Raw genomic sequence first — 71,104 nt, forward strand, 5'->3', positions numbered from 1 at the left:
TCTGTGTAATGTGTTTGTGGGGCTGTCCCTCACAAGCCTGTGAAGACCGACTGGACCCCAGCACGTCTAGGAAACCGCCTGTTAGCACAACTCTCACTTCCCTCTCTTGTGGACTTAGTTCAGCTTCTGTTCTTTTGCCATCACAGGTATTAAAGCACCACATGGTGCCAAGTGAATCACAAACACACGCGTACAGGCACACCCAAGCACAGAGTGCCTAGAAACAGCTTTTGGTTATTAAGTGTCCACCCAAACAAGCCCTAGCATGCCTATATTAAAAATGTGAAGATTGTGATTAAAATTTGAATAGAAAAATTCTTAAGAGAGTTCAGGGACTGCTGGAAAGCACGGATCTAGCTGCCTCCTCCATGCCACCCACCTAGAGAGAGACTCAGAGGCCTGCCTGCGTCTGATTCGGCTGTTGACAATGGTCAGGACTATGACTCCGAGCTGGGTGCAGTGGCTCCAGCCTGTAATCCCAGCACTTTGGGAGGTGGTGGCAGGAGGATTGCTTGAACCCAGGAGTTTGAGACCAGCCCAGGCAACAAAGCAAGACCCTGTCTCTACAAAACATACAAATCACCTGGGTATTTTTTTGTTTTGCTTGGTGGCAATTGTGAATGGGATTGCTTTTCTGATTTGGTTCTCAGTTTGGTTATTGTTGGTATATAGGAATGCTAGCAATTTTTGTATATTGATTTTGTAGCCCGCAAGTTTGCTGAAGTTGTTTATCAGCTGACAAAGCTTTTGGGCCACGAATATGGGCTAGATATAGAATCATGTTGTCTGCAAAGAGAGATAGTTTGACTTCCTCTCTTCCTATTTGGATGCCCTTTATTTCTTTCTCTTGCCCGATTGCTCTGGCTAGGACTTCCCATACTATGTTGAATACAAGTGGTGAGAGAGGGCATCCTTGTGTTCTGCTGGTTTTCAAGGGGAATGTTTCCAGCTTTTACCCATTCAGTATGATATTGGCTGTGGGTTTGTCATAAATGGCTCTTATTATTTTGAGGTATATTCCTTCAGTACCTAGTTTATTGAGAGTTTTAACATGAAGGGATGCTGAATTTTATCAAAAGCCATTCCTGCATCTATTGAGATAATCATGTGTTTTTTGTCTTTAGTTCTGTTTATGTGATGAATCACATTCATTGATTTTTTATGTTGAACCATCCTTGTATCCCAGGGATGAAGCCTACTTAATCACAGTGGATTAACTTTTCGATGTGCTGCTGGATTCTGTTTGCAAGTATTTTGTTGAGGATTTTTGCATTGATGTTCATCAATAATACTGGCCTGAAGTTTTCTTTTTTTGTTGTGTCTCTGCCGGGTTTTGGTATCAAGATGATGCTGGCCTCATAGAATGAGCTGGGGAGAAGCCCCTCTGCCTCAATTTTTTGGAATAGTTTCTGTAGGAATGATGCCAGCTCTTCTTTGTACATCTGGCAGAATTCAGCTGCAAATCCATCAGGTCCTGGGCTTTTTTTGGTTGGTAGGCTATTATTACTGATTCAATTTTGGAGCTCCTTATTGTTCTGTTTAGGGAATTAATTTCTTCCTGGCTCAGTCTTAGGAGAGTATACGTGTCCAGGAATTTTTCCATCTCTTACAACTAACCAGGAAGGTGAAACATCTCTATAATGAGAATTACAAAACACTGCTCAAAGAGATCAGAGAATACAGAAACAAATGTTAAAACATCTCATGCTTATGGATAGGAAGAATCAATATCATTAATATGGCTATACTGCCCAAAGCAATTTATAGATTCAATGCTATTCCTATTAAACTACCAATGACATTCTTCAGAAAACTAGAAAAAATACTTTAAAATTTATATGGGACCAAAAAAGAGACTGAATTGCCAAGGTGACCCTAAGTAAAAAGAACAAAGCTAGAGGAATCACATTACCCAACTTCAAACTATACTATAAGGCTACAGTGACAAAAAGAGCATGGTACTGCTACTAAAACAGGCACATAGACCAACGGAACAGAATAGAGAGCCCAGAAATAAGGCTGCACATCTATGACAATGTGATCTTTGACAAAGCTGACAGAAACAAGCAAGGGGGAAAAGACTCTCTATTAAATAAATGGTGCTGGGATAATTGGCTAGCCATATGCAGAAGATTGGAGCTGGATCCCTTCCTTACACCATACACAAAAATCAACTCGAAATGGATTAAAGACTTAAATGTAAAAAAAAAAAAAAAAAAAAAAAAAAGACTTAAATGTAAAACTGAAAATTATAAAAACCCTGAAAGACAACCTAGGAATACCATCTTGGACATAGGAATGGGCAAAGATTTCATGAGAAAGACACCAAAAGCCATCACAACAAAAGCAATAATTGGCAAATGGGATCTAATTAAACTTAAGAGCTTCTGCACAGCAAACCATCAACAGAGTAAACAGACAACCTACAGAACAGGAGAAAATATTTGCAAACTACGCATCTGACAAAGGCCTATAAGAAACTTAAATTTACAAGAGAAAAACAACCCCATTAAAAAGTGGGCAAAGGATGGCCAGGGGCGGTGGCTCACACCTGTAATCCCAGAACTTTGGGAGGCCAAGGCAGGCGGATCATGAGGTCTGGAGATCGAGACCATTCTGGCTAACATGGTGAAACCCCGTCTCTACTAAAAATACAGAAAAAATTAGCTGGGCATGGCGGCATGCACCTGTAGTCCTAGTTGCTGGGGAGGCTGAGGCAGCAGAATGGCGTGAACCCGGGAGGTGGAGCTTGCAGTGAGCTGAGATCGTGCCACTGCACTCCAGGCTGGGTGACAGAGCAAGACTCTGTCTCAAAAAAAAAAAAAAAAAAAAAAAAACTGGGCAAAGGACATGAACTGACATGTCTCAAAAGAAGACATACATGCAGCCAACAAGCATGTGCAAAAAAGCTCAATATCACTGATCATTAGAGGAAGCAATCAAAACCACAATGAGATACCATCTCACACCAGCCAGAATAGCTATTACTAAAAAGTCAAAAAATAACACATGCTGGCAAGGCTGTGGAGAAAAGGCACCCTTATACACTGTTGGTGGGAGTGTAAATTAGTTCAACCATTGTGGAAAGCAGTATGGTGATTCCTCAAAGAACTAAAAGTAGAACTACCATTTGATCCCATTACTGGCAATATAGCCAGAGCAATGTAAAGCATTCTACCATAAAGACACATGCACACAAATGTTTATTGCAGCACTGCTCACAATAGCAAAGACATGGAGACAACCTAAATGCCCATCAATGACACAGTGGACAAAGAAAACGTGGTACATATGCACCATGGAATATTATGCAGTCATGAAAAAGAATGAGATCATGTCTTTTGCAGGAACCTGGATGGAGCTGGAGGCCATCATCCTTAGCAAGGTAATGCAGGAATGGAAAACCAAATCTGCATGTTCTTACTTATAAGTAGGAGCTAAATGATAAGAACTTACGAAGACAAAGAAGGAAACAACAGACACTGGGGTCTACCTGAGGGGAGAGGGTGGGAGGAGGGGGAGGAGCAAAAAAGATCACTATTGAATACTGAGCTTAATACCTGGGTGATGTGATAATATGTACAACAAACCCCCGTAAAATGTGTTTATGCGTGTAACAACCCTTCACATGTACCCCCAACCCTAAAATTAAAAAAAAAAAAAAAATCCTTGAAATTGAAAAAGAAAAAGAAAAAGAAATCACCTGTAGTTTCAGGTACTCTGGTGGGAGTACTGAGGTGAGAGGACTGCTTGAGCCCAGGTGGTCGAGGCTGCAGTGATGCCGTGATTGTGCTGTTGCACTCCTGCCTGGGCAACAGAGCAAGACCTTGTCTCAAAAAAAAAAAAAAAGAAAAAAAGAAAGAAGAAAGAAAGAAAAGAAAGAAAGAAAGAAAGAAAAGAAAGAAAGAAAGGAAAGAAAGAGAAGGAAGGAAGGGAGGGAGGGAGGGAGGGAGGGAAAGAGAGAGAGAGAGGAAGGAAGGAAGGAAGGAGGGAGGGAGGGAGGGAAGGAGGGAAGGGAGGAAGGGAGGGAGGGAGGAAGGAAGGAAGGAAGGAAGGAAGGAAGGAAAGAAGGAAGGAAGGAAGGAAGGAAGGAAGGAAGGAAGGAAGGACTGTGACTCCAAGGTTTTGATTTCTGCTCCAGAATCTCAATCTCACACCTCAGGAGGAGCATGGACTCCCCTCCTCTGATTTTCTCCTCCTTCCAGTGCACCCTCCCCACCAGCCAATGGAGATAAACCTTTCTGAGGAAAACATTATCCTGGGGAATAATGAGTTGGTAAGCCGGTGATTAATGAAGTTGAGAAACTACAAAGCCATCATTAAAAAGGTGAACGTAAGTCTGTTATTGAGGACAATCCCCTTTCAGGTCTGTAGTCCTGGCATCTAATTAATGGAACCAAAGCTTTTGGAAGTTCATTTTATAAAAGGTGAAACAGTTGCCGTTATTGTGAATGCTGGTATACTCGGTTTAAAAGGGCAATATTGAAGGCAAAACTCTTTGTGCAGCAACAATACAAGGGTGCGATTTGGGGAGTACAGCACCGGGATAAAAACAATGTTCTTGGCAAGGAAGTCTTTAGTAAATCCTAAGAAGATTCAGCAGGATGTCGTTGGAACCAGATGTGGTGTACACACAACTCACAAGTCTATCCAAACAGGCTGGGATAGTCTACCAATTCAGATAAAGTGTGAGGCTTTTTTTTTTTTTTGGTGATATATATGCAAATAAACTAAATTTTTTTTTTGTCACAGAGCTGATTTAGTATAATAAAATATGTCGTTATGGTAGTATGCACTTTCTGCAAGTGTTTTTGAAAATAGCTATTGAATAGAATCGCTATTCAATATTTGGTCTACCAAAATACTAAAACTAAATACTGAAACAATTTTTTTACTCAAAAAATAATTCCAAAAAGTGTATAATTTAGCATCCCAATGTCCTCTCCAAATCATCCTTACTTGAACAATATATGTGGCTGGGAACCTGACTGTGGCTCCAGGGGCGCAGGTGTGTGAGATGCGAGGCACTTCCGAAGCCCGGAAACCCGCGCGGCTTTTCTACACCTTTCCGGGAGCAGCCGCTGGAGATCCTCTCTCTCCAGGAGCCCCTGGCTAACCCCTACTTGGGTCAGAAGAAACGTGTGATGGGAAACCAGCCCCTCTCTGGGACTAAGCGTAAAGAAGGTCCTATATTTCAGTTCCAGTGGGGCTGCCAGGTCTTTGGAAATCAGAGTGCTGTGTATGCAGGTTTTCCTAGAGCCTGGAAAACTCTAAAAGTCACTGCGCAGGGGGTACCCGGATTTGAACTGGCAGGGTCTTTGGAGGAAATCAGGGTGATGTGTGTGTAGGTCTTCCTAGAGCCTGGAAACCTCTAAAAGTCACTGCGCAGGGGGTACTCGGATTTGAACTGGCAGGGTCTTTGGAGGAAATCAGGGTGATGTGTGCGTAGGTCTTCCTAGAGCCTGGAAACCTCTAAAAGCCACTGCGCGCAGGGGGCACCCGGATTTGAACCGGGGACCTCTTGATCTGCAGTCAAATGCTCTACCGCTGAGCTATACCCCCTCCAGCAAGACAGCAGCGTCACTCACACCTTCGCAGTCAGCCGCACGCAAGTCGCTTACAGCGCTGCAGGGTCCCCGCCTTGGGCGGTGCTTTCCACCAGCGCCCAGTTCCGGCCTTTGCGCTCTCACCGTCACACTCCAACGCCCAGTTTGGGAAGAAACCCGGGATGACAGCCCCGGCTCACCGCGTTTACTCCTTCAGCCGTCCTCACCTCGAACCTTATCTTTAAGCGTCCCTTTTGGGCTCTTTCCCTTTTCGCTCTCCTCATCTTTATTCCCCACCTCTGTCCTCTTCCCAGGATCCTCTGACGTCACTCATGGCCCTCCCCCACACCCATTCTCCTCCCCGCAAACCACGAAGACCCTCTTAGGCCTTTATCTGATGCAAGGATTGTCTTTTTCAACTAACTGCTTATCTGCGATGAAAATGGAGGGCCTGGAGCAGTGAAGAAAAGGTAAACCATTTATTTCCTAAAGCAAAATAGGCGACGGAGGCCAAGAAAACCAAAAAGCGACAGCAGCGGGAGACAGCCTGCCCCACTAAACATCAGCATCTGCCGGGACGCAAGAATGGACTCGGCGCAGGGACAGAACACCTGGAACGCAGACCTGGGAGCACACCACAGTCCATGCATGAGCTGAATGAAAGAGCGTCACTCACGTTTACAGAGCAGTCGTGTTCACAGCGACTCCGTAAGGCAGGCGCTATGACTGGTGTCCCAGTTTTACAGATGAGAAAGCTGAGGCACAGAAACGTTGAATAAGCTGTCCAATGTCAAATGGTTGGTAAGTGGAAATGCAGACTCAAGGAGTCTGGCGACAGAGTCCATACACACAACCACCGTGTTTTACACATCACAGATTCATAGGGGAAAGGAAGAGTCATTTACATACATTCTACTGGGAGACTTAGTTGGCCATTTGCGAAAAATAAAGTGGCAACTAAACTTCATATTATATACCAAAATAAAGTCCAAGTGGATTAAATTATTACATATAAAATATCAAATAAAAGCATAAGACAGTATAAATTGCATCGAACTGATTTCTGAAGGACTAATACACAATGGAACAAATCCCAACAGAAAATACCAATAGATTCGGCTACATACGCATTAAAGGTTCAGGTATGTAAACAAAATCAAAAGGTTAATAGCAAGTTGGGAAAATATTTCTATCATGTATGACAGTCAAAATGTTACAAATTAATATCCTTAAGTAAAGAGCCTACATGTAATAGCAAAGGCCATCAAAAGACAATTCTCAAAAGGAAATAGTATAATAGTAGTTGATAGAAAATAGTAAGTATTATCTCAGTAAGTCAAAATAAATCTTAGTAAAACCAAAGACATGCAAATGAAAACAACACCATTGAACATTTTTCCTGTATTGAAATGGACAAATATTAAAGTAGTAATCCTCATCCTGGCAAGGGCATGGTAAGACCATACTATTTTAGGCCTGTAAACTGGTACAATTTTTTATTTTTATTTTCATTTTTTTGCTCTATCGCCCAGGCTGGAGCACAGTGTCACGATCTTGGCTCACTGCAACCTCCACCACCTGGGTTGCAGTGAGCTGAGATCCTCGGCCTCAGCCTCCCAAAGTAGCAGGGATTACAGATGCCTGCCACCATGCCCGTCGAATTTTTGTAATTTAGTAGAGAAAGGGTTTCACCATGTTGGCCAGGCTGGTCTCCAACTCCTAACCTTAAGCAATCCACCTGTCTTGGCCTCCCAAAGTCCTGGGATTACAGGCCTGAGCCACCATGCCTGGCCTTGGTATAATCTTTCTCGAGAGGAAAGGCAGTATAAAATAAGAGATAAGTTCAAACAGTTCCCTTTGACCTAGTAGTAATTTTATTTCTATGAACCCAGCCCAGAAAAACCCTGAAATGTGAAAAAATGTTGGCTCAAAGATATTTGAGTGCTCTTAAGTGTTATTTAAAATATTTAAGTGCCGGGCGCGGTGGCTCAAGCCTGTAATCCCAGCACTTTGGGAGGCCGAGACGGGCGGATCACGAGGTCAGGAGATCGAGACCATCCTGGCTAACACGGTGAAACCCCGTCTCTACTAAAAAATACAAAAAACTAGCCGGGCGCGGTGGCGGGCGCCTGTAGTCCCAACTACTCGGGAGGCTGAGGCAGGAGAATGGCGTGAACCCGGGAGGCGGAGCTTGCAGTGAGCTGAGATCCGGCCACTGCACTCCAGCCTGGGCGGCAGAGCGAGACTCCGTCTCAAAAAAAAAATAATAAATAAAATAAAATAAAATAAAATAAAATATTTAAGCTAATAGATGGCAGGGAGCGGTGGCTTATGCATGTAATCCCAGAACTTTGGGAGGCCGAGGCAGGTAGATCACCTGAGGTCAGGAGTTCGAGACCAGCCTGACCAATATGGTGAAACCCCTGTCTTTACTACAAATACAAACATTAGCTGGCCTGTGGTGGTGCGTGCCTGTAATCCCAGGAGGCTGAGGTGGGAGAATAGCTTGAACCCGGGAGGCGGAGGTTGCAGTGAGCCAAGATTGCGCCACCGCACTCTAGCCTGGGCCACGGAGGAAGACCCTGTCTCAAAAAACAAACAAACAAAAAAACAAAACAAAAAAACAAATAGAAACAAATGCCTAATATTAGAGAGGTGGTTAAGAAGCTATGGCATAGGCACATGATAGAAAACTAGCTATTTAAAATGTTTGATATAATTCATAAGAAAATGTGAATTACATCTGAAGTCAGTGTTTCTCAATTCTGACTGTACCTTAGAATCACCTAGGGAGGTTTTAAAAGTACTAATGCAGATCAGTTGAATCAGAATATTTAGGGTGATACCCAGACACTGATAGTTTGTACTGTCAGGGGATTCCAGTGTGCAGCCACAGTTGCGAATTGCGATGTAAAATGAGAGGGGGTATTATCTCAAAGGTAAAAATAAATAGAATCAACTAAACAAAAAGCTAAAAAGAAATATTTTGAAATCCTAATATCTCCTAGCTCCGTGGTGAGATTGTTAGTGACTATTCCTTCTTTATACTTTTTGGTATTTTCAGTAATTGTTCTATTTTCCTAAACCACTAAGAAATTATTTTGTAAGTTTAAGGGCCCCCAGAAGCACCTCAATTCAAATTGGAAGCTCTTAATCTATAGTTAAATGCCCTGTTTAGGGCCATAGCCCCTTCTTGTGCTCCCCCCCAAATCCAGCCACTCCCAGGACTCAGTCAAACAAGCATCAGTGTGTGGAACAGGCGCAGGTCCTCTCCGTGGCCTTCTAGGGAGCCACTTACCTGTCAGCTTCCCGGATCACCCACCTGAGGGCATCTCAGTTCGGTGAGGATGCCCTTCACGTGCACTGTTTGCTTCAGGACGCACATGTGAGGACTAAAGCATGAATACAGGGGTTATGGGTGATTTTAGAATGTTTTTCTTTATATTCCTCTATATTCTTCACATTTTCTGCAATAAAATGTGTCACTTTGAAAATCAGAAAAAACCCATAAATATTACACATTTAAGCATATCTCTTCTAGTAATTACAAGCAATATCACTTCCTTTTGACATAATTAGTACATAATTGCTTAAGACAAAAAACGACTCCAAGGAATGCTAATTTGGGAAATAAGAGCATTATAATTTACACATAAAGTACTCATTCAAGTGCTTTTTTTTTTTTTTTTTTTTTTTTTTTTTTAGAACCAAGGTCTTGCCCTGTTGCTCAGGAGTGCAGTGGCACAATCATAGCTCACTGTAACCTCAAACTCCTAGGCTCAAGCGATCCTCCCATCTCAGCCTCTCAAGTAGCTAGGACTACAGGCCTGCACCACCACATCATCTGGATTTGTTGTTGTTGCTGTTGTTGTTGTTAGAGACAACGTCTCGCTCTGTTGACCAGGCTGGTCTTGAGCTCCTGGGCTCAAGCAGTCCTCCTGCCTCAGTCTCAGTCTCCCAAAGTGCCAGGATTACAGGTGTGAGCCACCATGCCTGGCCTCATTTAGGCTTTTATAGGAATAATTAATTCCATTTTGCACATGAGGGCACAGCCTCAGACAATTTCCAAGGAACTCAAGTTCAAGACCTCTCTGTCCAAGTCCAGGGCTCTTTCCACAATACTGCATTTCTTCCATCTTTTCTAGTAAAGCTTGGATAACTGCAAGAACAGAGAGCTGATTACTGGGATCTGAGAGTTACCACCTCATTCCCAGTCCTGCCCTCTCCATGTGAGGATGGGTGAATCTGAGATAGAAATAATGGCTCACGTGTGCTGAGTGTCTCTGTTGGAGGCTCATATACACTATCCTACAGAATCCTCATAGCTCTCTGAGGCAGGTACAATTGTTATATCCTAGGAAATAGTTAAGATTGCCCCTATTTTATAGCTGAAGAAACAGATTCAGGGGGACTAAGTGACTCATTCAGTCATTTAACAAATACGCTACGTTCCAGGGTCTAGTCTAGGCACTGAGGACTCAGCAGTGAATGAGGCAAAGAAAAACAGCCCTGGCCCCATGGAGCTGTATTCCCAGAGTGCAGTGTGACAGACAAGCAAACGAATGCATGAATGAAATAATCACAGATATTGAAAACACTACAGGAAAATAAAGCATGGTATTCTGATGGAAGACAACAGGGATGGTCAGGAAATGATGATTGGAGTTGAAATCTGAATGATAAGAAGCCAGTGAGTAAAATCTGGATGCATGTGGGGGCTCACACCTGCAATCCCAGCATTGTGGGAGGCTGAGGTGGGCAGATTGCTTGAGCACAGGCATTCAAGACCAGCCTGGGCAACATAACAAAACCTCATTTGTACAAAAGATTAAAAAAAAAATTAGCCAGGCGTGGTGGCATGCACCTATAGTCTCAGCAACTTGGGAAGCTGAAGCCAGAGGATCAGTTGAGCCTGGAGAGTCGAGGCTGCAGTGAGCTACGATCATGCCACTGCACTCCAGTCTAGGTGACAGAATGAGACCCTACCTCAAAAAATAAGTAGATAAAAATAACTAAAATTCTGGATGCAGAGAATCCCAGGCCTTGGGTAGAGTGACCCACTTGGAAGTGGCTTGGCAGCATGAAGCAAGAACGAAGCCAGTGTGGGGCAGCAGAGGGGGCAGAGCAGGACACTGATTTGAGTTGGAGGTGAGGGAGGTGAGGTGGGGTCAGGCCATGGAGGGCCCTATGAGCCAGGTCAGGAGGTGGCATTTGTTTACTGTGCCATCCCAGGGAGAGTGGAGCCTGGATTTGGATCTCCCTCCCATGTGCAGGGGCCACATCTCTGAGCCCTGCCTGAGAGACTCTGCTGGGCTTGGCACAGGTCTTCCTCATCATGGGCCTGTCCTGTGGAGACCAGCTTCCCAGGTCAGTCTGTAAGCCTCCTCGGCCATGGAATTAAAGTTATTGTTCATCCAGACGACCTGGTTTCTGCCCCTGAGGAGCAGGTTTAGGTGGAGGAGGCACACATGAACATCCACTGTCCCTCAGTATCACTTCAATGATAACTGTCTTAAGTTCTGTGAACCTAGAAGGGGGAAGGTGGACAGTGGGCACCACAGTTACCCTAAGCTGGAGTGTTCCAGAGGCCTTCTCTGAGGGAGTGACATTTCCTCAACACCGTGCAGGAGGAACGTTAGTTGGGAGATGAGCAGCCCAGGAAGCTGGACAGCATGGGTGAAGCTTGAGGCAGTGGGGTGCCAAGAGCAGAGAGAAGGTTAGGGTGCTGGAGTCTGGGGGACAGCCTGTGTGGACTTAGTAGGGTCTTCCCAAAGTTCATGTCCTTCCAAGAGCCTCAGAAGGTGACCTTCTTTGGAAATAGGATCATTGCCGATGTAGTAGTTAATTAAGACAAGGTCATCCTGGAGCAGGGTGGGCCCTCGGTCCAATATGGCTGTTATCATCAGAAGAGAGGAGACACGGGGAGCAGGCCAGGTGCATGCTGGCGTGCTGCATCCAATGCCAAAACCAGGAGAGAGGCATGGGACGGTGTCCCTCAGAGACTCCAGTAAGAACCAAGCTGGACCACACCTTGATCTTGGACCTCTGGCCTCCAGAACTGCGAGAATCCATTTCTGTTGTTTAAAGCCAACCAGTTTGCGGCACTTTGTTACAGCAACCCAGGACAGGGCCGAGGAGGCAGGCAGGGCCTAGTGGGCCCTGAAGAGATTTTGGACTTTACCCTAAGAGCAATGGGGAACCGCCCAAGCAAGAGAGGACTATGATCAAATTTACCTTTTCCAAAGATCTCCTGGCTGCCTAGTGCTCCCACAGCATTCAAATCCGTTAAGAGTGAGGCCCCACAATAGGGCAGAGGCCCCGCCGCCTGCACAGCACTCACACGGAGGCACACGGAGGCACACGTTCCTCAAATGCACCGGGTGCTTGCCAGCCTTCCCGCCGGCCCACGGGGCGGTGCTTCCCTGCCTGCTCCCCACACAGAACCAGGGGAGACGGCCGACCTGCGGGAGGATCGTCTGGTCCTGTGCCTCAAACGCTGGACCAGGCAGTTCCACTCTAGGAGGTTAGTCTTCGTAGGGCATTTGTTTTCTTTATTAGGGGGCCACCGCAGCCTGAGCTAAAGAATTTAGTCTTCGGAAATAACTAGGCAGACATTTGAAAATATATCAAGGAAAAAAAAAGTGCAGCCTTATCATGAGAGTGCCTCCAGGTCCACCTCCCATGGGACAAACACAGCGAGCGGCCAGGGGCTGGGCCTCAGCCTTGGCTTCCTCATCTGCACGAGAAAAATGGGTAGAATGCATGCTGCCTGGGAAGGAGCTTGAGCAACCCTAAAGCTCGGGGTCAATTAACGGAGTCCCCTCTTCTTCTGGGACCCCACGGTCCTCTGGGTCTTCTGTGCTCTTTTGTGCCGTGGGTTGAGCCTTCGGGTTGGGGTAGGTCTCATATTTCCTGTGCTCTCAGATTCCTGCGGCCGCACCTTTGTTTGCACCAACTGTGTTTGCACCAACTGTGTTTGCACGGGGATCTGCCGGGGCCTTGGGCCGGCAGGCCAGAGAGCGCAAGAAAAGCAACCTGAGAGCGGCTGCCGCTAACCAGGGCTGGCTCGGGGTTGCTCCCGCACTGCGACGGCGGAAGTGCCCGCCGGCTGGCAGGCGGGGATGGGGCTCGGGCGTCTGGATGAGCGGGTCCCTGCCGCGAGGCAGCCCCCACGCCACCACCGAGAAGGCCGCGCGCATTCCTAGAGCGGCCGCCAGCGGCCAGGTGAGGGCGCCGCGGCCTCCGGGGCCTCCCCGGCTCTGGCCGGCAGGGGGCAGCGCGCGGCCTCCTCGCGGCCCGACGTGGCGCGGGCCCGGGAGGCAGCCCGTGGGCCGCCGGCGCGCCCTGCCGGGCACCCAGCAGCGCGCTCCCGTTGTCATCAGACGGGGGGGAAAACGCCCAGGAAGAGGAACGTCTAAAAGTCAAGTCATCAAAATTAATTTAATCGAGAAAATGTGTAGACTTAAAATATGGATAGAGACGCATAAATACATCTTTAAAGTAAAAATATAATCGTTTAAGTCCTTGCTCCATTGGCTCGCAGCTGCACTCACAGCACCGGTGAGACTGACACGGTTGTGCCCCATCCCACAGGCGCCAAATGGGGGGCGCAGGATTTTAGGGGCTCGAGTAGGGCCTCTTGGGCGGCAGCAATGGAGCCGCGAGGCCGGCGGGGAGACCGAGGACGGGACTCGCTGAGCTCTGGGCGAGCCGCGGGGACTCGCGGGGACCTGGACAGGCCTGGCTTGGGGGAGGGCCCCTTCTCGGGTTCCCAAGGCCCCGGTGTGCCGCTGCCGTAGGGAAGCAGGAAGGCACCGCCGCGCCAGGCGACCTGAACGAGAGGAAGCCCGGGGTTGCCGCCCGCGGGCGCGGCTGGCGTTCATACCCAGCCAGGAAGGGCGGGCGGGCCTCGGGTGCCACGCGGCGTGCCCGGCGCTGTCCCCGCAGTCCCGCTCGCTGCCCGTCCCTGGACTCCTTATCAGGCAGCTGGGTGACCTTGCTGCAAAGGGCAGGACCGTGGAGCAGGATTTCTGCCGCACACCAGCCACCTGCAACGGTGGTAAGGATTTGGCAGTGATGCGGGTACTCTACCTAATATTGGGGCTGAAATGTCAGAAGGAATGATAAAATCCATTTTTAAGTGATAGCGTTTAAAAGTGTTGGATCAGTTTTAATGAAGAGAATCATCTCCATCCCAGCTGGGCAGAGATTTGCGATTGTACCCGTGTTTCTTCCCGCACATTGTCACCTGTGGCTTGTTCATCCGTTCATTTCGCGTTCACTGAGGACCTCTGAGGACTTTGCGCCAGACTCTAGAGCAAGCGCGAAATGAACAAAAGCCGGCCCTGCCCTTGGGAAAAATCAAACACACAATGGCCGCTGAGTGCACGCTCCGAGCACGCGCCAAGCCCTGGAAAGCCCGGTAGAGGGGACTCTCCAACCTCCCGCAGTGATGTGTGTGTGGCCAGGGGTCTTGCGAGGCTGCACCTTGCACCTGAATCTTTCGTTGCCTTCACCGTGGAAGCGTTTGCTGTAAAAATAACATGGGGTTGGGGCGGGGGGGGGGTGAGGGGGGACGTCCTTGTAGCTTTCTCACAGAGCTTAAGACATCTGCCCTGCTATCTTCCCCGGCCTTCCAGGGATTCTCGGTAGATGTTAGCTCTCTGGATTTCACTGGCAAGGTTATAGAGACTTACTATTTTCTGATAAGAACATCTGCCAAGTAACATATAGAAAATAGGAAAGCATGCATATCCCACAAGGAAAGAAATAAACCTAAGAAACTGTGTTCTGTCAAAGAATTAAGTAAGCATGGAGTGTGTCACTGGATAAATTAAACATACAGAGTTTGGATTGAGGCTAGGAAAAGTTGAAGCAAGAGAAAAGGAGCCCTGGTGACTTGCCCAGGGCAGAGGTTTTTGAAGTGAGCTTCCTCCTTGGAGACCCCTCAGTACAGGGGGAGTTTGGGAAGACGGGAGCGCCAGAGCAGGTAGGCTTGGCTCCCTCTCCAGCCTCTTAAGGCACGAGTCATTTTACATATTTAGCTTCTGAAAATTGTTTTATTTAAACAAGGGATACCAGAGGCTTCAAACAAAAGCTTGAAAACACTGACAGATGAAGTGCAAAAATTTTATCATTATAAATTTGATAAAGATTTCATGTCCTGAATCTGAAAGAGATTCTAAAATATATTACAGATTTAGTTCTACAGAGAAGGGATGAATGCATCCAAGTAATTTCACAGGTGGAGATGGTTAAAAGTCCTCATACTGGGTGGTAAATAAAACTGATTTCTTCCATAGTTATGGAAGAGACTTGACACCTCGTCTTGGAGAAATAAGGGACTTGTTCAATTTTCAGTTTTTATTGTTTAGAACATAGAAATTCCTTCTACAACCAGAAAAAAATGCTATTTTCATTTGGGGGCAAAGAATTTTAAATAAAATTCTGGAATTCTGTTACGTGATTATTACATACTAATGAGAGTTAATCTTTTTGGTAAAATAAACACCCAAGCATGTTTGTAGGCAATTAACGTTTATTTCAAGACTCTGAAGAGCTGGCAACAATTTGGGCAAGGAAAATGTGTCTATTTCTCTCAATTTGTCTACTGTATGAATTAAATACACCAGAGATTGGCTTAAACTGGTCTGAATATTGACTTGCTTTTTTAGCATCACTCTGAAACATTTGAGGTTTTTTGGTTTTTTTTCCCCCCAAACTTATTTCAGAATGCATCACTGGATAAATGGGCTTGTTAAGGCATTGATTAATTCAAGATAAGGTAAGGAACCACTGGGTTAAAGTGGGAAATAAATAATACAAATTTTAGCTGGACAGTCATTATTATTAAATTGTTCAGGGGGTCACTATGGGAACCAACTTAGCGTCTTTACTTTTGGATAAAATTAATGTGATTTATAGTGATGACTATCATCCAAATAGAAAAATACATACAGAATTTTTTTTAAGAGATGGGTTCTCACTACGTTCCTCAGGGTGGTCTCAAACTCCCAGGCTCAAGCGATCCTCCTCAGGCCTCCCAAAGTGCTGGGATTACAGGTGTGAACCACTACACTCAGCAGAAATTTTTTGTATAGGCCAGATGCGGTGGTTCACACCTGTAATCCCAGCACTTTGGGAGGCCTATGGAGGAGGATTGCTTGAGTCCAGGAGTTTGAGACCAGCCTGAGCAACGTAGTGAGACCCCCGTCTCTACTAAATATAAGAAAATTAGTTAGGCTTGGTGGCTTATGCCTGTGGTCCCAGCTACTCGGGAGGCTGAGACGGGAGGATCACCTGAATGTGGGAGGACCCAGGTGTAGTGAGCCATAATGTCGCCACCGTACTCCAGCCTGAGACAGAGCAAGACTCTGTCTCAAAAACAAATAAGTATTTTTTATCTTAAATTTTAGAATTTGCATAATACACCTGCAGCAAATTCGATCATGGAACCATGTAGTTCTTGGCTGGTTGGTACCTTCTGTGGAAAAATGGCAAGTTTTACCTTCCATACTTGTTTACTTTTCTTAATTGAGTTTAGCTTAAATTCAAGCTATTTCAATCCTTTGAGGACATAATTTTATTATTTGTATATCCTGTAAATGAAGAGCTGATTGCATTTAATTTTTAAAAATATTTTATACTTATTAGACTATACCAATTTTAAGAAGAAACAGTTTGTTGTCCTGATAATCATTCTTTAAATAAAATTACTAGCAGGGATAGAAATTTTCATTGGTACATTTTGTCATTAAAATGCAACTTTCCATTACCTAAATTAATACACAGCAGTGATGCTCCTGTCTTATAATACTTGAGTTATTTTGAGAACCTGGATATTATTTTACAAAGAGAAGCAGTGAGTTTCATTCATGTGGTAGTGGCGGGGAGGGAATGGTGAGAACTCAGAGGTAGCATTGAGCCGGCAGGATTAGAGTCAAGGATGTATTTTATGTTATTAGAAAGCAGGTAGTTTTCCTTATAATAATCTCCTTCATGCAACTACTCCTTTGACTGATAAACAAATGGTTTCTTAGGTCCCAACATCAGAAATAAACAGAGAAGGGTGGCCTCTTGCCATATCAGTGCTCTTCCCAAAGTCCCTAAGGTATAGAGGGCTCAGTCTAAAATGGGGGCTGGATTGGTGTTCTAACCACCAACGTGCCCAGGAACACCTATTCTACCCTGGTCAGGTGAACCTCAGTGCCTATCCCAATGTCGCCCGGGCTCAGCTGGCCAGGCAGCCAGGGAACTGTGCTGGCCAGGCAGCCAGGGAACAGGTCCAGACTCACATGCTGTGCCCATAGATAGAGCTGCAAATCAAAAAGAAATAGTCATGTTGTGCCCTCTTTATTAAGGATCCATGTTGAAATTGGGAGGCAGTATGTAACAGTGGTTAATAGCACACAACTGGGCTTCCCACACACTTAGGTTAAATTCTGGCCGTGTGACCTTGGCTGCTGATTGCTGAACCTCTCTGAACTTCATCTGTTCAAGGGGACACAAATACCAATTTCACAGGTTGTTCCAAGATAAAATGAAAGGAAAGCATTTACGATTTGGCACAGTGACTGCAACATGGTAAAACTCAATGAATTGTAGTGATTTTAGTTATTATCCTTAATAAACTTTTGGCTAGTTCTGACTTCTGAACAGAACTTTTCATGTAAGATTGCGATCAATAGTACTATGTTTAATGTTTTCTTTCCTTTCTTTCTATCCTGGTCTTTTTCCCTTTTTTCCTTCCTTTCACCTTCCTTTTTTTTTTCCTTTTCTTTTTTTTTTTTAGAAAAATCATTTAACCGGGAGCTGTCCTTTGTAGAAAACAGAAGTAAAAGGGCTAAAGTCTATATTTTAATGAAAATTCCTAATTTCAAGGAAACCAACTAGAAATGGTAGATGTAAAGTTGATTTTTTTACAAATTGTAATCTAGAAGTTACCACTATGACTGGGAAGCAACAAGCCTTCAACAGCAGTAATGCTTTCCAGAGTGCTGGAGGAGAGGCCCTGGCCTGACTCAACGTTGCCCTGGCAACAGTAGGGCCTGGAGGGCCTCTGTCCCTGATCCCTTAATCTGAGGAGCTGCCACCACAGTGCTTGAGGAAAGGTCTCCCACAGACACCTGGCTGGTTCAGGCTACATCCACTGAAGAGGAATGAAGAAAGGCTGGGGATGTGGTCCTTGTCGGAGACAGCCGCCTAAAGGCCTCTGATGGTCCCAGCTTTCCAGATCCCCAGAGGCTTAATCAGGCTGCCAGTCTCCACCAGATGCTAAGTGCTGTCAAGGCAGCCATGGATTCCTAATCCTCTTGTGTTTCTCCACAGAGCCCAGCACAATTCTTTGCACACAAGTGGTGCTTAATAAATACTGGGGGGCTGGAAGACAGTGAGCATCCCCTCAGTACCAGCCCTCCTGTCCCACCTGTGACCTCAGAGGACCCAACTCCTCTCCTCTTCATTTCTCAGCTGTAAAATGCTAGGGCTCGGCGCTAAGCGTTTTTTCCTGCCTTGAACATTTTTTTTAATCCTCTTACTGTGTTCATCATTTTGGCAAATGCACAGGGCATGTTCTGTTTAATATATTGTTTCCCCCAATTTTATCTTCAGTCAAAAAATCTGGAGGCAAAATGGAATAATTTAAAAGAGGTGCTGGCTTTTCTTTTTTCAACAACCATACTGACCCCAGGAAAAAAACTTTTTGGCCAAGCACATGGGCTTTGGAGTCAAAGTACTGAGTTCAAATCCTGCCTCTACTATTTGGTTGTTGTGTGACTTTGGGCCTACTTAACCTCCCTGAGCCTGGAGCTCTTCACCTATAAAATGGGTGTAATGAAACGTGCGTCAGAGTTATGAAGGGATGTATGTAAAGTCTTCCAAAGTAAGAAGCTCTCAAGAAATGGTAGTTATTCCTTCTGCTACACAGCTTTATGGGGCCAACGGCAACAGGCAACTTAGGAGTTCAAAAGTCTGACTTTCTAGTTAAATTAAGGGCACCCAAGAAAAGCACTGTGAAAGAGGACCGGAAAACCCAGCGAGGTGGGGTACTATCTCCTGCAAACTCTGGAGTGTGGCCAAGGGGTGAAACGAAACCCTGTCCACTCCTAGATAAGGACCATGATATAGTTGTGGTTTAATTTGCACTTTCTTACACCAAAATAATCTCCATTTGCCTACTGAAATTTCTTTCTCAAAGATTCATTCTTTTAGGGTATAACACTAGCCCACCACCAACTTGAACTTCTCTTTGAAATGAGTAAACTCTTACTGAGACCTTAGTATCTGCCAGTGTGTTTGCTATGTATTTATTGTGATTTAAGCCTCAGAACAATGGGACCTTTATTGTCCCCATTTAACAGATGAGGAAATTGATGTTCTGTTAATTAACTTGTTCAAGGCCATACAACTGAAGTTTAAAGCCACATCTTTTTGACGCCAAAGGCTATCTACACTTTAGGAACCAATAGCAGAGATTAGGGCAAATGGAAAGTGAGATTCAAGATGGTGGCAAGAAGTCAGGACAAGGGGAGAGACGATTTGGGGCACAGGGTGCTAGGCACTTACGAAGAAGAGGCATGAGGAGGGAGTCAGAGCCAAGGAAGGGGAAGTCATGGCAGCCCAGCTATGTGTTCAGATGAACCAGTCTTGACGTACTATGATGTGTCTTGAAATACTTTAAATCGTATTCCAATAGACAGAGACGTAAGGATGCACGAACCAGACTGTTCTAGTTGATGCAATAAATTAAGTCAGTTAAAATAAAAAGAAATATCAATCTTTGACTATATTTGGTTTAATCTCTTTAAAAAACAAATTTCAGATGGGATCAGTGGCTCATACCTGTAATCCCAGCACTTTGGGAGGCTAAGGTGGGAAGATGGCTTGAGGCCAGGAGTTTGAGACCAGCCTGGGCAACACAGAAAGACTCCCCCATCTCCAAAAAAGTTAAAAAAAATTAGCTGGATGTGGTGGTGCACACCTGTAGTCCCCCAGCTACTCGAGAGGCTGAGGCAGGAGGACTGCTTGAGCCTAAGAGGTTGAGGTCAGAGTGACCATGATCGTGCTACCACATGCCAGCCTAGGTGACAGTGCAAGACCCTGTCTCAGAAAACAAGCAAAACAAAACAAAAACCACCCAGATTTCCTAGGAAAAGAAAGCCTCTCAAGCACCATTCCCATTTGACCCCATAATGTCCTGCTAACTTCATATAACAAATGAAGTTCCTCTTTGAGTCTCCCACATGGATTCTACCGCACTCCACCTCAGTCTCCAATCAAGCTGGACGTTTCAAGCCCTCTTCAGTCCTCCAATTCGAGCTAGTAAAAATTTAGGGCAGCAACAGCCCTCTACCAAATACCTCCCCAAATTCCTCCACTAACAAGTCTTTGAGACTTCAAATATCCTCATGTTCAAAAGAACCATTTCCCCTGCCATCCCTTCAACCTCCACCCACGGGTTCTGCTATCTGCAACCTGTCCGTGGAAGAGAGCTGGTTCTCCCACACCTGACTGTTAGGTTTCTTTGCCTTCTACCAGATTCAGTCCTTGGATAGCTATTTGCATCATCTCTCTCTCCTACTCAGCAATCTTCAATGGTTTTTCCTACAAGATCCAATTCAAAGTCTGCAGCCTTGCAGTTTTAGATCCTCTCTGCACCCCTGGTCTACTCCAAACCAACATTTGGCCCTGTTTTTCCTAGAAAGGCCCTTTCCTCCAGCTCAGGTTTAATTCATCACTGCTCCTGATCTTACATGCAGCCTACTCTCCACACTTTTCCTTTTATGACCACCCCCACCAAGAAAGCTTTCCTCATTTTTCTCATCTATGGAAATCCTCCCCATCCCGTAGGCCCAGCTCAGATTCCACCTGCTGGGGGAAGCTGTCCTCCTGCAGGCGCCCTCTGCCTGGCAACTGGTGAAGCTGGCTGCACACTACCGGAACTACCTGCCCGTGTATCTGCACCAGCCCCGCAGCTGATGCTTGAGGTCTTGGTGGAAACTGCCCCTCAGACCTTCACACCAGCCCAGACCTCTGCTCCCTCCTCTGGCCACCATCCCTATGTCCTACCATCGACTTAGAAATTCAGTCTAAATGGAGAAGCTTCACATGTGAGATCTTGTGCTATCACTTCCCCTTTCTGTGCTTAGCTTACGAATTCTTTATACAAAGAAGAGGGAGTTGATGATCTCTATGGTCCCCTGAAAGTCAAGAGTGTATCACCTTCCTCCTCCAAATCCCCTTTTGCAAACCCCCTTCAAGTATCTTGTCACAACTTGACAGGCCTGGCTTCAGCAGTGCTCTCCTCTCAGGCCAGTCTCTCCGCTTTCAGCCCAGCTTCCTCAGTGTGCGAGACTGAGCTGCGCACTCTGCTAGCCTCCGTGAATTGTCCCTTCGAATGGCCTGAATTCTCTCTGTGCCACTGCCAAACCCATCAGCAGAGTAAATCGCTCTGTGGGCAATGTAGTATGCCTGAAGTTTCTCTTTCTATAAGAGAGAGCTGTAGGCAGATGGGAAATGAATGAATACCTAGAGAAACCAGGATTCGTTAGTGCATTCAGCAAGTCCAGAGTAGCTTTGGTGCAACATTCAAATAAAAAATGTTCTGACTGGTGCCTTTTGTGGCTTCCGCAAAGATTGGCACCAGGGGCCTCTGCACCTCTTCCCTAGGCTTCCCTCCCGCCACCCTACTCCTCAGCCAGCTGCATTTCAAGCTAGGCAGGAACGCCTGGGCACTGAGGGAAGCGCCCAGCTTTTGCTACAGGACTCCAGCTCATTCCAAACCTGACCGTCACTCTCGTTGATCATGCTAGTCAACTGGGACCTATTACGTCCTGAGCTCCCAGCATCCTCGCGGACTCCAGGGCAGAAGCGAAGGTCTAGGGATTCCCGCGGTCCCTTAGACGTCAGTCCTGCCTCTCCTTCTCCATTTCAGAACCAGCGGGATCAGCGTCTCCTTTACCACCCAAATGGAGAAGGCACACAAAAAAGGGTCCCAACAGAACCTGTCAACTGACACTACCATATGTCCCTCGGGCCTTCTCAAACCCTCCCCTTCAAACCAAACAAAAACGGCAAACAGGAAACGCTCGTCTTTTAAAAATTACTCTATTATTATCAAATAGAACCACAGTATCCAAAAGGTAATTATAAAGTTCTATCCCCAACTAGATGGGCCCTACACCGCCCCTCTGAGTGGCCGGCGGCCAAATCACGCCCCCCGTGCTGATTGGTTTCATCCATTTTATTGTCAAGGAAATTAACAGCCCGAAAGGGTTCCCCAGGTCCGCACCCTCCCCCCTGGGGCCCGGGGGAAACGCGGCAGCAAGGGACCTGGTCTCACTGCCCCCATGTCCTTGGGAGGAGGGACGAAAGGAGAGGGGAGCTCACGGCAAAGGGGCTGGGGGGCGCCCCGCCCCCGCCCGCTGGGCTCGGGCCTGGCGGTGTCCGAGGGGGGCTCGGCCCGCGCACCTGGCCGGGCAGCGGTGGCGGGGCGCGCGCTCACTCGCCCGTGTGGGTCCGCAGGTGGTACTTGAGCGACTGCTTGTAGCGGAAGCACTTGGCGCAGTGCGTGCAGGGGTAGGGCCGCTCGCCCGTGTGCGCACGCTGGTGCTCCAGCAGATGGTGCTTCTGCGTGAAGCGCTTGCCGCACTCGGCGCAGTGGTAGGGCCGCTCGCCTGTGTGGATGCGCCGGTGCTCCAGGAGGTGGTGCTTGCGGATGAAGCTCTTGCCGCATTCGGGGCAGGCATGTGGCCGCTCACGCGAGTGCACACGGCAGTGGTTGGTGAGCTTGGACTTCTCACTGAAGCTCTTCTCGCACTCGGGGCACTTGAAGGGCCGCTCGCCCGTGTGAGTCCGCTGGTGGCGCAGCAGGTGCGAAGGGCGGCTGAAGCTCTTGCCGCACAGGCTGCAGATGAAGGAGACCTCATGCTTGCCCGCATGCACGCGCTGGTGGATCACCAGGCTGATGTGCAGGCGGAAGCTCTTCTTGCACTCGGGGCACGTGTAGGGCCGCTCGCCCGTGTGCGTGATCTGGTGTTTGGTCAGGCTGGACTTGTGGCTGAAGCTGCTGTCGCACTCGGGGCACTTGTAGGGCTTGGGGCCACTGCCTCCGCTGCCCGAGCTGGGTGACTTGGGGCGTGGCTTGAGCGCGTGCTTGGGGTTGAACGTGGGCCCGCGTTCGGGTGAGACGCAGCCTCCGCGCACGCGGTGGATGCGCTGGTGCAGCGTGAGCTGTTGCTTGTGCCGGAAGCTGATCTCGCACTCGGCGCACTCGTAGGGCCCCTCCTTGATGTGGTTGCGCTGGTGGATGATGAGGTTGATTTTCAGGCGGAAGCTCTTGCCGCACTCCATGCAGGTGAAGGGCCGCTCGCCGCGCCGGTTCCGCTGCTGCTGGCTCGAGGCCCCGCGGTTCTCGCTCAGGTGCCGCTCACCGTGCATGGAGGGTGCCAGCCTTTTCACTGCAGGGTTTCCTAGCTGCAGAGGCGGGGGGCTCTCCTCGCCCTCGGGGGACATCTCCCCGGGCAGCGGGGTCTGGTACATACTGGCCTCGTATCTCCCGGACAGCTGCCCAAGGGATTGCAAGTGCTGCGGCAGCTCATCCTCCTCCTCCTCCTCTTCCTCCTCATCTTGTTCCTCTGTCTTGATCACGATCCCTTCTGCTCCAGGGACAGAGAGAGAAAGTCGTTAGCTGTTGCCTGGCGCCCCTAGCCTACCTGGATGGAGGTACAGCATTGCTTTACCCTCACCAAAACATTGCATTATTGGCCCAAATTCCTTCTTTTGGGAAAATTCTCCTCTCTCTGCGGCCCCTGGTCCGCTCCCCTCCCACAACGAGGTGGATGCGTAACCCAGGCTGGCCTTGCTGTTTGGTTCAGGAATGAGTCCAGACTTAAAAGGGGCTAAAAAGAGTTCTCCTTGGATTTTATACGGAGGACCGCAGGGGAAATCGCTTCCTGTTGGTTATGATGCGAAACTGCTGGTAGAGCCGGACCCAGCAGGAAAGAAGGAAACCAGTACACAGAGCCGATGTGGGAACACCTGGATCCAGCCATGCCTGATGCTGGAATACTCACGATTCTCTAATTATATGAGTGATGCACACCCCTTTTTCCATTAGGCTACTTAAAGGTTGGGTTTCTACCAGCTGTACCAAAGGGTCTCCACTCCTCTAAGGTTCTCAGTCTTTGCCCCTCTGAGGACATCTCTGCCTGAACTCTGCTCAGACCAGCCCACTTCTTTCCTAATCCACTGGGAGATTTCTCCTCTTGGTGCCTTTCCTCACCTTCCTCCAGAAATTTCCCTCTCCTCTCCACGTCTGCCTTGATGATCAAAACCTACAGCACTCCACCCCTCCTTGGAGCCCACAGTACTCACTGGTGCCCACCCTAGGAATCAGGAACCCAGCCTTCTGCAGCCTCTCATGGGTGGAAGATGCACCGGCACAGTCAGACTCCACCACCCTTGAATCTGGATCAGCTGCAGGCAGTGTACGCCCCACCCAGGGATGCCCCCTCGACGCTCTAGCCTGGTCCTTTATGATAATGTAAGTTTCAGAGAAAAGTGGCTCCCGACTCCTGTTTGAGTTTTCTCAAGTGGCTTGTACTTATTTGGCACTAACTGGTGAGTTCTATTTTTAGTCACCAGCTTTGTGTGACATGAGAAAGTCACTTACTTCTCTGAACCCATCTGTGACGAAGACAAAAAGTCTGTGTGTGCAGAATAATTAAAAACAAACCAACAAGACCTTTTCAGAGCACTCATACCTGTCTTCTTTTCATGAGCACAATATCTTATTATAGGGCAAGTCAAGCAAGAATTCTCCCCATTTTACAGATGGGTCATCCAAGCTCAGAGATACCAAGTGATGTTTCCAAATAGAAAATGAAGTCCTAGGCCTTTCCGGAGCTTGCAGGTTGGGACCCATCTGGTCTACCTCCTCAAGTAACAGGGACTGAAGCTAGCAATGTTCGTGACCCAGCCAATGTCTTGTAAAGTTGCTAGTGACTCCCTGTCTTCCTTAGCACTTCCTTGTCCTCCTCTACAGCCAGTGAACTACAGTGGTAAAATTAGGACACAGATGTGCTGAGTCAAGGCTGCCTCAGTAGTGTTAGGATTCTCAGCAAGAAGTGCCCCAGAACATCCTTGGAGCACGATGCCTAAAAGATCAAGAGCAGGCAGCTGCAGAGTATGGTAACTAGTTGCCCTGGTGTTTATCCCAAAAATACTGAGTATCTCTGAAAGGCAAAGGGGAAAATAGATCCTGAGAAGGGCTAAACTCTCCTTGAGGACCAAAGTTGCTTATTTCTTTTTATCTTTTTTTTTTTTTTTTAATTTATTTTTGAGTCTGGCTCTGTCGCTCAGGCTGGAGTGCAGTGGCATGATCTTGGCTCACTGCAACCTCTGCCTCCTGGGTTCAAGTCATTCTCGTGCCTCAGCCTCCCAAGTAGCTGGGATTACAGGCGCCCGCTACCATGCCCAGCTAATTTTTGTATTTTTAGTAGAGATGGGGTTTCACTATATTGGACAGGCCAGTCTCGAATTCCTGACCTCAAATGATCCACCCGCCACAGCCTCCCAAAGTGCTGGGATTATAGGCAGGAGCCACCGCGCCTGGCCAAAGGTGCTTTTTTCTTAACGGAATTATAAACACCAAACATTTGGCCCTAAAACTCAAGACTCACAATTCCACAAACTACTGTTTAGTAGTTTTCTAAAGTTCTACTACAATTAATGGGGACTGCTCAAAAGGCAACTGAATTTATACAATGATGGTCCCAATTTAGCATATACTCAGAATCTACCTTAAATCTTTTCACTGTCCTTTTATGAAAGACAACATGGTATGTCAAAAACACTTCTGAAATACCATGGAGTTACTTAAAAATCAGGTGGTAGATCCATATATGTACATATTTTTGAGACAGTGTCTTGCTCTGTCACCCGGGCTGGAGTGCAGCAATACAATCATGGCTTACTGCAGCCTCAGCCTCTCAGCTTCAACCAATCCTCCCACCTCAGCCTCCCAAGGAGCTGGGACTGCAGGCATGCACCACCATTCCCGGCTAAATTTTAAATTTTTTGTAGAGATGGGGTCTCCCTGTGTTGCCTGAGCTGGCCATGAACTCCTGGGCTCAAGCAATCCTCCTGCCTTTGCTTCCCAAAGTGCTGGGATTACAGGTGTGAGTCACTGCTCTGGGCCTAGATCCATATCTTTTGACCAAGAGGAATGGTCATTAATAAAATGCAAATTATGGAGGAATTATCTACAGATAATTTTTAAGCAGTTTACATCAATATAATACTTTTAAAACCAGAAATGGATGTGGATATATTTCTAAATATAAAAGTGTTATACAAACATGTAATGGTGAATGACTTACACATAAACAAAACATCCAGACAAAAACAAAAGTCCAAGTGGGTTCTACCAGTTTTTCAAGGAACACACTCAATTCCTATTTTTTTTCAGAATACAGAACAAGAGCAAAAGCTGCCCAGTTCATCTGATACATCCAGTATGATACTGTTTCCAAAATTAGATGAGAATAATTCAAGAAAACGTTCATTTCATTTATGAATACAGTTGTCTAACTTGAGTAAAATATTTATTAACTAAGTCCAATAGTGAATTCAAAAAATACATCATGATGATCAAGTAGGGCTTTTCCTGGGCCTGCCAGGATGGCTCAGCATCAGAAAATCCATCACAAAAGATGTCCTGGGATCAGGCTACCATGAGCCCCAGTGCCTTACTGTTCTTGAACTCAGAAGGAGCAAGAGTGAGCAGCACGGTGATAAAGTTTTATAATTAAACAAAAATGAAGACTAGGTTCGAACACAGAATGGCAGTGCTATCATTATTTGAAAACCATGCTCTCCAGGGCTGAAATCTTCAAGGTAGTTGAGGCTTCTAGGGTGATATGAGATGATCAAGGACACGTTGGGAGAGTTCTGGCTTTGCCACTCTCTGTGTGGCCTTGTCCAATCTATTTAACCTCTGCCTGTAAAATGAGGGGTGGGATAGGTGAGCTCTGAGATCCCTTTCATTCTTGCCTGAACCAGTCTTTAGAGGTAACCACTTCTTTCCTGGGTTGGAGATGGGTTCTTACAAGTCCTGCGTCACGAAGCCTAGACCCGAGGCCGTGCTTGGTAATTCTTTCCCACCTGTTGCCCCATCAGTGTCCAGCTACCTCTCTGAAGGAACCACAGCTGTCCCAGGGGGCAGCGGCCCTCTGGAAGGCCTCATGGCAACACTTCTCTGGCCCTCCCCACCCAGCACTCACCCGTGCAGTTCCTCTGCTGCACCAGCATCTGCTTCAGTTCGCTGAACTCGCTGGAGCCTTCCGTGGACTCCTCCAGCGTGTTCTCTGGCTCCTGCATGTCCAGGTCTGGCTGTTCCCCACAGGGGTCACCCAGCTCTGAGTCCTGAAAGCCATGCTCTTCCACCTGTCCCATCAGGGGCTCAGGTGTCTCCAAACTTTCTGAGCCCTCGTCGTTGGTCTGTACCTCGATCTTAATCACGATCCCGTCATGTGCTGAGAGAGGGTGGGCAGGGGTGAGAAGAAAAGAACCCAGAATGTTCATGCCAACTGCCCAGGTTTCTGCAGCCCTACAATTTACATCTCAATAAGTCTTATCTTAGAGACCCTGAAGAAATGTAATATTGAGTTGGAAATGAGTAGACACAGAATTTTCTGGACACCTTGTAGCTTTGAATACCAATACAAACTGTAGTCAAGTTAAAATAGATGCAAAGTTTGTTTGCCATGAGCACCATAATTAAAAAAAAATTCAGCATTGTCAGGGTTTATTATTAGTCTTATTTGTTCAATAGACAAAGTTCTCACTCTATCACCCAGGCTCGAGTGCAGTGGCACGATCATAGCTCACTGCAGCCTTGAACTCCTGGGCTTAAGTGATCCTCCCAAAATGCTGGGATGACAGGCATAAATAAGCCACTGTGCCCAGCCAGGGTTTATTTTAAAGAGATGCCCATTCCTTTTCTCAGTCAGACCAGCCAACTGGTACAGTTAACACAGTTTCTCTCTCATCTGCTCACTCACAATCAGGTTGATGAAGAAAAGGCCATCTCCTGACTACTCCCACCCCTCGGCCCCATACCCTGAGGTGTCCAAAAAACAGACTCACATTCCCAAGCACGTATGCATGTACACCAGGGGCATTTGAGTTTGTTTTTAGTTAAATAGCATCCTATTACACACTACCCTGAAATTTATGTTTTTAAGCTTGCCTATAGGTCTGTAGACTAATTTCAAATGTACCATTACATACATAGGTGTCATTTTACATAAATGGGATTATAACACATTTTTGGGTTTTAGTGCAGTATTTTTTTCTGTCTAATTTGCCTTCCCCTTCCCTCTCTTCCCATTTCACCGTTATGACTTCCCAGGTAACTCCTATAATTTACCAGGACTTTTCTCTGTGCTTATGAATAAGCCACATACACGTTTATTTATTTATTTTTCTGTCACTATTGGCCTCCTCTGTGTTCCTCTACTCAAATATCTTGTAGAAATCCCTTCAATTTCTTTCTTTTTTTTTTTTTTTATTTGGAGTCTCACTCTGTCGCCCAGGCTGGAGTACAATGGCGCAGTCTCGACTCACTGCAAGCTGCGCCTCCCTGCTTCAAGCGATTCCCCTGCCTCAGCCTCCCGAGTAGCTGGGATCACAGGCACCTGCCACCACGCCCGGCTAATTTTTTGCATTTTTAGTAGAGACAGGGTTTCACCATGTTGGTCAGGCTGGTCTAGAACTCCTGACCTCATGATCGGCCTGCCTCAGCCTCCCAAAGTGCTGGGATTACAGGCATAAGTCTCCTCACTTTTTTTTTTTTTTTGAGACAGAGTCTCCCTCTGTTGCCCAGGCTAAAGTGCAGTGGCATGATCTCAGCTCACTGTAACCTCTACCTCCCAGGTTCAAGTGATTCTTGTGCCTCAGCCTCCCAGGTAGCTGGGATTGCAGGCATGCACTACCACACCCAGCTAATTTTTTGTATTTTTAGTAGTGATGGGGTTTTACTATGTTAGCCAAGGTGGTCTCGAACTCATGGCCTCAAGTGATCTGCCCACCTCAGCCTCCCAAAGTGCTGGAATTACAGGCAGGAGCCACCACACCTGGCCTCAGGCCAATTTCTACAGTGCTAATACATTGTTAAAAATGCTGTATATATTCCATGGTCAGGATAATACCGTAGCTTATTCATTCTTTCCCTAATAGAAGAACATTGGCTTTTTTCCCCAGACTTTTGCTATGGTTAAGTTTACTGCAGTAACAATAGAATATATGTCATGTACAAACATATTCATTCATTCATTGAATGTTTACTAGCAGATATCTACTGAGCACCAACTACATGTCATGTGGTCTAACGGCTTTTGATATATCAGTGAAAAAAACATGGACCTTACATAAGGTGGTAGACACAATAAATAAATTACATTGGATGTTAGAAGGTGACAAGTGCTGTGAGAAAAAGAGAAAAGAAACCAGGAGATAAATGAACCAAGCAGCCTCAGTCCTGCCCTCCTGAGGCTCCTCCTGCTCCTCTGCCAAATCCATTCATTCCCTTACTAAGAAATCAGACAAACTCATCAGGCTGAAAATGGGTGCTAGATGACATAAGCTGGATTCCTTCGGATGAGTGGCACTCCTTTAATGCCTCTCTGATTCACCAACTCAACTGGTTTGGAAGTGGATGGAATATAAAGCAGCTCTAATGTTCTCATTTACCCCGATTCCCTCAGAACTGTGGGACTCTCCCACTCTCTCCAAAGATGTCTGTGTCCTATTCTCTATGAAAAGGAAAAGAAAAACTCATCTATACCTCCATCCCCTACTTCCTGCACTGGCTCAGAGTCACCATCTTTACCTCCCTTTTCTCTCCAATCTCAGGGAAAGTAATGTCTCTCTTCCCTCCTCCTATCACTGAAATCCTCTGCTTGTTTCCTTAGCCCTGCCCATTTCTTTCTCCCTGGAGTTTTGCTCCATTAGTTGTGTGCCTTTTCTCCTCTGTCTTCAATCCTTGTCTCTGTGCTAAATCGTTATGATCCCTCCACAAACATGACCATGACCATGACCATGACTCTAGCATCAGGAAAACTTCTTCCCTGACTTCACACACTACTTAAAATATTTTGCTTGCTTACACCTTAAAATAATTTTTAAAACTATGTACTCCTTTGCATCTTTTTGAATAAATATATAAAATGCATCAGTAACTGCAAAAGATGTAATTTCTGGAGTATTGTAAATATTGATACTTTGAAATAAACTCTTCCATCACCCTTTAATGTCGCCAATGGAATCTAAGAACCCCAGCAATTTTAAACCCACCATTATTCACTTAAAAACACATGAACAAATTCTTCTTTGATAGCTGGAATTTTTATATCATTCCTTTTCACCTTGAACTTCTATTTCTATTCCCACTTTGCCCACAGAATTTTATCCTAATAGAACATATTTGTATGCTTAGAAGCCTTTTACTGATCACTTCATCTACCACTCTGCCACAAAAATGTGTATGTAAATTGAAGGTTTAATTTTGCTTTCATTTCTAATAACCACAGGTCTCTAAGTGTTCATTTTTTTCCTGGCTTAAGTTATCCTTAGTGATTATCACTACAGAATGATAAATAATTATCCAAGATAGAAAATAAAGAAACTTTGGGAAATGTATCTTATAAAGATGAATAGAATTTTTTCCCAATTAGTTTACTTATCTGGAAATCAATATTCTTATTGTAGAATATACAGTTCAGAATCAATTTGTCTGTTTCATTTTTATAAATGAAACCTCATTTACATTGGGAAACCTCATTTACATAAATATGTAGATGGGCTGGAAGCAGCTTTGTTATGGAACTGTCACTCAATTCTGAACTTCTGAATTATATGCCACAAAGATCACACGGTCAACATTATCATCAAAAACTGTTTCCAGGGCCAGGCGCGGTGGCTCACGCCTGTAATCCCAGCACTTTGGGAGGCCGAGGCGGGCGGATCACGAGGTCAGGAGATCGAGACCATCCTGGTGAACACTGTGAAACTCCATCTCTACTAAAAATACAAAAAAACTGGCCGGGCGTGGTGGCGGGCACCTGTAGTCCCAGCTACTCGGGAGGCTGAGGCAGGAGAATGGCATGAACCCAGGAGGCGGAGCTTGCAGTAAGCCAACACGGCGCCACTGCACTCCAGCCTGGGCAACAGAGTGAGACTCCATTTCAAAAAACAAAACAAAACAAAACAAAACAACTGTTTCTAATGACCTATCAGTTCACAACATGATTAGTTTCTCTTTCAATTTTGTTAAAGGTAAAATATTGCAAACAACCTAAGCTGCAAGAGAACTTGCCATCCAGGCCCCAGAGTGACGCGCTGCAGGACATGTATCCCAAAATTCTGAATATTCTCTCTGTTTGGTGACCTGGGGGCTTTATGCCTCTGAGAAATGCTTTATAGTAAGATGGAGATGGGCAGGAAGTGCCTGTTTTGTTTTGTTTTTTAAGACATGAGGCCTTGCTCTGTTGCCTAGGCTGGAGTGCAGTGGTGAGATCATAGCTCACTGCAGCCTCAACCTCCTGGCTTAAACCACCTGCCACCTCAGCCTCTAGAGTAGCTGGGACTACAGGCATGTGCTACCATACCCAGCTAATTTTTAAAGTTTCTGTAGAGATGAGGTCTCCCTATGTTGCCCAGGTTGGTCTCAAACACCTGGACTCAAGTGATCCTCCCACCTCGGCCTCCCACAGTGCTAGGATTACAGGCATGAGCCACCATGCCTGGCAGCCTGTTTTTTTTTTTTAAATAATGGGAGAGTAGATGAGAAGCCACATTTCAGGGACCACATGCATTGTGTGCTTTTGGCTGATCAGCTGGACAAGAAGAGATGGACTAACGACTGGAAACTGTGCCCTCAAAGACATCTGTATTATGTCTCTCCTGGGGAGTACCCTTATCCCCTCAAAAGCATGGGTACCCCAGCTTGAAGACTAGTGCCTTCAACACCTGGCCCTACTTCAAGACCCAACTTGAGTGTCCACCATTCCATCAAGCCTCTTCAGTGCTCTCAGGTGGACACAGCTGTGCTCCTCCCTGAGCTCCAGGCATTCGCCTGCTCCTCTTTGTGGCACGTACTCTTTCTCCCTCAAAACAGGCAGTATGTACACACTTTGACCCTCCCCTCCACTTGCTAGATAGCAGGGAACGCCAGTGTTTCCCACCAACAATGTCTCCCCACCCCAAACAACTTTTCAAAGAGTACTGACAACCAAGCTGCATTTATTTATAAGCAGGAATTTGTTCTCCCATTTAAAAAATTAATCGAAGACACACACATTGTGGGAATATAGTTTATGAAAAAGGTAACATTTCAATCCAGTGGGGAAAAGTTTAAAAGGAATGGAGACAACTGGCTTCCTGACTAGAAAGGGAAAAAAGCTACTTCACGTATTTCACACCGAACTCCTGATGAACAACAATATTTATGTATAAATAAGAAATTCACACCTAAGTTTTACAACTTTAAGCTGAGGAACAGGCTATCTGTAACCCTATGGGACTTCAGATAGTCCTTCTGGAGGACGTTTGGTAATTCGTGCCAAGCATATTAAACATGCCCAACTCCTATCAAGTATAATTTTGCTATAAATTGTTTTGAAAGGATTCTTGTAGCTTGCTGTTGCCATCATTTGGCTATAAGAAACTTATTTAATCTGTGATTGGTTTTTAATAATTCATGTTCATAAGAACTCCTGTGAGGTGGGGAAAATCCCATAAATTGTTTTCAAATGTATTAAACATTTGCGAAGACTGAATTTATTAGTTATTGAAACTGATATAATGCCATATTTTTAGACATTTAGTTAAAATAAGCATTTAATTACTTAGACTTAGCAATTTTCTTTTTGTTTTCTAGGGCAAAAAAAAAAATTTATTTTGTGTTTCAAAAATTTTTATAGCTTTTTTTGAGATGCTCACAGACCTAAGATCTGTGATCACAGTGTTTACTAAATAAAATAGCTTGAGTAAATATTTCTACATTTGATATGAAACCCAGATTGGGAGGCTGAGGCGGGTGGATCACCTGACGTCAGGAGTTCGAGACCAGCCCGGCCAACATGGCGAAACCTCGTCTCTACTAAAAAATACAAAAATGAGCTGGGCGTGGTGGCAGGGGCCGGTGATCCCAGCTACTCGGGAGGCTGAGGCAGGAGAATCACTTGAACCCGGGAGGCGGAGGTTGCAGTGAGCCGAGATTGCGCCACTGCACTCCAGAGTGAGACTCTATTTAAAAAAAAAAAAGACTGATAAATTTGAATACATAAAAGTTAAAAACTGCTATTACACACACACACACATACACACACAAAATATAAAAGTAAACCACAGGCCAGGCGTGGTGGCTCACGCCTGTAATCCTAGCACTTTGGGAGGCCAAGGTAGGCAGATCACTGGAGGTCAGGAGTTTGAAACCAGCCTGGCCAAAATGGTGAAACTCCGTCTCTACTAAAAATACAAAAAAATTAGCTGTGCATGGTTGTGGGCGCCTGTAACCCCAGATACTCGGGAGGCTGGGGTAGGAGAATAGCCTGAACCCGGAAGGTGGAGGTTGCAGTGAGCTGAGATAGTGCCACTGCATTCCAGCCTGGGCAATAAAGTGAGCCTCTGTCTCAAAAAAAAAAAAAAAAAAAAAAAGTAAACCACAAACTGGGGAAAGTATTCATATAGATACTGTTAGGCAAGGGCTAATATCCTTAATATTTTAAAAGCTTTTTACAAATCAATAAAAAGATGAATAATCCAAAAGAGTAACAAAAAAGATTATTCACAGAGTAGTAAGAGATAATAGTAATCAATAAAGGTATGAAAATATGCTCAACATCACCCTTATAGAAAGTATTTTCATCCACATATTGTGTTTTTTCTACTTACTACTTTGGCAAATGAGAAAAAGATAAATAATACCTGTTACTGGTAAGAGTGTATAGAAACAAACATTCTCATGCTTAGATGGATGAAGGCATGTAAATTGGCACAAGTGATTTGAAGGGATTTGCCAGGATCTATTAAATTTTTAAGTGGGTATATCCTTTGACCCAGAAAATCCATTTCTAAATAAGTTCCTGACAAGTGCATGAAGATCTATTTATAATAATCTTTACTGAAGCACTGAAACTTGTGAACAACCTAAATGCACATTAATGGGACAGTATTTAAACAAATTATGAAATCAATACACAGAATACTACTGTCGGCTATGAAAAAGAATATGACAAATTTATATATTGTGACATGTAAAAATGTCAATGATATACTATTGAAAAAAGAAACTTGCCAATACTTCTATATTGTCTGACTTTTTTACAATGATAATGTGTATATGTATTACCTACATAATTAAGGCTATGTGTATGTAATCACATGCACATAAAATTGGAATGAATAAACTGCTGACTCTTGAGAGAATATTATCGGGGACTTTCTCTCTGTACTTTTTCTTTGTGAAATTAAAAACCAGTATTGCCACATTAACTCTCTCTACCAGCTCAAAGCAAATAAATATTGGTTGACACTGACTTTCCAATCTTCTCATGGCTATACTTTGTTAGGTTTTTTTTAATTAAAAAAATTTTTTTAAAGTTATACATGCACACAGGCTAGTTGAACATAGTTGAACAGTTCTTCGAAAAAAATTTTTTTTTTGAGACGGGGCTGCAACTTCCACCTCTTGGGTTCAAGTGATTCTCCTGCCTTAGCCTCCTGAGTAGCTGGGATTACAGGCACGGGCCACCACGCCCAGCTATTTTTTTCTTTTTTGCCCTTTTAGTAGAGATGGGGTTTTACCATGTTGGCTAGGCTAGTCTCGAACTCCTGACCTCAAGTGATCCACCTGCCTCGGCCTCCCAAACTGTTGGGATTAGAGGTGTGAGACACCACACCCAGCCCAGAACTTATTTTTTAAAAAGTTCTTTTCCACTCACCTACCCCCATTTCCTGCTCCCCGAGGCAATCACTTCAATGATTCCAGCTGATTCTTTGGTCATTTACCTCCGTAACTCTAAGTAACACACTTATATTGCTACTCCTTGAGTTTTCAATTTTAAGCATCATCCATTGACTTCCAAGGGATGAAGGTCTCCTCTGAACTGATCCTGCCAATACAGTTTTGTTGTAATTTTAGTTGGATCAATACTGGATGTTTACCTCACTAGATTATATCAATGTTATTTATAACAAAACTCTGTAGTATAGTGAGTGCTTCCAATGCCTGTAAACCTTCTTGCCTTCCCTAGATCTGACACTTTTTTCTTTTGCCCAGCTTACGACTAATTATCATGAACTCAGCCCGAAACTCCCCCAACCTTACCTTGCTGTGTAACTCTCCTCTCCAAACATTCAAATATATTGGGTGTTTATCCATTTCATCTACTTGAAGACAAATTTCTGGGACCTGTGGAGGTGCCCCACACAACCGGCTGCCTCTAGGTGCACAGCTGGCCTCTCGGAATGCCCTTGGGCCATGCCCCTGGAGTGCCTCCACCTCTCTCTCAAGTTGGCGTTTGTAATGCCTCCTTCTTGGTTTACTTCCTTATTTTGGCAAAGCACCTCCCCCAGTTTGATAAAGGATTTGTGGAGACTTGAACATCTCAAAATGTCTCAGTTTCACTCATATTTAATCGAAAGAGTTTGGCTAGATATTGAATTATAAGTTGGAAAATACTTTCCTTTGGAATTTGAAAGGCATTGCTCTACTGTCTTCTAGATCCCAATGTGGTTACAAATGTCTGAGGCCATTCTAATTCCTGTTTCTTCGCATGACTCTGTTTCTCTTCTCTGGAAGTGCATAGGATTTCCTTTGTTCTCAGTTGCTCTGAAAGTCCATGCTGAAAGTGTAGGTCTATTTTCTTCCAGTGCTCTGGGCAGCTGGCTCTTTCAATCTACAAAATTATGGCTTTAATTGGTGGGAATTTTTCTTGAATCATTTTGTTGATAATTCCCACCTGTTTTTGCTACTCTTTTTTTCTGGATATTCCTATTATCTGGATGTTGGATTTCCATCCTTCAGTTTTCTTATTCTTTCCCTATTTCCTTCCATCCTTTATTTTTATTATTTCCCTATTTTCTTATCTTTTAGCTTTATTTTCTGGGATGTGTGCTTATCCTCCAACACTGCTCCTGAGTCTCTAACTTGTACTATTACATTTTTAATTTCCAAGAGTTCCTTTCTCTTCTTTTTTAAAAAAACAAGCATTACACTTTTGTGTCATGAATGCATTCACTTATTTTATCTAAGGATTTTATATGTAAGTATTCATATATACATTTTTTTCCTCTCTGCATGGTCTCTGTTCCTCTAAATATATTTTTTCTGATGTCTTTACTTATTCATCTCTGTACACCACAGACTTTTCCCAAATGTCTTCTGGTTCTTGGTTGTCCACGGAGACTTACAAGAGGACACTCAAGAGAACAAAGAGCTGAATGCATTTGGGTGGGGCTTGCTAACTATGTGTGGGTCTCTGCTTGGCCCATAGGGAGCTTTGGCCAAGTCATTTTACTCAGAAACCTCTTGGCCTGGTCCCAAAAGTCTCCATATAAGGCTCTTCCAATATCCTGCCCGACGGGTTTAATTCTGGGTGTTGGCAACATTCTGGAAGTCGAGTTAGGGAAGAAGTCTGCAGATCTCAATATCTGCACGTCAAGTCTCCTTCTTCCCATTTCCGATGTAGTGCCCCACCCTCAACTGTGCCTGGTGCCCATGTCCAGAAAGCCTCCTTTGCACCCTCTCCAGAGAATAAGCCTGTCACATAACACGGCTAGAGAAACGCAGATGCCTGTAGTAGGGACTGAGGGAGGCAATGGGAGCTGAGGGGAGTGTTAAGTGGTCAATTTAAAAGATGTTCAGCCAGCTGTCTGTGTTTAGCCTCACTTCATTCCTATTTCCAGGAATCTCTAGAGTCTCTGGTACTATTAACTCTTGAGCCCCAAGCAGGTGTGGGGGTGCAAATTGAGTTTCTTCTCAGTTTTCCCCAGTACCAATTTCAGATTCAGCTTACCACATCTATCCACTTGCTTCAGGGCTGAAAAACTTCATTGCTGTATCTCTTTTCTTTTTAAAAGTTCCTTCACTCTTATTTTAGAAGGATTTGGGAGGCCGGGCACAGTGGCCTCTAATCCCGGCACTTTGGGAGGCCGAGGCGGGCAGATTACCTGAGGTCGGGAGTTCAAGACCAGCGTGACCAACATGGATAAACCCCATCTCTACTAAAATACAAAATTAGCCAGGCGTGGTGGTGCATGCCTTAAATCCCAGCTACTGGGGAGGCTGAGGTGGGAGAATCACTTGAACCCTGGAGGTGGAGGTTGCAGATCGTGCCATTGCACTCCAGCCTGGGCAACAAGAGCAAAACTCCGTCTCAAAAAAAAAAAAAAAAAAAAAAAGAAGGATTTGGGAGGTAGGAATAAATACATGTTCAATCTGCCCTGTTGAACTCAATCTTTCATTGTATACTGTTTTAAAAAATATATTTTTACTGAATAAGAAGTAATATATGCTTACATCAGAACATTTTACAAAACATAGAGAAATACGGCTTTGGTATGTTTCCATCCAGTTTTTTTAAACCTACTTTTGCTTACATCACTGACCTCACTATATTTACTTTTCACACTTCTACATCCTTAATCCTCCTATCAACTGGATCATTCCCATCAACATTTCAAACAGGCTTTAGCAATCCCCATCTTAGGCAAACAAGAATCCCCACAACTGTCCCATATTTCCACTCCCCCACAGCTACACTTGTTGAAATGACTGTCAGCACGTGCCATGTCTACTTCCCTGCCTCCCACCCGCTCCTCACCCACTGACTATCAGGCTGCCACCTCCACTAAGCTACCAACGTTAGTCTTCCTAAGGTCACTGATGATTTTTAGCTTGCAATCCAATGGACACTTTTTAGTCTTCCTATTCCTAAACCACACAGCAGAATACAACACTGTTGGGCATACTCTCTCCTTCTGGAAACATTCTTCTCTAGAAATACCCAACAGGGCACTATCCTAATTTTCCTGCTACCTTTCTGGCCACTCTTTCTGTTTCCTTTGATTCCTCTGGCTCCTCCTTCTTTTTCCAAATCCTACAACAGTGGTTTTCAACCCTGGCTGCACATGAAAATCACCTTGGAAGCTAAAAAATACTAACACTTGGGCCCCATCGTGAACAACATATTCCAAATTCCCGAATCTGCCCCAAAACCCAGGGTTCTGCAGGGCATGGCTTGTGTTCTCCTCTCTTCCCCCTCTACAGACTGAGCAACCCAATGTATCTATGCTGCCGACACCAAATGTCCAAATGTGCCAAGGCCAGATGTCTCCAGCTCAGACCTCTGCTCTGAACTCCAGACTCCTTTATTCAGCTGCCTTCTCAACACCTGCTCTTTGATGTCTCACAGGGATCTCAAACCTAATGTGTTCAAAACGGAATTCTCAGTGTTTCTCCAAATCTGAACCTTACATTACCCTCCCTCTATTCTTACTTAAGCCAGAGGCCTAGGAGCCATCCTTAGCACCTCCCCATCCCTCCTATTCAACACCCACCAATCCCTAAGTCCTTCCTAGTCCACTGCCAAAGTATATCTTGACAACAGCCACTTCTCTCTCAGGGTGATGCCAAGGTTTCCTACCTGGAAGACAGAAAGAACCTCCAAGTGGTCTCCTAGCTTCCAGACCATCCTCCCTTCAGTTAGTCCTCCACGGAGCAACCAGAACCCTACTTGGCCTTCAGGTTTCCACTAGAAATCCCATGTCCTCAAAGAGGCCTTTCTGACTTCCCAAACTCAAGGGCACCTTTCCTGTCGTGGGCCTTGCAGTCCTGGATGTTCTGCATCCGTCACAGCTGGTGCCCGTGCTTTCATCTGTCGGGGGTGTTTTGGTTGTTAATGTCAGTCTCTCCACAGGAGTTAAGTCTGAGGGCAAGGGCCTCAGGGTTAATGTAGTTCTTGACACAGTACCTGCTACCAAAGAGATCTGATGAACTAAATAAACATACGAATGAAAGTTATGGTTTCAAAACTCTTCATAAATGTGATTTTAGTGTGTAATAGTCTATTATACTGTGATTTGTATTTGTACATCTTAATCTATATTTTGGATTCTTTTTCATGCTAGACTCTCAGGAAGTAAATTATTAGGTCAAATGTAAGAACATTTAAAATATTTAAAATATACTTAATAATAAGCCAGGTGCAGTGGTTCGTGCCTGTAATCCCAGCACTTTGGGAGGCTGAGGCAGGTGGATCACTTGAGGTTAGGAGTTCAAGACCAGCCTGACCAACATGGTGAAACCTCGTCTCTACTAAAAAAAAGTACAAAAATTAGTTGGGCGTGGTGGTGCACACCTGTAATCCCAGCTACTCAGGAGGCTGAGACAAGAGAATTGCTCGAACCAGGAGGTGGAGGTTGCAGTGAGCAGAGAGCACGCCACTGCACTCCAGCCTGGGCAACAAAGTGAAGCTCCATCTCAAAAACAAAACTATATATATATATACACACACACACACACACATATATAGTAAAAAAATACGTATATATTTTTAAGACTAGAAAGCATCAAATTGCTTTCTCGAGAGACTGAAATGATGAACCCTCCGAGTGGCAATGTCTGAGCACAAAGATTTCAGCCATGCTTTCTGGTTCGCCTTACTCTTTGCTAATTTGCTAGGTGAAGATGGTGCCTGGCTTCTCCAGCCTCCAAGGCCACCCTTCCAGGGCTGTGAATGAATGGGAGCCCCTGTTCTGAGTATTTGGAGGGTTGACATCTGAATCATCTTTGGATCTCTTTGCCCTTGGGAACCCAACCATTAAATGGTAGTTTATTTGCTGAATTTACTTAGCCAATTCATAAAATTGTCATGTTTGGTATATTTGGAATTATGAGAAGTCTCAATTTTCTGGACTTTTCCCCCTTGGTCTCATACTTTTGGTCTGGCCCAGGGCTGGATTTGCTGCCATTCTGCAAAGGGAGAAGGTGCTTGGATGGACATGTTACCACTGGAGTGTAGGGGCTCTGATACATGCAGTTTTGCAGAACCAGCCTGCAACGGCAAGGCCGGGGCCTTTGGTTTAGCACAGAGGTGCGAGTGTGCAGCTCACGCTGTGGAGCAGCACTGCCTATGTCCTCCCCTGTCCTCCCACTGCAGACTCCCAGGGGCTGGAGATGGTGACTGGAACAAATGACACATTTCAGCCACACAAGGAGGCCTCTGTGAGGCTGCCTATTCCAGCAGAAGCTCCTGTGGAAGTGCATGTGCCAGAACAAACCCAGCCCAGGGCCGAATGGATTTGAGTTATTTTGCTTTTCAATTCTGGCCCCATTCTGTGAGAGGCCCATCTGTGATGAGGCTGTGAAAAGCAGACAGAGAAAGGGGATCCATGCTCTTGCATCCAGCTCTTCCAAGAAAATTCTATGAGAGCTGCACCTGAACCGCAAGTCCCTGCTGGGACAGCAGACTGTATTTTAGGATTTTTACCACAAATCATCTCTCCTGACTTCTCATTCTCTGCCTCCCAACCCTTCTTTCTCATTTCTTCTACCTAGAATCTCTCTATTCCTACTTGACCTTTGTTTTTGGATGTGGCCACTCAAACCTTTACGGTACTGACTGATTTTCCTCAACCAAAAGTTCACCCTGCCATGTGCCACACTGTCACCAACACCTCATCCTCATCGACTTTTAAATTCCTCTTTTCTGTCTGCCAGAATGAACTCAGGGTTAGCCCCTCCCCTCGAGTTAAATTTTAGGCAAATTCATAGAAAGTGACGCCGCTGGATTTCTCTGGGACATGCCAGCACTTGTATTTTTACAGGGTTCTGTCTCTCCCAGAAGTCACCTTTCCACTCAGCACATGGGGCTGACATTACTCCATGTTCCTAGAACATCTGCTTAGAGCCAGCTGATAGGTTCCCAAATCAATGACATTAGTTCCTAATAAGACCTGGCTGTTGGCCCCAAACAGAGTTCTCCAGGTGGATCATCCTCTTTCAGCAGACATGACTGCCAGTAACACTCAGCTATGTTCACACGCCACACCTGCCCACAAAGGACCAGGATCAGCTTCCGCTGACGACCGTCGAGGTAAGTGATGCAAGTCCAAGGGCAGTTCCCAAACAGGGGCTTCAAAGAGCAACCACGCACCACAAGAGCTCCTGCAGCATGAGTGTGTGAGCCACTGAGCCGGCCGCCGTGAATGGGGTGACCCCAGGCACACCAACAGCGGCTGGTCTACTGAGCCACTGCTATGTGCCAATCACTGTGCCAGGCCCCACGGTTAGATATTAGTGCCAGTTCTATTTTATAGATGAGACTCTAAAAAGATCTAGTAACTGAAATCCCATCACCAGTAAGCAGAAAAACTGTACTCAGATACAGACAGCCTCACACCAGAGAGTGCACATGAGCCACACAGCCTCTGGTCAGTCTCACTGGGCACATATCTGCTGACTCCACCTACATGCTGTCCTACTGAAGCTGTGCGTGTAGGATGTTCCCGGTAAAGTCCATGCCTGCCCCTTATCCCTCCACTAACTACCTGCAGGACTCACGGATGTGGCCCTTTTCTCGGAAGTTCCAGGAATTTTAAGCACTAATGACTGCTTGACAAGTGACTGCCTTTCTTTGAGTTTCTCGCTTTATTTCCTACAGAGAGTGAGATGACACTTGGTCATGTCAAAAAATTCACGGCATTCCCATTAATCAACAAGTTAGGCTACTGGTGATCATGGCGCTCCAAAGGAGGTCCTGGCACCTGTGGGCCTCCTTCCTCCTAACATATCCCGGCAGGGCCTACCTTGGATTGTGCCGACTCATGCTGGGGCTTCCTGACTGGTGAAAGATCTAGAATGCAGAGCTGTGGATCACCCTTAGCCACTCACCAGCACTGGGATCTGTCGGCGTCTCACCCTCCTCAGAGTCTTCCTGCTCCTGCATGGTGGGCCGCTCCCCGCGTTCCATCTGTGACATGAGGTCTGGTTTGGAAATTGCATAGTCTGGACAGAAGAAAGGGAAAAAATATGCTCTGGGATGAGGTTGCACTGGATGTTGTTGTATCTTCTGTGGGCACGTGATTTCAGGAGCAGCTCCTCGACTGAAGACCATAATGGAAAACCACCAAGCCTCCCCACCTTTTCCGAAGAGAGGTGTGTGTGTGTGTGTCTGTGTCTGTGTGTGTGTGTGTGTGTGTGTGTGTGTGTGTGTGTAGATCACGTTGCTCAGAGGTGGTCAAAACCCGCCCAGGTTTTCATTACAAAGGCAGAAGATATTTGAAATTTTGTAAGGTAAAAAACTAATCCTGGCCAGGTGCAGTGGTTCACACCTGTAATCCCAGCACATTGGGAAGCTGAGGCAGGTGGATCACCTGAGGTCAGGAGTTTGGGACCAGCCTGGCCAACCTGGTGAAACCCCGTCTCTACTAAAATTACAAAAAATTAGCCAGGCGTGGTAGCGGACGCCTGTAATCCCAGCTACTCGGGAGGCTGAGGCAGGAGAATCACTTGAACCTGAGAGGAAGAGGTTGCGGTGAGCCGAGATCTCACCACTGCACTCCAGCCTGGGCAACAAGAGTGAAACTCCGTCTCAAAAAAAGAAAAAAAGCAAAAAACTAATCCTGATAAAAATCTAAAAGCCATAAAATAAAATATCAAAAGATTTTCTTACATAAAATGAGTTCGCAGTTCTTTGGAAATAAAGTTAAAAGATGAAGAAACTTAGAGGAAATGTTATACATATATATATACATGTTTGTCATATGGCAAAGGGTTAATATCCATAGTTATACATAAAGAACTTCTATAACTAGTAAAATTGCAAAGTTATAAATAGGTAAATCGTAGAAGAAATATGAATGGCCAATAAATATATAAAAAGATGCACAAGTTCACTAATCATCAAAGAATACATATTCAAATAAATGAAGTAGGCCAGGCACGTGGCTCACGCCTGTAATCCCAGCACTTTGGGAGGCCGAGGCAGGCGGATCATGAGGTCAGGAGATCAAGACCATCCTGACTAACATGGTGAAATCCCATGTCTACTAAAAATACAAAAAAAAAAAAATTAGCCGGGCGTGGTGGTAGGCACCTGTAGTCCCAGCTACTCGGGAGGCTGAGGCAGGAGAATGGCGTGAACCTAGGAGGCAGAGCTTGCAGTGAGCTGAGATCGCGCCACTGCACTCCAGCCTGGGCGACAGAGCAAGACTCTGTCTCAAAAAATAATAAATAAATAAAAAATAAAATAAATGAGGTAGCATTTTTTACCTATAAAAAAGACTAACATTTAAAATAGAAGAACATCAGCTCAGGCCAGGGTATGAAGTGGTACTTTCACATACCCTTGCAGAAATATCAACTGGCTCAGCCTTCTGGAGGGTACCAGGCAGTAGCCATAAAACTGTAAATGTGCATCCTGTTTACCTGGCAATCCCACTTCTCAGTATCCGTCTTACTGAAACACACAGAAGTGCACAAATACACAGAGATGTTTATCATAACACTTTGTAACAGTGACAAAAACAGAATCAACCTACTGATCAGCAACAGCAGAAAGGTCAAAAGCCCTAATGGTTCACATGGAACACTGCATTGTCTTTCCAAGGAGGCCTATGTATGCCGACATGGAACACTCTCTATGCCCCTACATTAGGTAATATAAGCAAATGGGCCCCTCTGTGCAAATCCCAAACCGCATGTGCATCAGTGCACGTATCATGCTTATATCTGCACATGCAAAAAAAGATGAGAGAGATCACAGGTCAAGGTGTTCATGGTGGTTACCTCCGGGGAGTGGTACTGGTGAATGGGTGGTGGTTGCTCTTAATTATATAAATCATTTAAATTGCTGAATTTTCACAATTAAAAAACACAATTAAAAGAATTTTAAAAGGAAGGGAATGTATCCTGTGGAAAGGTATGTATAAAATTGTCAGTTCTAGTTGGAATTAAAGTTTCTATGTGACAACACATTTAAATGTTTAAGATAACATTTTTGTATATATCCAAAAAGTTCTCTATATCGGAGAAACAGATACGCATATATAAAAGTAAAGTATATTTTTCCTTTTTTTTTTTTGAAACGGAGTCTCGCTCTGTCGCCCAGGCTGGAGTGCAGTGGCTTGATCTCGGCTCACTGCAAGCTCCGCCTCCCAGGTTCACGCCATTCTCCTGCCTCAGCCTCCCTAGTAGCTGGGACTACAGGCGCCCACCACCACGCCCAGCTAATTTTTATATATATATATATATTTTTAGTAGAGACGGGGTTTCACCGTGTTAGCTAGGATGGTCTCGATCTGACCTTTTGATCCACCTGCCTCGGCCTCCCAAAGTGCTGGGATTACAGGTATGAGACACCGCACCCGGCCATGTAGAGTCACAGGTTTTCTTCCTTAAATATTCTTAATGAAAATCACAAGAATCTACAGACTTTGGGGTAAGACAGATCTCCGTGAAACAAGCATTTAACCTCCCTTATCATAGCCTCAGTGTTCAGGCACCTGAATCATCAAACAGGAGTGTGAACACCAGTCTTAGCCTCCCCAACATCTTGGCTGTGTGGGTCCAAGAAGGTGATTCTTGTACAGCACCTCAAACATGACTGGTACACAGTAGGCACTCAGCATACTTTTCTTTCATTCTTTTTTCCTTCCTTAATAATAGTTTGCTGGACAAACTAATTTATTAAAAAAGGGGTCCATGGGGAAAAATATGACAGAGAGACCACTGATGTCGAGATCTTTCTCTTCCTCCTTGTCCCAGCAGCTTCTCCGAGAGTGGGGTCTCAATTTACAAGCCATTCTGGCCTGGGCCGCGCTGATGTGTGTGGGTATATGAGGGCATTTGCTTTAATTTGTTGTGATCTGTAAAACTCTGTTCTCCTTGCTTGTGACTATTGGCTCTGCTGAGGTTCAGAACTCCCTAAGGTTATGAATGCACCTTGAGCTGGTGTACAGGCAGCCCTCAGCGAGTGAAGACTTCTCCTTACCCATGGAAACCAGGGACTCGTAGTTGCCCCTCATCACGTTCTTGTAGAGCTCCTTCTGCCACTCGGACAGGTTTCCCCACTCCTGCTCCGAGAAGTGGACAGCGACATCATCAAATGTGACAGGGACCTGAAACCACACAGCAAACTCGGCTCAGACCCGCTGGAACGCAGTGACAGGCCCACAGCTGGCCAATCCCAAGGCCCAAACTCCTGGCTCTGGGCCTTCATCTACAACTTTTCTAGAAGTCTGGCCACTGCCCTGGCCCCAGAGAGTTAGGGGCCTATCTTGTTGGATCCTTTTCCTGCCCTTCAGGATATAATTCTTGCAGCTCTAAAGCATGGTCTGTGGACCAGCAGCAATGGTGCTACCAGGAAACTTGCTAGAAATTCGAACTCTCAGACCCCACCTTAGACCTACTAAATAGCTTCTGCATTCAATAAGATCCTAGGGAGATCCATGTGCCCAGTAAAATTTGAGACATGCCCGGCTAGAGAACAGAATCTGTTTTCTCCCTACATATGGCTGTGAAAGGGGGCAGCAGCACTGAAGAAGAGAAAGCAAGCCAGTCTACACTCAAGCTCTTTCAGAACCTTCTGGAAAATAATATGGAAACCTAACTTCTCCAGCTTTTGAAAGGAAACCTCTTGAAATCAGTTTTCCTGGCACCAATATGGCTTGTAAGTGAACTGATAAACATGTGGAGCAGGACAGATCCTTGTGATGTTTAACCCAAGCTCCGTCCTCTGCTGCAATTGTAAAGCGAACGCACCCTCAGTGACTGATGGTAAAGCCTCTCCACGGCTCTCATCGGCCTTCGCTTTGCCTTCATAGCCTCTCACACCATGGACAGCTCTGCTGAACACCCTTCTAAACTGACAGCCCCTGATCCCAGGGGCATTTCTGTACTAGCCTATACTCTCATCAACACAAGAAATAATTTGATTTTGGCACATCCTAGCAACTGGGATCACTATATTTTTTCCTTTCTCAACCACCCCTTTCTTTCATATTATACTACATTCCTAAACCACACTCCAATTCAGATTCCTTGGATCAGCTTCCTTGGGAAGCCCCAGTTGGGATGTGCTTACCTTGGGAACTTCTCCATTGCTGCCGGGGGGCAGCCGCAGGATCCAGAAATTTCTGTTTTTCAGCAGGTTCTCCATGTTCTCCAGCCGCCTCTGCAGCAGCCCATACTCCTGCAGCAGGGTCCCCAGCACGACCCACTTGCTCTCCAGATGGTTCGCAAACTCCACAGCTGTCTTTTCGCAGTCGGCTATCTTCTTTTCATTTGTCCCCGTCCTGCCTTCCAGGGTCAGTAGCCTCATGGCCTGGGCCTCCAGCTTCCTCTCCACTGCTTGGACGGCAGCCCACACAGCCAAGCGGGTGATCTCCGCTGTGGGGAGCGGCTGTTCCTTCTGGACTGCAGAAGAGATCTGGAAGGGGGTGTCCTTTTGGGAAACCGGGCTCTGGAGCAGGGGGTCCCCGTCAGTCTCGGGAACTGTTGGGGAAAGGGTCAGGGGGTCTTTCTCAGGAGTTTCAGGGGAGTGAACGGGGGCTTCTTGGTGGTGGGGGGAGTGGGAGAGAAGGGAGATTTCTTGTTCAGCAGCAGCTGGGGGTGGATACTGGGTCCCTTCCTGGGAAGCCAGGGGGCCCTGGAGAGGAGTCTCTTGCTCAGAAGCGGCAGAACACAGGAGTGAGGGTCCCTTCTGGAGCACATGTGGCATCCAGCCAGAAGTCTCTTGCTTGGGAGCACTGGAAGTTTGGGGCAGGGAGGCTTGTCGGGGAATGGTGGGAGACAAAGAAGGAATTTCTTTGGGAGGAAGAATGCGGGATTGGAACAGAGTTTCTCGAGGGAGTCCAGCAGGGGCCTGACGTAAGGTTTCTTCTTGCGGAACACTGGGGAACGAGAGAGGTGATGAGCGTTGATTCTCCATGTCCAGCTGTTGAACCTGTGTTCATGGAAGAAAGGAAAAGAGGATTGAAGGTCACTGTCTCCAGCTAGCAAAATAAGTCCCAAAGACAAGTATACACATAAAAAGTGCTTCTATTTGGTAGCAATAACATGTGCCCCTCAAATGTGAATCTCTTCTAGAGACCACAGCACCAATTTAGACATCAATTATAACACTATTATGAACAGCAAATGAAAGATGATTATGCCATCTTTTCTTTCTTACAGAGCCATCTCCTTTTTACAACATACACTGCACAGGTACCTTACGAACAGCAGTGTGGGAGAGGGGAAGGGCGCTGGGCTCCTGTTAGAACATGTGGCTTTTGGCCCTGTCTACACCTATTGCCACCTGTGTCACTCTGGATCAGTCGTTTGACCTCTCTGTTCTTAGTGCCCTGTGTCCTTATCCGTAAAACGAGGATAATAATATCTGGCACACACACCACCCCCCCGAGTTGTTAGAGCAGTGAACATAAAACTTTGAGAAACAAAAGAGCAGAATTTTGTAAAAGCCAAGCACTTACTATCCTACATCTCCCAGCAGGGGTGGGGGTTCACCAGCAGGGGCCGGAACTGTTAATGTTCTTAACTGGAAGGTGGACTTGGCATCCAGCCACCACCACTTCTACCAGCATTAGGCCTTTGTGGTGCCCTGGGTTCCTTCCTTCGTTCAGTCCAAAAGTGAGGACATGACATTATCTGAAGTTTCCCAGACTCCTACTCTTTGATAACAGTTGCACTGCAGACTCATCTCAATGAGTCAGTATGGTATATGTTTGACTTGGAAACATCTTCTATGTGCCCGGCCCCTGCTGTAGAGGCTGAATGGACTTCTGGATATTTTGGCCTGGTTCTGCTATAAGCAGAGCGAGACATCAAGGCAGGTGAAGGCAGGCAATTCAACCACTCCTAGGAGTGGGCAGTGATCCACTGCAGTAGGTGTGCTCAGGTGGTCTGGGTTCCACCCTTGGGTTTCCGAGGTGGGGAATGAGGAAGCAGTGAGGCCTGGAAGGACGGGCAGCAGAGCAGAAGTCAGCCGGACTGGTGACTGGTATCCAGATTTGGGGGTACTAGACCACCACAAAGACTTGGAGTCCTTCTGGGATCTCAATGACCCACGCTCTCCTTGTTCCCCACCCTGCCATACTCACATTGAGAGAATTCCTGAGTCACTGGGAGGCGAAGCCACGATCTTCTGTGAGTAACTAGTTATGTATTTACCTACCTAGATCACCAATATCTTTCGGAACCGAACACAATTTCTCCTGTTACAATGTCTGTCCACTCCCTCATCATCTTCCTTCAGTGAATCTGCTCAGTCACTATGCTCTATATCCAAGTGGTCTTTAATTAAAATTTCAATTTTCTTCAGTTGAAAATTAGCATATCCCCAGTGTTCAGTCTGACATATAGTATGTGTATAGTATGGGCCTGAAGAGTAAATTGTTGAGTTACAAAAAAATTATTAGGATAAATAATGACGTTCCTTTAGTCACCTATCAGAGACTTATCTAAAGCTATTCCATATCTTCTACAGCTTTTTTTTCTTTTATTGGTTCACTTATAGGTGACTTAACTGTGACAGCATCATACTTTTAAGCCACGGATTGAATATTCAAGATCCTAGTCACAAAAGGTTTTTGAGGTAGTATCGTCTAATGGCCTCTACCTTGAACCAGACATGAGCACTAATCAGCTGAGAATGGCTAACAATTATCCAGTATTTATTATGTGCCGTGAGCTGTGTTAAGCATTTTAAAGGATTATCTCATTTAATCCTCACAAAATCTATGAAACAGGTACTACTAGAGTTACTACCCATACTTAGTACAGGAGGACACTGGGGACAGGAGAGGCTAAGCAACCTGCCCCAAGTCACCCAGTGTTCTGGTTCCACAGCCTGCAGACTACCTCCAGGCCTTAACTGTCAACTGAGGCAGCTGACCAGGCAGGTGTGTGCTCTGAATCCTTTTTACCTCTAAAATCCCGAGGCCAGATATTATTAATACACAAAGACTTGTGGCAGGTTGGATAGGGTTGGGAGAGGTGGGGAGGAAGGCCTTGCCTTTAGAGATATTATCATTTAAGTTGGGGTCAGGGACCTCTTTGAAAACCTAATGAAAGTTTTGGGTTCTTGTCCTCAAAAAAGACACAAGGGCACATACATAGAATTTTGCAAACATCTTCAAGGAACTCACAGACCCCTAAACCTGCAGGCTCATCAACAGCTAAGCCATCTCTCAACTCTTCACTGAGGTGAAGGAAGCGCTGGGGGGCCCTCAAGGCTAGGTGCCTGGCTCTCAGGGAAAGTGACTGCCTAACACAACACAATAGGCACATTACAGCCCTTGCCTCAGAGGGAGATTAGGGTATCTGCCTAGCACTAGAAAGAAGGGGGAAAAAAAAATCCCAGGGGAGCAAGTGAGTCTCTGAGTAATGCAGAGGTTTAACTGAAACAATGAAAAAAAAAAAAAAAAAAAAAAGCCGCCAGTATAGTAGACAGAGCCAGCAGACCAAGGCATCTTTACCAGCTAGACAAATCAGAGCTCAAAGGAAAATACTATTTCTTTGCTATTATTAGACTGTCTCTCTCCATTTCCGGATTTGGAGGACTGTAGAGGGGCCACGGGAGTGTGTTCCCTCCCTCGCCTCCCAAATAAAAGCCCTTTGCTATAATTTCATCCATCCCAGTAAACCTGTGGCTTATCTCACCCTAAGCAGAAAGAAATGCCCAAAGAGAGGGAGCGAGCTGTAAATATATCTAAAACGAATAAGCTCAAATTCTCAAATTGCTGGTAGGGGGTTGGAGGGAGAATTCTTTTGAACCATATTCGTAGGATTTAACCGTCCCTCCTTCCCCCACGGATCAGGAGTGGACAGAGTCTCCAGGATTCATGCCACATTAGCAGAAGCATCCATAACCACAGTATCTGACTTATTAAGAAAGTCATGGCATTTTTTTGAATGACCCAGTATGGTTCACCCAGCATTATATACCATTCAAGGCCCCGGAAGGACTGAGTCCGGAATAAGGCATGTAAAAATCTTCGTTTTATTTTACTTTCCCAAGAGTTTTTTTTTTTAATTAAAGAATTGGGAGGCTTTTTAGAAAGCTATATATCCTGCCTCCTTCCTGTGTACACAATAGGAAACTGAGGCTCAAAGGCACTGACTCCCATGCAGTAATCCTCTCACTAACATGGCCAGGAGGTCTCAAAGAGCAGGTCTGCGGGAGGATCTGAGGGATGATTTTTTAAGAGTGGCTCCCTGAAGAGGAACATCAGCCCCCAACCCCCGAGAAGCTCACTCCCCAGACACCATCTGTCAGGACACCCAAAGTTTAGCCCGCGACCTTCCAGACGCAGAGGCCGGAGGCCGAGGCTTGAGCTCAGAGGGTAACCTGCTCCCACCGCGGAGATGCCCAGCTGGGCGCTGCCCGGCCTCCCCCACCGCCTCCGACGGGCCGCGTCTGCTGCCAGGGCGGCCCAGGCCCCTCACCCAGGGGCGGCCGCCGCCAGAGCCACCCCCTCCCCGTCCAGGCCCGCAGCTCGCTGGGCAGGCCTTTCTGGGGCCGCCGCACCGTGCCACGGATGCCTTGCTACGTGACCTTGGGGCCGGAAGGGCGGGTGGCCGCCAGGTGTCTGTGCCTCAGTGTCTCCGTTCTGCGAAATGGGAGAGCCGCGTCAGCGCCGCGCCCGGGCCGGCGAAGGCTCCGCGGGGCCGAGCTCTGCGGAAAACGTGCCGGCCGCTACCCCGACGGACGCAGCGCGGGCCCCGCAGGGAGCGAGCGCGCCTCCGGGCGCCCCACCTCGGGGCCGCGTGTGTGCCGGGCCGGGCGTCAGCGCAGCCTCGCACGGACGGCGGTGGGGCCCGTAGCCCTCCCCCACCGCCCGGGTCAAGACGCGCGGGCCCCTCCAGGGCGCCCCCACCCCCCGCGCCAACGTCGCAGCGTTTCTGCCCCTTACCAAGATCCCAGGCCGGGCCGCCGAGCCGGGGACACGCAGGCCGTCCCCGGGGCCCCGAGGCCGCGCGTCCGTGCGCGCGCGGGCCGCCCTCACCGGAGCCGGGGCCGCCTCGGCCATGGCCCTGCGCTGTCCGACCCGGGCCCCCGGAGTCGCCGCCGCTACTGCCGCCGCCGCCGCCGCCGCTGCCGCTGTTGCGCGCGGCCCCACGCAGGCCCGGCCGCCCGGCGCTCTCCGCAGGCGGCGCCGGCCCAACCCTGTCTTCCCCGCCGGGACTCGCGCGCGGCCGTCGGGCCCCGGCCTGCTCGGGGCGCGCGGGGCGAGCGGGCGCGGGGCCGCGGAGCCCGGGCGGCGGCGTCGGAGCGGGGCGCGCGGCTGTGCGGGCGGCCCGGCCGGCTGCGTCCCGGCGGCGAGCTGGGCCCCGGCCCTCAACGGCGGCCCCCGGCCCGCGCGCCGCCCCTCTGCGGCCGCGGCTGGGACCCCGGCTCCGGCCCCGGCCCCGGCTGCGAGCTGCGCTGCCGTCCCGGCGCCTCTTCAGCAGGGGAGCTGCACAGCAGCTGCCATGTTGCTACAAACTGCATCCTGGGAGGCATGTCCCTCTCAGGCCGTTTAAAGAGAAACACTCCGAGGCTCGTCGGAGGCTGCCGGAACCCAGACAGCTCCATCTACAGCTGGTAGGAGCGAACAGTGTCGAGCGAGCCGCCCGGCGGCGACGGACACGCCCTGAGCCCGGGCCAGCCCGTCGTGGAGCCCGGGCCGAACCGCCGGGGCCTCCCACCCTCCAGGACCCTCCAGCCTCTCACCTGGGGTCCTCTCCTGCCCGGACACCCTCGGGCGAGGCCAGGAGGCGCGCGGGCGGAGGCGAAGTCGGAGCGCGCAGCCCAGGCGACGTGCTGGGGTCTGGAGGCGGCTTGATTGGCTCCGACAGCCTTCCTCCCGCCGATCCCCTGCGCCTCTCACACCCAGAACCCGGGGTCGTTCCCTTTCAAAACCTGCGCTCACAAAGGGATCTAAGAAACCCGTCACACCAGAGAAAGCCCGGAGTTCATGTGACCAGCTCAGTGCAGCCCGGGTTCCAGGGACGCGGGCTGTGCTTCCAAGGGGAGCCAGGGGGTTGGGTGCTTTTGTGAAATGCCCGAGTGTTGTTTTCGACATGAAAGGACAGAATTCCTAGAATCAGACCCTGCTGGGGATGGAAGTGGCCAGACGGGTCATTTAGGAGGAAACTGAGGCCGAGTGGGAGGTGACTTGTTTACCCTCAGTCACAGTGTGAATGAATGCTCTTTGTAACCATGAGAAGTCCCAAAAGAAATGCAGGAGCTTAGAGTTGAAGACTCCCCTTCCTGGACAGGTCCACTTAACCGTGTATTAATTGAATACCTACGAGGTGGCGAGAACTGGGGATAAATTGAAAAGGAAAAAAAAAGAAGAAACTATAGGCAGGCGTCCTGGTTATTAGCGATGAAGCCCAACTGGAACTAACTTAAGTGAGGGGGAAGGCGGGGGGAGCAGAGGACATGTGTTTACCTAATGGAACCCCAGGAGTGGAACTGGTCTTGGAAGGCAACAGGACTCAGTATGCTGGCAGCTCAGATAATGGAAAGTTATAGCCGGGCGCGGTGGCTCATGGCTGTAATCCCAGCACTTTGGGAGGCCGAGGTGGGCAGATCACGAGGTCAAGAGATTGAGACCAACCTGGCCAACGTGATGAAAACCCGTCTCTACTAAAAATACAAAAATTAGCTGGACGTGGTGGCACGGCCCTGTAGTCTCAGCTACTCGGGCTGGCTGCGGCAGGAAAATCGCTTGAACCCGGGAGGCAGAGGTTGCAGTGAGCCGAGATCGGGCCACTGCACTCCAGCCTAGGGGACAGATCAAGACTCTATCTCAAAAAAAAAAAAAAAAAAAAAAAAAAAGGAAAGTTACGGATAGAGGTAAGGCCAGAGCTATGCATCCTGTCCCCTCCCTTCCCGGAGGCTAGAGTTCTCACTCAGGTCTTTATGCATTTCCTAACATGTGTGCATTCGTAAACAATGCACACTACGGGTTTTGGTGTTTTTACATTTTATGTGAATGATATTATCCAGTCCCTATCCTGTTGCAACTTGCTTTTTTCCATGGGTCATTTTGTTTTTGAGATAAAGACATGTTTAAACAAGAATATCTGGTTCATTCATTTTACCCACAATATAGTAGTTCATTGAATATATAAACTACAGTTTACGTTCCATTCGCCCTAGAGGAATGAGAACAAACCTGCTGCCAGCGACATCTGCATGCATGTCTTATTGTGCACTGCTAAAGTGCGTCTCGAGAGACGCCTAGACATGGGACTCTGGATGGCAAGAGCACCTTCATCTTTCCCTGGCTTCCCGAACTGCTCCCTGAAGGGATGATGCCCACTTACACATCCACCATCGTGTAATTTTCTCTTTCCCCATCCTGGCTCATACTTACTGATAATGGACTCAGAACGTTTGCCGACATGATGAGTGTGAAATGGTAGCTCATTATTTTAATTTGTATTTGTATTAATGAAGTTGGGCATCTTTTCATGTTTACCAGACATTTGGTTTCTTCCTCTGTAAATTTCCTCTTCATATCATTTGCCAATGTTTCTGTTGTGAGATCTTTTTCTTATTGGCTTATAGTTGTTTCATTAAAAATCTATTCTGGATGTTAATCATATCACCAAACATTTAATGTAATTACTAATATGATTGCATTTATATCTACCATCTTACTAGTTATTTTCTATGTGTTCCAGCTGTTCAGTGATACCTCTCTCTCTCTCTCTGTTTCTCTCTCTGCCTGCTTTGGGGTTGAGGGTTTTTTTTTAATTCTATTTTTATATTAATACTCTATTTTTTAGTAATTTCTATTTTCACCGTTCTTTTACTAGTTACATATAATGGTTGTCCTCAGTTTTACAATATACATCTTTAATTTTTTAACAGTCTACATAAATTATGCCACTTCACATATGGTGCGATAACCTTACAACAGGTTATCCCTACCATCTTTTATACTGTTGTTAGCATACATTTGATGTTTATGTATATAATCTCCACAATACCTTGTTAGATGTGCAGATGGCAAATATCTTCTCCCAGCCTGTCTTTTAACATGTTTCATGGCAAGCGTTGCATAAACATTAAACATTTTTTAATTAAAGTATTATTTATATGCAGTGTAATGCAGATTTCAAGTTTATGGCTTGTCTAGCTTTGACAAATGCAAAGACTTATGTACTCCATACCTGCCATCAAGATATAAAACATTTCAGCTGGGCACGGTGGCTCACGCCTGTAATCCTAGCACTTTGGGAGGCCAAGGCGGGTGGATCACCTGAGGTCAGGAGTTCGAGACCAGCCTGGCCAACATGGTGAAACCTCATCTGTACTAAAAATACAAAAATTAGCTGGTCATGGTGGCAGGTGCCTGTAGTCCCAGCTACTCAGGAGGCTGAGGCAGGAGAATCGCTTGAACCTGGGAGGTGGAGGTTGCAGTGAGCCAAGATCGTGCCACTGTACTCCAGCCTGGGCAAGAGAGCAAAAACTCCATCTCAAAATAAATAAATAAATAAATAAATAAATAAATAAATAAATAAAGCATTTCATTACTGAAGAAAGTTCCCTTATGTTCTTTTTCAGTCTTTGAGTTCTGATGAATCCATGCATCTGTGTTCTGCCATGGTAGATTACTTTTGCCTTTTCATAGAAATGGAATCATACATATACACTCTTCTGTATGTAGGTTCCTTTAGTCAGCATACTGCTTTTGAGATTCTGTCATGCTGTTGCATTTTCAGTAGTTCAGTCCTTTGTGTTTCTCAGTAGTACATATTTCATTTCATAAAATTACATGCTTAATATGAATTTATTCCTATAATTGTGTATACTCGTGGTTTATTTTCCCCCCACAAGACTACCAACTGTATATTTGCACATTAATACTAAATATTGTGCAGTTAGCTGCAGATTTTTGTTATGAATGTATCACAAATTGTTAGCAAAAAGTGTTTTGTATTTTCTTCAGTAAATGGTTCTTCTTTTAAAAAACATTTTGTATATTGTATTATTATTTATTTCTGATTACTGCATTGTAGTTTTAAAGAGTAGCCTGAGTAAAATATGTTATTTGGAATTTGTTGTGATTTGCTTTGCAACCTATTTTTGTAAATATTCCATGTATACTTGAAAAGAACAAAATCTCTAATTGTTTCAACAAGACTAGTTGAATATGCTTTTGAAATTTTCTATATCCTTACTAATTTTTCTTTATCAATTACAGAGAGAAGTATGTAGAAATCTCCTATTGTGACTTTTCCTTTTTTTTCTTTGTAATTCTGTCATTTTTTGCATTATATATTTTGAGGCCATGTTGTCAGGAACATTGAACCTCATTTTTTTCATAACATTGTGATCTTATTTATTGTAGTAATGCTTTTTGCATTAAAGCCTGTTTTGTCCAGTAATATTAATGCTCCAGCTTTCTTTTGGTTAATGTCTGCTGGTATATCTTTTTCTGTCCAGTGAGTTACTTTGAACTATTTTGTGCCCTCAAGTTTTAGGTATATTGCTTGCAAACATCATGTGACAGGATGTCAAGCATTATTTTGCCTGTGTCTGGGAATTGAGGCTAAGGCTCAGTACTAAGGATAATAGTTGTGAGGAACCCCACATTTTAACTTCATGTGGCCGAAAGGAGTTGAGACAGTCACTTACAGAGCTGACCAGGAGGTACCACCTCAGGACTGGCCCACCACTGACACCCCTACCCCCATACACAGAAAAAGAAGACTTCAAGAGAGGGAGATTGTTGGCTATTCCTTCCCTTTCCACCACATGAGAGAGTCTTGGTCTCCTTTTGTGGGAGCCCAGGACATGGCTCATAAGCCTTTTCAGTCTCCATCTTCCACTGTAGGGAAGAAGAGGAGGCCTTTGATATGTGTCTCCTGAAGTGTGTGGATGTACTGAATCATGGAAACAGTATTTCATGTCGATTTCTGAAGAAGTAACTCATCAGAGCAGGGCTTAAAGCAACATAGGTGGGGCTATTCCCACTCCATCCCAGTTCCTCTCAACCTGATGGTGCGATGAGACCTCATCAGCTTCCTTGCCTCCCTGGGACAGAGCAGGGAGGGCAGGGAGGGGCAGGGACTCTGTGGCTGCTGTGAGCCACAGGCCACAGGATGAGACGTCTGCCCCTGAGAAAGAGTTAGGGTCAGTACTTTCCAGATCCGTCTCTTAGGGGTGATTCTCAGTGTCAGAGCGGGTGAGGGTGAAGCTGAGCACTACCCCACTTACCTGGACGCTACCATACCAGCAGATGCCTGCAGTCACAGGTGGAACCAAGCTGAATGAAGGTTCTCCATCAACAGATGTAAGCGCATTCTCCTCTACCTCCTTTTTGACCTTATAAAGCCAAAAGTGAAGCTTTGTGAAGGCCTAGGCTAGTGTCTGTGAGGGAAGCATGACAAGGTCTGAAGAACAGACTACATGTTGTCTTCACCCTAAGGTAGATCTAGCCTGAACCAGAGTTGAGGGGACCTGAGTTCTGTGTTGAGCTTCACTCAAAGTTCAAATGTGCCTCACACTAAGACTGAAATGAGACTTTCCTTATAACAGAAAGTGATGAAATATAGTATTAGAATTTTGACAAGATGTCATATGGTATCAAATAGCTGGAAAGCAAGGAAGGGTTGACATAGCACAATTACAGGGCAGTCATGAAGAAAAAGGAAAACTATTTTATGGTTATGCTCCAATGAATGAATACTCCTAAAACTTAAAAGCATAGAGCTGGATTTTTGTTTTCTTTTATAATCTGACAACTTGTTTTTAAACTAGAAAGCTTATTTTGTTTACATTTGTAGTGAATACAGATGTATTTAGATTTTTTTCATCATTTTATTTTATGATCTTTTCATCACTTCTTTCTCCCTTTCCCTGCCTTCTATTAGATTAGTGAAACTTTCTTCATTCAAATTTTCTCCCTCTGCTAGGCAACATTCTATTTCTATTCATCTAGCAGTTTTAATGAACATTTTAAACGTGTGTTTGACTCACAAAGTCTATATGTAATTGATATCTCTGTGCTTATCTTGAAGTCACAAGGACCATAGAATACTTTCATTTTAATCATACTCCATCCACCTTACATGGGATTGTTTTCTAGTATTTTAGTTCCATTTTTTTGTATCCCTAAAATTTCTATTGTTTTATAAAGCCAATGCATGTTAAGATTTACCCACATTTACTGATACTTTTTCTCACCATTGTTTCTTCTTATATCCTTCTACTGGATTTACCTACTAAGTTCAAGTTTCTTCTTCCTGAAAGATAGTCCCTAATAGTTTGTTTTCAGTGAGGGTCTATGAATGGAATATCTGAGTTTTTATTTTCTGAAAACATCTTTATTTGGTTTTGCTGTTGTATGATAGTTGATCAGGGTATAAAATCTTCATTGACAGTATTTTCCCTTACCACTTTGTAGATGTTAGTCCATTGTCTTCTGACTTCCATGTTTACCATAAAAGAGTCTATTGTCAATCTAGTAGTTTTCCTTAGAAGCCAATCTGGTTTTTTCCTCTGGTTGTTTTCAGGATGTCCTCTTTGTTTTTGGTGTTTGATAGTTTTATCACAATATTTTTACATGTGACTTTACCTTTTGTTGATGAAAATAGTCAAACTATAAAATATTTGAAGAGATTTTTTTTCTGAGCCAAATATAAGTGACCAAGAAGTCAACAAAGAAAAAAAAAAGAGTGACCAATGGCCCATGACACAGCCCCAGGGGATCCAAAGTGGCTGGGCTACAGCTTGGTTTTTTATATTTTAGGGAGACACAAGACATCAGTGAATACATGTAAGACGTACATTGGTTTGGTCTGGAAAGGCAGGAAAACTGGAAGCAGGGCCTTCCAGGACATAGGTGGATTCAAAGATTTTCTCATTGGCAATTGACTGAGTTATTATCTAAAGACCTGGAATCAATAGGAAGGAATGTCTAGGTTAAGATAAGGGGTTGTGAAGAGCAAGGTTTTATCATGCAGATGAAACCTTCAGGTAGCTGGCTTCAGAGCTCTTATGAGACCTAAAAAGATGCCAGACTCTTAGTTAATTGTCTCCTGGATCACGGAAAAGACCTGGAAAGAAACAGGGATTTTCTATGGAATGTAGATTTTTCCCCTCAAGAGACAGCTTGGCAGGGCCATTTCAAAATACGTCAAAGAAATAAGTTTTGGGATAAAACACTTCAATTTTTTCAGGGCCTGCTATTTTTCATGTGATGCTATACTAGAGTCAGGCTAGAAATTGTGTCTTATTGCTACAAAAAGTCTTTTCTGGCAGTCTTGGGATCTCCATTTTAATGTTAATGCTAGTCAGCTGTGCCTGAATTCCAACAGAGGGCGGGTATAATGAGGTATGTCCGACCTCCACTTCCCATCATGGCCTGAACTAGTTTTTCAGGTTAGCTTTGGAATGCCCTTGGCTGAGGGAAGGGTCCATCAGTCAGTTGGGGAGCTTAGAATTTTATTTTTGGTTTACATTCTATTTACCTTATTCAGGACTTGTGCCTCTTAAATTTGAAGATTTATATCTTTCATCAAATTTTGAAAATTGTTAGCCATTCTTTTTTTTTTTTAAAGTTTCTTTTCTCCAGATTTCCTAATCATTGCTTTCTAGATGAGAGCATCTGATTAGATAGAGGCATGGCAAATATTCCTAGCCTATGTTGTTAACATGTCATGTTTCTGTCCATAATTTTCTGTGTCCTTCATTCTGGGTACTTTTCTTATCTAGCTTTGATTTAACTAATTCTTTTCAGCTGTATCTAGTCCTGCAGTTTCACCAGTCCATTAAAAAATGTTCAAAGAGCATATATTTTATGTATTCTAGAAATTCTGTTTCAAATACTACTTTCTTTTTTTATAGTATCTTGATTTTTTAAAAAATTAGAGATTTTGCACTCCTGGTATCTTGTTTTATGTTAGGGTTTGGTGATTTCTAGTTCTATGGTTTTCCCACTCTGCTTTTTCTACTTTGTGCCCTCTGTTAGTCTTACACATTACAAAAATTCTCATTTTGTATTCTCTTCTGGATTATGTTTACATGAATTCAAGCTCTTGGATTTTAATCTGCTGCTTGTGTCCTCACTGATGGTGGATTGTTTCCTTGTGGATTTTGCAACGTGTGACTATGAGCTTACACTGAGCAGGGCTTGTGGTCTGGATTGTGGGATGGTTCCTCCTGTTTTTGAATTTGCTTCAGTCAGAAACCTCAAGTGCTATCACTGGGCTAAGGCCAATTTTTATGTCAGTGTATCAGCCCAGTGGATAATGTACATTTGAATCACAAACCTGTATGAGGTACTAGCTGTGGTTTTGAATTCTGAAGGAAGATACCACCCCCTCTGGTGCCATCACCCAGAGTCCAGCCTGAAACAGATAAGCTCTCTGTCATCTGTGGCAGCCGTGGAGCTACACCACTCACATCTCCATTCAGGAACTTACTATTCAGCTGCAAGGTGCCCTGCTAACAGCTTAAGTAGTGAACCCCTTCAGAAAATGCCCTGGTTTTCATGCTTTTCTTGGGCAGCCCCAGTCCATGGCTGAGCAGGTGGGGTCCTAGGGCCTGGTTATTTCTGCCTAACATGGAACTTCTCTGAGAGGCAATATTTGCTCTTGAGCCCCTCATCGGGTTGGCTGAAACTCAGATCCACATCCTGCTCTGTTCCTGCTTCCTTACCTCTTTCCTTTCACAGGTATTGGCCCTGCCTTGTGGCCTAAGACTTGCCTGAAAGATCCTGCTTCCTCCCCCATTTATCTTCTACAGGCATTATTCCCCAGTAGACCTCCTGAACTCCAAGCCGTGTCTCAGTGTCTGCTTCCCAGAGATGCGACTAACACAACATCCTTTGTTGTTGGGATGCATTTTTTTCTGAACCATGTATTTAATGAAGACGAGGCCCTAGAAAATGAGGCCTCAAGGGGCTTTATGTGGAGGTGCCAGTTTTTACCTCTGTTGGCCCAAGGCCTACATATCCTTCTCCTCACCCCACTCCAGGTAGGCCCAGCAGCGACCCACGTGCTGACAACTTGGGTGTACAGTTTTGCCTTCATTTGGGGCACACTGGAGTTTCCTTTTATTTCATTCTATCTTAGCTCCATATTTAAAGTTATGTTTGGCCAGGTGCGGTGGTGGCTCGCACCTATGATCCCAGCACTTTGGGAGGCTGAGGCGGGCGGATCATGAGGTCAGGAGACCTATACCATCCTGGCTAACACGGTGAACCCCCGTCTCTACTAACAATACAAAAAAAAATTAGCTGGGCGTGGTGGCGGGCACCCGTAGTCCCAGCTACTCGGGAGGCTGAGACAGGGGAATGGCCTGAACCTGGGAGGCGGAGCTTGCAGTGAGCCGAGACCGCGCCACTGCACTCCAGCCTAGGTGACAGGGCGAGACTCTGTCTCAAAAAAAAAAAAAAAAGGTACGTTTATGAGGTCCTATCTGGAACTTCCAGATGTAGTTGGGTCATACAATCCACAATATTTGCATTTATGACTCTGACCAAATTTTTTTAATAAAACATAATTATTTAAGTGTATGTATTTCATGTCTAAACTGTGTTTTTAATGTCTTTAAATAATCAGGTACAACTGTACAACTCTGGGTTAAAAGAAACTTGACAATTACAACAAAATTAGAAACTTCGTTTTATAGCTGTCAGGGAATAAAGGCCTCCTTATGACTTCTAAGTTTCTTGCCTCATTTTTTAATTTTTTTTTTTTTAATTTTTTGAGATGGAGTTTCATTCTTGTTGCCCTGGTTGGAGTGCAATGGCATGATCTTGGCTCACTGTAACCTTCACTTCCTGGGTTCAAGCAATTCTCCTGCCCATTCTCCCAAGTAGCTGGGACCTCCTGTTCTGCCCATTTCGGCCTCCCAAAGTGCTAGGATTACAGGCATGAGCCACCACGCCTGGCCTCTTGCCTCATTTTTAAACAGACAACTTTTACACACAAAGTGAGAGATGGTCTCATGAGGTGACAGACGGAGCCTGAGCAGGGGTCTGCGGGAAAAACAGGGGAGGTATCAGTTCCACCTGGAGAGATCAGGGAAGGCTGGGTGATGCTTTGGGCCAAGACCTGGGGGAAAGTGGGAGTGCACCAAGTGGTCCATGAGGAGGGGAAGGACACGACATGCAGTGGGAACGGCATGGTGCTTAGGGAAAGGCTGGCAGTTCGGTTTGTCTAGAGGGTGAGATGCAAGCGGAGGAGGAGAACAAGGAAGGAGTGCCCTCATGAGGGGCTGGATGTGCTGTGCTGAAGTATGCATTTCAGCAAGCAGATGATGGGGAGCCACTGGAGTACTTTACATCAGGGAGCCTCAGTAAGCAGACTTACCAGTTAAAAAGGCCCCCCGGGTCAGTATGAAGGATGGACTGGTGCAGGGTGGGGGTAGGAGTTATAGGCTTAAGGCCCAGAGAGACCTCTAACAAGCCTTCAATGTGGAAAAATGATTGACAAATGTCAGAGGAATGTCAGCGTAATAGTTACAAGTGGCCAGGGCAGTCTTCAAAGATCTTGATGCTATTGAGATGGTTAAAGTGCAGCTTAACCCATCTTGTCTTCAGTCTGCCTGTGAACATGACAATGATGCTGCATTGCTACTTAACAATGGAAAGAGTTGGAGGGAGGGGGCCATCTTCAGAAGCATCGGGAATAAGAAAACAAAACGGTAAAAAGATGAAGGAAAAGATGTCAAGAGGAGGCAACAGCAAATGAACACCTTTTGATGGGCAACAGAGGGTGGCCAAGATGAAGGAATGGCTGGAATGATGAACCTCAAATGTTCTCATTTTGGCACAAGTTATTTCAGTGCCAGAACATATATGAACGTCCCAGGGAGTATTTGGCCTGGCCTCAGAGAAGCAATGAGGGTTGCCCTGAGTTTTGGGAGGTGTGGTAAGCTGAATAACACATCCCTCCGCCCAGGATGTCCACATCCTAGTCCCCAGAACCTATGAATGTGTTAACTTTATGTAGCAAAAGGGACTTTGCAGACTTGGTTAAATTTGGATCTTGAGAGGCAGAGATTATCTAAGTGAGCCCAATGTAATCCCAAGGGTCTTTAATGAAAGTAAGGCAGGGCAGTGAGTCAGAAAAAGATGTGACAATGAAAACAGAGGTCAGAGTGATTCCTGTGGAGGAAGGGGCCACGAGCCAAGGAATGGAGGGAGCCTTAGAGGTTGGAAAAAGGGAGGAAATGAATTTTCCTCTGAAGCCTCTGCCTCTGGAAGCAATTCTGCCCTCATGATACCTTGATTTTGGTTCCAGAACTCATTCTGGATTCTGATCACCAGAATGGTAAGATAAACGTGTGCTGGTTTCAGCCACTAGGTTCCTTATCATTTGTTACAGCAGCAGCAGCAGCAGCAGGAAACTACTAGAGGAAGGGAACCCTGTGCTTGGCCAAGCATGACGCTTTGGGACAGTGGTAGTGCAAGGGTTCCCAGGAAGTCCGTGGGGAGTGGTGGCCCTCTCATTCACTGGTACTCGTCTGGTCTCCCTCACAACTGACTGGGCACCTCCTCTGGATGTATGAAGCAGAACTCAACTACCCTGCCCAAACCTGCTCCTTTGTTCTCTGTCTTGGTGAGAGGCACCCAAACCAGAGACCAAGGAGTGCTTCATTTAGGAAACCATGCACCAGGATTCTGGCCACGATACTCCAGATTTCTGCATGTGGTGTGTGGATGAGAGGGAGTGTGAGAACACACAAGATCACTGGGGAGCGTACGGGGTGAAGAGGTGCCCCAAGCTGGACAGACACCAGAGGCTACTCCAGACTCAGCCAGGGGGCAGGTGGACCAGAAGCACAGCAGAGAGGTCAGGACTGACAAGGAGGGCAGCATGTTCCCATCCCCAGTTATCCTCACAGCAGCCAGGGCAGATCTTCTCCCATGCCCGCTGTGGCAAAAATTAAGGTGGATTTGACATTTTCATTTTCTTAAAAAGGCTATGACCAAAACAGAAGACTGAAAACTCGAGCTAAAATGGTAATGATTATTAACTCTGGCTGATGGGAATATGGGTGCTAGCCTGGCTCAACTGCCATTGGCTAGACTTTGCTCTAAGACCTGGATTACAACTACAGGCATCACGATCCTTTCTTCACCTCATGCCCAGCCAAGAAAAGATGCAAGAGGCCAGGCGTGGTGGCTCACGTCTGTAATCCCAGCACTTTGGGAGGCCAAGGTGGGCAGATCACCTGAGATCGTGAATTTGAGGCCAGGCTGGCCAACATAGTGAAACCCCGTCTCTACTAAAAACACAAAAATCAGCCAGGTGTGGTGGCTGGCGCCTGTAATCCCAGCTACTTGGGAGGCTGAGGCAGGAGAATTACTTGAACTCAGGAGGCGGAGGTTGCAGTGAGCCGGGATTACACCACTAGACTCCAGCCTGGGCAACAGAGCGAGACTCTGCCTCAAAACAAAACAAAACCCCAAAAACATGCAAGAAGAAAGCATCCAACATCCATTTATCTTGGATACTGTGCAATTTTTCTCCCAGACTTTCCTATCTTCATGTATGTCATCTCCAATCATACACAATGTAATGACATAAACTATGTTTATATCCTGTTGGAAAGTGATTTGATGTGTTTTGATTCTCTCTCTAAATGTCAGTTTCTCTTCACAGAGTCAAATCTCTCTGGAATCTTCCATTCCTAGTTCTCAAGGTCAGTCACCTGTCTGGGTCCAGGTGACCAAGCCCAGAAGGAGGGCATTATGAAAGCTGACCGGAGAGCCCCTTGGAGGGCATGTTTGGGGGCATCAGTGACAGACACATGCCTAGGAACGGAACCCAACAAACCGCCTTGGTGCTGGTTAGGTTTTATTTTAACAGGATGTTTTCTCTTATTTTTCAAAATATCAGTTATATCAATATTAGAAGTGTAAACAGGTACAAAATATACAGTACATAGAAACAATTTTCTTAACTAGTCTACTGCCTAATAAAAGTATGCATGAGGGGGCTGAATGAATGGGCGCTGCCAGGTCCCTCCCTCTGCAGGGGAGACAAGAGGACCAGTGGCTGCTTCAACAAAACAGGAATGGATATTTGTGTGGTAGGAACAGCACTGTGGTCAAATTAAGAAATCTGGGCCCACCTTTATGATGTTAGATGCTGGAATGAACAAGCCACTTGGCCCCCATACCCAGTCTCATGAGCTGGGCCCTCCAAGTGCCCCCAACAGGTCTGAGAGTGCACATGCTAAGGAGACTAGGGCACAGAGGAGGTGGCTGCTACAAGCAGAAGTTCCTTCGAGGCCTGGTGACTGGACTCTTGTCGGTGTGGGACAAATATTTTAAGAGGGAAAACCTGGAAATCTCTGCTTTCCCGCAATGATGTTCCAGTAGGATGAGACGTCTCGCCTGTGGCTCTTCCCCACTCATGGCACACCATGTGTACTCAACAGTGAGAGGCTGAGGTGTGTCCCCTCTGAGCGGTTTGCACCTCTAAAAAGAAATCCCTGTCCTGCTGCTTCCCAAGGTCACAGTAATGATCAAATGAGATGCATTTTGAAAATGAGAAACCACCATAGAAAGTGAACAGGAGACAGAAGCGTCTCACAGAGTGGGAGGCAGCCCCAGGTGGGGGTGGGCGGCCAGGCTTTGCTCCTGGGGTGGTGCAGCTCCCCAGTTTCAGCTTCTCCATCTCTCCAGACCTAATGCTGTGATTTCTGACAACTCGTCCTTATGAGGCCGAGGAGTCACACACTAGGAGACACCACCAGGTGCCCTTGGGACAGGTACTGCAGATGGCCTGAAATAGAGAAAATTGGGGCCAGCACTTTTGGGGGACCTTTTCAGGAGAGGCAAGCTGGGAAATGCAACCGCTATTCCTGGAGGGGTCCTTCCTGCTGCGCTGAGGTGTGCTCCAAGGGACCCAATGGCCCTCACTGCCCAAGGGCTTGGTGCTCTGGGCTCACTCAGCCCACCTGGGCAGAGCAGGGGCGCCCACGAGACCCCATCCCCAGGAGTCAGTGGGCCAGGGGTCCCCAACTGCTAACCTTCCAACACACTATCAGACTCAGTGACATAGTGACAGAAATGCAAGCCCTGAAAACCAAAAGTACCTACAAAATTCAAATGGCCCTATTACTATTTTCCAGCTTTTTCCTCAAGAATTAAAAAAAAAAAAAAAAAAAAAAAAAAAAAAAAAAAAAAAACAGGTTTCCAATTAAATTACTTAAAATTCTACAGCGCTCCCATCTTCACAGAGAATTCTACTTGGTTTCGAGGTGGCAGCTGTCCTGGTGGATAGTTTCTCCTTCTCCAGTGATCATCAGTTCAGCAACTTGGACATTTGGGTTCTCCCCGTCCCGCGTCTGCCTGAAGCTTCCACGCCGCCCTGCTGCCTGCACACGGGGCTTTTTACACGTGCGGCCAGCCGGGGTCACGGGGCTGGTGGTGCTCACATGTCCCCGCCATCGGTGGGTCCTAGGACGCTGAGGCCACAAGTCCAGTCGGTCACAAGGTCTGTGGAGGCCAAAGGTCCTTTGGAGGCGGGGCTCTTGAACGGGTCGGGTGGTGCGGGCGGCGTCGGGAGTGGCTGGCCTCGGGCCGGGGTCTTGGCGCCCGCCGCATGGTTGCGCTGGTGCTTGCGGAGGTGGTCCTTGCGGATGAAGCTCTTGCCGCAGACCGTGCAGGTGAAGGGCCGCACGCCCGTGTGCGTTCGGTAGTGGTCGATGAGCTTGGAGCGTTCGGTGAAGCGCTTCTCACACTCGGTGCAGGGGAAGGGACGCTCGCCTGTGTGCAGCATGCGGTGGCGGATGAGGTGCGCAGGGCGTGTGAAGCAGCGGCCGCACTCCCCACACCGCAGGGCGCTGCCATCCCGTGCGCTGCCCCCACCGCTGCCGCTGCCCCCGCCGCCGCCACCGCCGCCGCCGCCGCCGCCACTGCCAGTGCCAGGGGCCGACCCGTCGGGCACCCCGCAGCTGCGCTGGTGCGCGCTCAGGCTGACCTGCAGCTGGAAGCTCTTCCCACACGTGGCACAGGTGAAGGGCCGGCCCCCGGGGGGCGCCGCGGGGTGCTTCTTCAGCCCTGGCTTGTGGCCAAAGCCTTTGGTCCGGCCAGGGTATTTACAGGGTTCGTTGAAGGGCCTCGGGGCCTGGCTGGGGTCCAAGACGGCCTCTCCGTTATCTGAGGAGTAAGGAAGCCCCTCCGGCCCCGTCCTCGGGTTCAGGCCCACTGGCGGTTTACACCGGAAATTCCAGCCCCACCGGACCCCCCCGAAGAGCCAGTCCCCAGGAGGGGTCTCCTCCTGGGCCACAGCAGGGCTGAGCTCACTCATGTCCCTCTCAGGCCGGGCGGGCTCTCGCAGCCCCAGCACAGGGTCCTGGCTGGGGAAGGAGCTGCCCTGGCTTTCCCAGGCTCCTTCCTGGGCAGGACTAGGGAAAAACCGCGTGGCTTGGCCTGGTCCAAACAGGGTCCCGTGAGCCTCTAGGTCAGTAGGATGTACAGGTGTGGCCACCACCTCCTCTTCCTGGACTTCTGTTTTTATTACAATTTTTACATCTGCTGAGAAAGACAAAAAGACAGATACTGACCTGTCCCGTACCTGCTGAGCGAGCCACGATCTGCCACCATCACTGCTCAGCAGCTGCTTGGCCACACGAACTCCACCAAGGCCCTCCTGGCTGAGCCCAGAGGGCAGCTCAGCAGAGCAGCCTGGTGGTTGTGAGGCGGCCTCCCACCGGAGGACACCAGTGTTCTGGCACCTTCACCACAGGAAAAGCCACCAGCATATCTGCTCCCCAGGTTCCATTTTTCAGTGTGGTTGTTAAGGCAAAGCATGAATTGATCCTCAGAAAGGAATTCGGACTGCTGCAGGTACTGTGCCCCACCGCAGTGCAGGGAATGGAGGTTCAGACAGCGCCGCCACACAGCAGCTGTGGGCTGCAGGCAGTTCCTAACCCACAGCTCATCTGTGAATGCCCACTTCACAGGTGTGAGGATTAAACCAGATGACATGTCTGAAAGTGCCTTAGTGAGCTATTTGACATGCAGCAGCATTCAATAAATGGACCCACTAGCTAATGATAAAAATATTACTGAATGTGTTTGATTTTATGTAAGTGTACTTGAACTTCACATTCTGAGGTTTCACATCAGGGATCTTGGCTATTAGCACGTGTTCTGGGTGCTAAAATATGACGTTATTAAAGTAACAGGTGACTGGGCTTTACAACAGAAGTAAACAGAAAGCTAACAGATAAATTTGGTGGCAGTTCTTCTGAAATCGGCTTTCAGACACCTGTCTTTGGTAGTACCAATATCTAAGAAGTGGTTTCAGTTCAGTTTTGTTTTCTTCCATGCCAGAGAGAAGCCACAGTTGCTTAAGCCTGGGGAGGAGGTATATCCTTCAATCGATCAGCTTATTAGAATACACCACTTAACACCATATGAAAAAGCAACAGACTGAAACATGGATGTCCTCAAGAAGGGCTGCGGACGCCTATGATTTGGGAAGGAGATAAAGAACAGAATGTGCAAAGGGTCATAAGAGTGCAGACACCCTAATGTCTATTGGCTGGAAGGTCAGAGCAGTTCACCAGTGAAAATGAGACGCCTGGATGGAGGTACTCCCCACAGGCAAGCATGGCCCTTCCCTTCCTCCTGTTGCCACCCGTACCTTCTGTGGAGGCTGCTGTGTTGAGCTTCAGGGTCCCGTCCGAGCATGCTGAAGAGGGATGGTGGGGAGGGAGATCCGCCTGCCAGGAGGTAGGTGGGATGGTGGTGGAAAAGTTGGAATGGACACCTGTGATAAGGGGAGAACAGAGCCTGTGGGTTAGGGGAGGGATGGGGAGGACAGAAGACTGCTGGGGAGGAGAGCAGGCTAAGCTCTGAGGTCCTCCCCACTGGGGGCTTTTCTGAGTGATCCCGGTTCTTTTGTCCCCCACTCTGAGGCACTGGGAAGCTCAGACATCATCGCTGTGTTTCACACGGGCCCGTCTTGAATAGAGGCAGCCAGTGACTTCAATGCCCAAAGATGGGGCAAGAGGAGCGGCCGCACGGTTATGGAGGGGCCACTGGAACAGGGCCAGAGAGATGCCCAGGAACAGCATCTGCGACCTGAGAGAGGCTCGAGACAAGTCCTTCAGTACAGTCCCACCTTAAAATGGGAAAATTTCTAAAGTTGTCAGGTCGGAAGTGTTGAGGGCCCACAGCTCCCCCATGCTGCCATGAGCCCTCCCCTGTCCCTCCTGTGATCCCTGAAACTCATTCCTTATGTCCCTGTCTCAGCCACTTACCAGAGGTGGCGTCCGTGGAGATGTCTGCTGCGCCGGAATCCAACTGGCTGAGGCCCCAGGGCTCCTCCCCGATATCTGGCTGCCCGGCTGCCCATGCCTCCACGCCCAGGGCCTGCTGCTCCTGGAGCTGGAGCTCACCCTCCTGCTTGATCTGCATCAAGAGGTCTGGGGCAGGAACTGGGGGCCCCGAGCCTAGGAAGGGGAGTGAGTGTGAGGATACAGCATCACGGCCCCAAGAGGTCTGGGGCGGACACGCACCTAGCTGGAGAGGTAGACACAGGGGCCTTACAAGGGTCCAACAGCAAAAGAGCCTGGTGGGAAGGCAGGCAGCAGCAAACAGGATGGGGGCCTAGGGCAGAGCCTGAGGTCACATGGTATTGGGAATGCAGGTAGGGCAGGAAAGGGTGAGGTGGGGGAGGGGAAGAATACACAAGCACATTCTCAGGGCTAGGCTGCCAGTCCAGGGGGAGACTGAGTTGCCCTGGGAATGGCCTGCCCTCACTTGAAACACAGAAATCCTGGACAAAAGTGAACCCCAAGTCCCCCCCAAAACCTTACCCCCCTCATATATTTAAGTGAGTGCAAAAGAAAAGATCCCAGAGGTAAGAATGACAGAGAACACACAAAGTCCAATCAAGAGTTACAGTGGAAGGCAAGCGACCTAGAGTTATTGGAATAGGATACAGGCCTTAGGGGCTGGGCTTTCATGTCCATGTGAGGCTGGGAGTGTGGCCGAGCCACCTGCCTGAAGCCAGGAGCCATAGGCTGTGGCCTGTCTGTGAGATGGGGACTAGGAAAACTCCATCTGCCTGCGGGAGCCACCAGGAAGCAGCCTACTTGTCCAGGGCTATGTGTGGGAAAGAAACCCATAAAAACTTGGAATCCCATGTCCACACAGAATTCACACTACCCACATGGGCAGACACCATAAACTGAGAAATTCACAGAAAAACTGGCTGACAGCCATGGCAACTTAGGAGGCCCCAGCATGGGCAAATGCAGATCTGCCTCCGAGGGGCACCCACACAATGCAGTCCACAGGGGGCTCCTCAGGGAAAACTAAAACCAGAAGAAAAACTAAAACTTACAAAACAGAAGAGGTGCCAAATGGCCATGATAGTCATGGCAGAGTTCACTCCCAAGAACTACAGAAAAAAAGGAGAGGCTGAATGATACAGTAACCTAAGTATGTCTAAGATCATCAAAGAGATAAAGAACAGAATCTTTAAGGCAAGAACTGTAAATTATTTTGAAAAAGGTAGATTTGAAAAAGAACTCAACATTCTACAAATGACAGAGGCAGTTATGGAAATGAAAAACTCAAATGGATGGCTCTGGCTCAACAACAACAGACTGAACACAGCTAGAGAGAATATTAATGACTTGGGAGAGAGATCCACGGAAATAATCCAGAGTACAACATTGAGAGATAAAGAATGACAAATACGAAAAAGTTAAGAGACATGGAGGATAGAATGAGAAATTCCAACACATGCTGGTAGAAATCCCAGAAGAAGAGAATGGAGAAATGAGTAATGGCAATAGGTAAAGAAATAATGGTTGAGAAATTTCCAAAACTGACGGCATTGGGTAAGTCCACAGTTTGAAGAACAGACCAATTCCCAAGTAGGTAATAAAACAAACAAACCTAGACAACATTCATGTGAAATGGAACCATAGGAAAGACAAAGAGAAAAATCTTAAAAGGTACCCAAGAGACAATAATAACATTCAGACTAAGAGTAGATTTTCTTCAGCAACTAGGATATCAGAAGATCATGGAATATCTTCAAATGTTGAGAGAAAACATCTGTCAACTCACTTTATGAGGCTAAGACAATTTTTGTTGCACAAACTAGAGGGGTTGTATATGAACAAATTTAAAAAATAATCTCATATATGAACAGATATGCAAAGATTCTAAATGAAAGAATTACAAATCAAACCCAGCAATATATTTTCAAAAAAGAAAAAGACATAATATATTATGAACACACTGGGTTTATTCTGAGAGCTCAAGGATAATACTAGAAAATATAATGAACAAAGTTAAGATTAATAGCAAAAACAATAATCATCTCAACAGATGTAAAAACAACATTTAGCTCTTCTATTTTTGACATATGGCTGGCTAGATGTGCAAAGAAACAGAAATTCCTCCCAATGCGGAATATCTAAAATTGCTGAGTAGGCTGGGTACAGTGGCTCATGTCTGTAATCTCAGCACTCTGGGAGGCTGAGGTGGGAGGAGCTCTTGAGCCCAGGAGTTTGAGGCTGCAGTGAGCCATGTTTGCGCCACTACACTTCAGGCTGGGTGACAGGGTGAGACCCTGTCTCAAATAAACAAACAAAAAAAGCCAGCCTAGGCAACATACAAGACCCTGTCTCCACAGAGGGGAAAAAAAAAGTTTTTTAAAAAAAGTTAGCCAGGCATGGTGGCATCCCCTGTGGTCCCAGCTACTCAGGAGGGCCACTGTGGTCCAAGAACTTCCAGGTCAAGACTGTAACTTGAAGTGGTCTTAAGGCTGCACTGGCATCAGATGACCAGCCAAGGAACACATACACATTCTCAGGAGGAAAGCATTTTAAACACAGCTTTCAAATAATCAATGAGATTATTTACAGAAGTAAAAAAGGGGAGTGAAAGTATGAGGAAACAAGACTATCAAAACTGACCAAATTTTGAAAAAGAATCAAATGTAACTTTAGAGTGGTAACAAAAATAACTGAATTTTTTTTTTTTGAGATGGAGTCTCGCGCTGTTGCCCAGGCTGAAGTGCAGTGGCACAATCTTGGTTCACTGCAACCTCTGTCTCCCAGGTTCAAGCAATTCTCCTACCTCAGCCTCCCCAGTAGTGCTGGGAGTGCAAGTGCACGCCTCCGGGCCCGGCTAGTTTTTTTGTATTTTAGTAGAGATGGAGTTTCACTGTGTTGCAGGCTGGTCTCGAACTCCTGAGCTCTGGCAATCTGCCAGCCTCGGCCTCCCCAAATGCTACGATTACAGGCGTGAACTACTGTGCCTGGCCAATAACAAAATTTTAAAATCCAATGTGTAGGTTAAACAACAGAATGGAAATGACTGGTGAATAGTGAACTAACTAGAAGATAGAACAAATTATTCCAACCTTGGCCAGGCACGGTGGCTCACACCTGTAATCCCAGCACTATGGGAGGCCAAGGAGGGCGGATCACCAGGTCAGGAGATCGAGGCTAACATGGTGAAACTCCGTCTCTACTAAAAATACAAAAAATTAG

At 46.4% G+C, this 71,104-nt stretch overlaps 2 protein-coding genes and 1 non-coding gene across 9 annotated transcripts in view; all 3 read right to left on the reverse strand.

The window, feature by feature from the left end:
- Positions 1-5,490: 5,490 nt before the first annotated feature.
- TRNAC-GCA (transfer RNA cysteine (anticodon GCA)) lies at positions 5,491-5,562 on the reverse strand. The gene has a single exon. It is a non-coding gene; the product is annotated as a tRNA-Cys (tRNA).
- A 16,209-nt stretch (positions 5,563-21,771) lies between these two features.
- Positions 21,772-51,627, reverse strand: ZNF777 (zinc finger protein 777). 2 transcript variants are annotated; one of them, XM_077997669.1, is made up of 6 exons: positions 51,326-51,627; positions 45,695-46,555; positions 44,603-44,729; positions 41,503-41,616; positions 26,828-27,079; positions 21,772-23,200 (listed from the first exon to the last, which is right to left on the reverse strand). In XM_077997669.1, the coding sequence occupies exons 2-6, from the start codon at positions 46,538-46,540 to the stop codon at positions 22,044-22,046; spliced, it is 2,496 nt and encodes an 831-aa protein (XP_077853795.1). In that variant the 5' UTR covers positions 46,541-46,555; positions 51,326-51,627; the 3' UTR covers positions 21,772-22,043. The 2 variants fall into 2 exon arrangements, with proteins under 2 accessions (XP_077853795.1, XP_077853794.1); XM_077997668.1 differs by lacking the exon at positions 51,326-51,627 and adding an exon at positions 50,526-50,708.
- Positions 51,628-63,409: 11,782 nt separating this feature from the next.
- Positions 63,410-71,104, reverse strand: part of ZNF746 (zinc finger protein 746) — a 25,466-nt gene continuing 17,771 nt past the window's right edge. For 4 of the 6 annotated variants that reach the window (XM_077997673.1, XM_077997670.1, XM_077997675.1 and 1 more), the window contains exons 5-7: positions 67,850-68,041; positions 67,231-67,356; positions 63,410-66,116 (exon numbers count right to left, since the gene is read on the reverse strand). In XM_077997673.1, coding sequence (XP_077853799.1) covers positions 65,011-66,116; positions 67,231-67,356; positions 67,850-68,041 — 1,424 coding nt within the window. In that variant the 3' untranslated portion in view covers positions 63,410-65,010. The remainder of the gene's footprint in view (positions 66,117-67,230; positions 67,357-67,849; positions 68,042-71,104) is intronic. The other 2 variants (XM_077997674.1, XM_077997671.1) reach the window with 1 other exon arrangement.

The sequence above is a fragment of the Macaca mulatta genome, chromosome 3 (genome assembly GCF_049350105.2).
Source record: "Macaca mulatta isolate MMU2019108-1 chromosome 3, T2T-MMU8v2.0, whole genome shotgun sequence".
Lineage (NCBI taxonomy): Eukaryota > Metazoa > Chordata > Mammalia > Primates > Cercopithecidae > Macaca > Macaca mulatta.

What these genes read in the sequence shown, in the direction of transcription:
- ZNF777 (XM_077997668.1), bottom strand. Translation starts at nt 50,642, where the DNA reads ATGGCCGAGGCGGCCCCGGCTCCGGTGAGGGCGGCCCGCGCGCGCACG. An exon ending in CGGCCCGGCCTGGGATCTTG is followed by an intron (nt 46,556 to 50,525) that starts GTAAGGGGCAGA and finishes CCATGAACACAG; the next exon opens with GTTCAACAGCTGGACATGGA. An exon ending in GCCGACAGATCCCAGTGCTG is followed by an intron (nt 27,080 to 41,502) that starts GTGAGTGGCTAA and finishes ACCCTCTCTCAG; the next exon opens with CACATGACGGGATCGTGATT.